Below are 53,084 nucleotides of genomic sequence, written 5' to 3'. Positions count from 1 at the left end.
TTTGCTAATGCAACTCAACTCCTACCAATTAGGTTACCAATTCTTGTTTCAGTCTCAGCTCTTTTGGGGGCATAGTCTCCCAGTTGTAATATTTTTTATAATGTAGGCAATTTTCTTTCTCATGCATCTAATTTGAAATGTTCACCCAGACAAGATGACAATGAGAGTTCACTTCAATGGAAGTTTGACCCAAGCACTTTAGGAATAGACCTCATATCTAAAGAGGCTCCATGGAGAAAGGAAACACATAAAGATATAATATAATGAAAAGTGGCATGTTCTTTGGGGTATGTTTACAAGTGCAGTCACTGCAGCTTGCATAGAAATACTTGAGATAACTTTACACTTCCTGGACTGTGTACTCCTAATACTGCAGACCTCATAACATGGAGCTTAGCACAAGCTAGACAACTGAATATTTGCCCAGTTTCTTTGGCAGTTGGTTCTCTAGTCCATGGTAAGCTCTGTGCCATTGCAGACATACTTTGAGTAGTTCCCAATATAGCTTGTTTAAAGCAAACTTGGATGATATGTAGTTGCTGAACCCCACTACCATCTCCAGGATGTCAGGCACACAGAGCATGGTGTGCCCCAGCACATCCTGGAGGGTGCCACACACCTCCAGGATGGTCTCTCTGGTGGTCACCTTGCCCATGATGAAGAGGTGGCTGACATAGCATAGGTTGGTGGATGTGGCCAACTTGAGGAGGGTGATGGCCAGCCGGGTGTCTGCAGGGAGGGGCTGCCACATGGTGGTGGCCTGCTGTTCCAGGTGTAGGCAGAACTGCTTGAGGAGGTCTTGGAAAGCGGACCAGGTCATGCAAAAAGACTCCAGCAACTGCTTATCATCCCAGGTGTGCTGGCTGGCCAGGCAGGCCCACAAACAATGGGGCTGGAGCCCCAGGAGTGTGGGGCTAGCACCGGTGGTGGTGTCTAGGTGCACATTGTTAGTGTCCCTGCTGGGGTCTGGGCAGCAGCATGGTGGCAAGTGACCTGAAATGCTGTGGTGAGCCTGGCCATGTGGCTATACCACACAGGGGGGCAGGCAGGGCTGAGATTGACCTGGGCCAGGTGGCAGTTGCCACAGTGGCACAGCATGACAACCAGTGTGTTCAGCAGGAGCCCAAGATACTGGACATTGCTCCAGAGGTGGAGCAACCATTGTATGGTGGGCACAGACTCCAGCAAAAGTCACAGAGCTGTATGCCAGCACACTGCAGGCAGGCTGTAGGCCAGGATTGCAGGTGGCCAGGGAGCAGCGCATGGGGATGGCTTTTAAAGATGGCCCCTGGCTGCAGGCAGCTGTGGCTGGAGCCTGCAGTTCCCCCAGGCTGTTTCAGGGGACTGGTGCAGAGCCAGAGGGGCTGGAAGCAGACTACTTCCAAGAGCAGCAAATCTGTTCCCAAACACTTGCCTGGGGTGGGATTACTCTGCAGTAAATTACTGTGGAGTAAACCCATCTAGCAGCATTTGCATGTGTAGATGAGCCCAGTATGCTGGGGGGAAAAAAAGCTTGAAGGTATCCCAACATTATTAGAAACTCTGTCTTACTCTCTGTGGTTTAGGTTCCCTTCTGTGAAAATGGGGATAGGAGCATTCCTTCATCTCATAGATGTGTTGCAGAGAAGAATTAACATCTTTGTAGCTATCTAAAAGCTAAAATACTACTGTGATGAGCACAACAGAAAACCTGATGAGGAAATTAATTATTCTGTCTTCAGAGCAGTGCAGTAAATAAAGCCTGTGGCTATACAAGGAATATTGACATACTGCTCATTAGCTGAGCACCATCCATTCTAGACATTGAAAGAAGCAGGGGTCCTATAGGAAAAGAAAAACTAGCATGTAACCAAGCGATTAACGATTGTGCATATCATAATGCATACATACAAAATTAAATGACTTTTCTCTAGACAACCTTAATTCTGGTATATCTTAGCATATGAGTGCTCTACTCTGTAACCTCAGTGTTTTTAAATGTAGACTTTTGTGTGTTATATTGCTAATTGAAACTGCAATGTCTTGCTCGCCTTAAATTTCTAAGAACTTTAGTAAAATGCATACACTGTGCTTTCTCACTGATGTGCCAGTATTGTTCTTTCTTGCTGATATACTTCCAAATAAGAAATTAATCATTTTTGACTGAAAACATATGTCTCAGGGGCAGAACAAAAAATTCTCATCTCTAAGAGAGAAAAGGAAAAACTCCTACATCTAGAACACAACAGATAATGTCAGACAGGATTACAGGTTTTGAAATATTAGATGATGGGATCATTTTATCTACTACTGAAAAAGTAAAACTTGGTTTACTGCATGTAGTTTTAATTGTGTTCTTGAGCATATTACATATAATTCTCCAGGTAAAAACCTAATAGCCTGCTTTTGGAAGGGGTGAATGCCCCCTGTCAGAAGCTCTGAAGCCAGGGAAAAATCCCCTTCCCACATCCATAGACAGGTGAAAAATTTAGGGTTATTTGAAAATTTTCAGGGAGTGAGAAGTGTTCCCTTTTACATTTTGAAATTCTTTAAAATACAATGGAATGGAAAAATAAAAAGCTAGAGGTAGTTTGCCAAATCAGTCTGAAGTCAGTCAGAAGGCAAGGTAGATAAGTATTTTTACATACTAACTAAGACTTATGTAGAGAATACAAGCTTTTGTGAACTCAAGTTCACTTCAACAGATGACAATTAAAAGTTTCATTGCCCCCTTTTTTTCTTTGTCTAGTAACAAAATGGAAAATCTTGGAAAAGGAGGCAGGGAGAGAGAAAGGGAAGAGAAAAAAGGGGGAAAAAAGACACTACAAATCATAACTCAGAAATTCAAATTTTTAAAAATGTTTTGAGGAAAGATGGGGTATATAATTATGGCACTGGACTCTGTTACCTTCCTGTGGTGATGAATTTCAAACTTTTCACAAGATACGAAAAATGAATTCAGAGTCACTGTATCTACTTTCTTACACTCCTGCATGATTCAGGGAAAGACACTGAAGTCCATGAAGTTCAACAGTGTAGGGCTAATATGGATCATAACTAGCTCCACTATAAGAAAAAATGAATGGACTTTTAATTATTTGTGTTTTCTGAGGTTACCTGGCCTTCAAAAAATGCTACAAAATTTTCTTTGCCACAACTATAAATCATGACCTGTTTACAGCTCCTATATCAAGAGACTTGATGTGAAGTGTATAACAGCACTGATAGCAGTTGATAGGTGACATAATTGCTGCTGGTTACCAGAGATCACTCTGGATACACTCATCTATTTCAAGTCACATAATCACAACTGAAGAGGTTAATGGTGCATTAGGGGTGCTGATGCCGACTTTGCTGTCACCTCCACAGAAGCAGTGTTAAGACTGTTAACTTTGCATGTTCTTCAGAGACTAACTCTTTAGCTGTCTACCCTATTGCATGCTCTTTTTGTAGTCATACCTTTCTCTTTTACTTCACTCTTCTCCTAGCTTTAGGCCTTTTTCATCTTAAAAGTTCTTGTCACCTTAAGACTATAACCTACCACTTAAAAGTAAGTGTAGATGAGCCTCTAAAGCATGAATAAATTGTCTCTCTATATATTTATATATTCCAGTAGATGTATACCCACAGGCTTCCCCCTGCATGTATGGGAGACACAGTTTATAGTAGCAAAAGGAGTTCTTTTGCCCAAAAGAATTCTCTGAACAAAATAAGCTCAACTGGTAAATGACTTTGGATCAATGTAACCCAGGTGGTACACAGTTGGTACCCCCTCTTCAATTAAAAGGATGTTTGCAGTGTGTGTGTGTGTGTGCGTGCCATGAAAGCATAGCTGCTTGGCTTAGGCCAGTCTGTCATCCTCCCCTGCAGAGCAGAGCAGAGCAGAGCAGAGACTGTGGTCACTCAGTAAAATTTAACTATTTACAGAACTTTATTGACAGGACCTATAGAACTTATTAAACATATACACACATATATCCCAGAACTATATACAAATTTATACCATCTAAGGCAGGTAAGTCTTGTTACTCACACACATGGGCAGGAATAAGTGGATATAACAGAGGGGCTGTATTGATGTAAGCCTTGGCTCCCAGAGGTCTCCTTATTGGGGTATAGCCCCTCAATCCCAGGCCTTGCAGGGCACAGGTGAAGGAACAAATAACCAGTGGCACCAGAACTCAACAATAAATAAATAATGGTTAGAACGTGCATGAATAATGTTACAGCAATACAAACCCACACCTCAGCATAGTAACCCCTTGAATCCAAAATGATAATCACAAGACTGCACAGCATTTAGTAGCTCAACAATTAACAGATAGAAGGCAATATATAAACATCATACAATACAATATCAAATTAAATAACTTCACAGTAAAAGATGCAGCTTAGGCCTACCCCACATATATACATAGGGACCTGAGCAATCTTAACTATTTACATAAACCTTAACAGTTACAATCCACAATGGGATAATAATCACCCCGCATGGAGAAGTAATACCAAAGGGAAAACAGGCGACCCATAAGGGACTATGCTGATCACCCCTCATCCCCTGGACTGGCTGGACTCCGGGGACACAAAACCTTCCCTGTGGAGACCTTTGCCTCTTTCCCCATGGCAACTCTGATCCCCTACCCAAGCACTCACAGCTCTTTGGTCCTCCAGTGGAATATGGCTTGTCTCTCTCTGGGTGGGCTGGTCAAAACTCCCACCTCGCCAGGGATCTGTGGCTTTGCCCAGCTGTTGCTCACAGTGGAAAGGCCCCAGCTGCCTCATGGAGCTACTAGGGTCTACTGGTCTTTGCCTTCTGCAGGATACAGGCCCCTGCTGCCTCATGCATCCATGGAGTCCTTTCAGCTCTGCCTTGGCTCTGTACACCAATCCATGCACCATGGTATCCCTGCCACTTGCAGGGTCAGAAACCCAGGTTGCCTCGTGCAATTCCAGAGTCCTGCCAGCTCTTCAGCCCTGTGCACAGGTCTGTGCACCGAGGGCTTTGTAGCTGCAGTCGTCCCATCAGCCTAGCTCTCCCGGACCCTTTCCAGACCTGTGCACCAACCCATGCACTGAGGGCTCCTGCCTCACGCAGGGGTGGGGCCCTGTGCTTCCTCATGCAGCTGCTGTGGTCCCATCTGCTCTCTGGACCTTCACCAGCCCTGTGCACCAACCCACGCACTGAAGACTCCACCTTGAGCAAGGTTGGGTACCCATGCTACCTCGTGCAGCTGCCGCATCCCCTTCAGCTCCACCAGGCCTGTGCACCAACCTGCACACTGAGGGCTCCTGCCTCATGCAGGGTTAAGGACCCATGGTGTCTCATGCAGTCGCAGTGCCCCTTCAGCTCACCAAACCCTGTGCACCACTCTGTGCACCAAAGGGGCTAGCCTCCTGCCTCATGCAGGGTTGGGGACCTGCACAGCCTCATGCAGCTGCTGAGGTCCCGTCCATCCTTCGGATCCTCCATGCACAGTCCCATGCCTCATTGATGCTTCTTCTTCCTCCCCAGAGGCATCTTCAGGGCACTTTTGGGGCAACGACTCTGCCCCGCTGGTCAGCTCTACCAGCTCTTCTACTTCCCTCATGTTTGTCATCCCTTGTTGAAGCCATCCATGTGCTCAGCACGTGGACTTTTATTCCCTCTGGAGGCTTCACCCCAGGTTGGGAATGGATCAATGAGGAAGCTCAAGGGGTTAGTTCCCTCTCAGGTCCTCTCTTTTACCTCAACCCTGGGTCAGGGCAGGGCTACCTTCGTTCTGCCTTTCCCTCATCGGTAGAGAAGGAAAAACTTCCTCCACCAATGGAGCCCAAGCCTTTCAGGCTCAAGCTAACACTCCAGGCTGCTGGTGAGCCCAACAGCCATCCTGCCACACCAATATAAATTCATCCACCCATCCTGCACTTCTCTAGGTATAGTTGCATGAATTTGAGGGTGGTGGTATTTCACAGCCCTAAACCCTGGCTTTGCAGGCAAAATTTTAATGTAAATTAAGTACTACTATTACAACCACCACAGTCTGGAGTGTATTGTTTATATGGGCAGTGAAATATTAGACAGGCAGCAACTCAAAGATACATGGTATTCAGTTCATGCTTAAAGATAGGAAGAAGTAGACTAGATTATTCCATCTCAAAAACTGGATTATATGACCAGCGAAGAAGCATTTAGGCTAAAGACAAAAGTTATACATAAATTGGTGAGACAGGGGGCCATCCAAGGACCAAGATCTCACATTGGTCTGCCCACCTGTCTATATGGGACAGTCTGCCCAGTCTTGCCTGCCACAACTTTGCTGGTATAATAAATTGGTGGTAAATGCAAGATGCTGTCCATTACATGCCCTGATGCCAGAGGGCACTATCCACAGCTCCTTCCCTTCCCTACACCGTTGCCCATGTCTCGCAGATGGCATCTGAACAAGTTCTTATACTATTACCCTAACTCAGCCTCTCAGCATCTGAGGGCTTACTGGTATCTCCCTCTGACCCAATCACATGGCCTTGACATGCTTGAGGGCTTACTGGGGTTGTGACTCACCTTAGCTCCTTGACTGAGCCACAAACTCGGCCTCCAGTCCAACTATGGTCTGTGGTGTCCATGGACTTACCTTGGCCTATCCACCCCTTACCTGGGGCTTCGACTCATGCCCTACACCTGGGCGTTCCAACTATTAACTCTCACTAGGGCGTTCATTGTACCACTGATGTTATTACTTGGGGGTTGGCCCATGTGCTGCCCTTCAGGCCATCCCTTCAGCCCTACTCAACACCTGGATGATGCACAGTCCTTCAGGTTGTAAAGACATCCCCTACTCTCTGTGGGCTGCCTCTGCTCTCATTTCTGGAATCAAGAGTGAATGTCTATTCACTTGTTTATTGGTTCAATCTATGCAGCTTAGACTAACCTGTGAAAACTGAACAGATTCAGTGTCAGGTTTTTTGGCTGTCTGTGCTTGGACTTAGTGATATGGTTCTCAGCTCTTCTAGACTTGAGATGCCCATCCTTAGACTTGAGGCACCCCTTGGAAAATACCAACTCTTAACTTTGGTAGACAAAGTTCTTTGAGTAAATCTGATATCTTTTATTAGACCAAGTCAAATAGTTGTAAAATTATTCTTTGCAAGCTTTTGGGTACAAATACCCTTTCTCAAGAAGAGGAAGCATCTGCAGTTGGTCTGTGGTCTTCCTGGATGGAGTAGTAAAACAGCCAGAGGCTGTTAGAATTTTTCTAACTATTTGAGTTGGTCTAAAAAAATATATCAGATTTACCCAAAGAACCTTGTCTGCCCATGCCCTTAGACCAACACGGCTATAGCCTACACCCTGAACGCTTGACTTCCACTCATTTTTTGATGAGAGAAAAATACTAGAGCAAATTTTCTGTTTGTACCCAGAAAGATCACAACAGGTCAGAATGGTTTTAATACTATGAATTCCTATTTGAAATCTCCAGGTTTATCTTCGGAATTATGGTTGCATGCCTAATAGTGCAGCGCCCCTGTGCTTTTTGAGTCCAAACAGGGTGTCATAGCACCCTGGTTCAGAATCACTGATTTAGTGCAGCTATAACAAATTTCCCATTGCCTTGCACTTTTCCTCATTATTTATGTTGATACAAAACAGTGTTGCAGGTTCCTAGAACTTTCTAGCGTTACATTTTTTTTTATTCCAACACTGGAATAAAGGTATTGCATGTAAATCACAGCTTCATTAAAAAACAAAAAGGTTCTAACAAGTCTTGTGGAGAAAAGTTCTAAACATGGCCCATAGCTCAGATACCAGAAGACTACAAGGAACTCCCAAATGTATTATTCCTTTAAATCCCAAGATATATATATATAGGCAGAACTTTTGAGTTTTTGGACTGAGTCACAATTTTTGTACACTTGGAATTGGTAATACCAGCAAAATGAATGCAGTTCAGTGAACAGTGCTATTAAGTCAGAAACAGCAGTGCTTTACATTCACTTTAAGTTGTCTTGTACAGTTACTTGCAGCACTCAGGTCTCTGATAGGGTGGATCTCTTCCTTCTTGGGCTTGACAGCTTGCAAACGGCATAGCAGAGAGGTACAAAATAATCACACAGTGTGACATCCAGAACTTTTGTAGGTTTGCATCATGACATGTTGTCATGATGTATTAATATACCATGATGTAGATATAGCAAAATTGTGTCAGGACAGCATGCTACTATTATTATATGATTCCACTCACAGTGATATTTCCTGTCATTCTACCTTTTTTACTTTGAGCAGAAGAGTGGGCTTTGTTTAATACATTGCTCTCTGCTAGCATTTCACCAGCAGTTGCTCATACCAACCAGATTTGCTGAAATCTTATTTGTGGATTTAAGGAACATTAAATTTTTAAGAGTCACAAGAGCCCTACAACCAGAGCTTGAAAAACAATAGATTAGAACTTTTAGTAAGTATATGTGTGGAAATGACAGTTTAACAAGGCCAGGTTAAAATAGTGTGCCCTCCCTTCCTTGGCTACATTTCAGACCATTCTGCTCTTGGTATAAGAGAATAAGGTATACTGACAGTTTAGAACAGTCTAAAGGAAGGAACCCATGATTACCAGATCATACTTCTGGATGATAGTAGTTTCCATTTATCTTTTCTATGAACAACACTTCCAAACAAAGACTCCCTCTTTTGTAGAAGGATTCCTATTCCTTATGTTTTCTATAGGCAGAAGTACATCTTCCCTTTTTAGGTAGTGCAATTCCCATTCTTGGAATTTTAAGAAAAAGTTAAACTGACACTTGGATGAGATAGTTTAGGCAGAGATGATCCTGTCTTGAGCAGAAGGGTTGGACTACTTGACCTCCTGAGGTCCCTTCCTACCATATATTTCTACCAAGCATTCCTGAGGTAGCATGGGGACAGTTTATAAGCTTTTGGTAGAAAAGCATCAGAACTGGGGATTAAAGAAAGAAAATACAGAGAGCTTGGTTCTTCACTAATTTATGCCCTGGTGTGCTCATGATTTACTCCTGGGTCAAGTGCATGTCAAATGAAAGCATTGTAATTTAGTAATGCCTATTTTTTATTGATGTAAATGCAAACATTATATATAAAGTCAGCATATTTTTCAGAGCCACCACTTCCCCCATATTATCTATGAGCTGGAGAATTAGAAGCAAAAGGTTTCCTATTCCACTAACAAACCATGAGTCTTTTAGGATTAAGCTGAAGCATGCAGCACTAGCTCAGTTATGCTATCCAGGATGCATCTAACATGAGACACTGACTGCACAGTAGCAACGAGCTACTGAGAGGTCAGCATTACCAAAAAGCCACTCGGGAATGCTACTGTGCAGTAATGCCAGTTACTGCCTAGTCATTTAGTATTTGTGTATGCAAGTACTAAATGACTGTGCAGTAACAACTGTGCAGTCCAGCATCTCATGTAGATGTGGCCCCAGAGTAGCTTACTATGTACAAATGGTTTAATGCTAGTCAAAAAACCAAACCACACACTTTTCAATGCTGAGCATAGGGTCAATGACTCCAGTATTTAATAAGTGGGGCCAAATGGCATCTATACACCTCAAGGTCAAACACTCCATTTTAGATGCAGTTACTTTATCAACATTTTCTGATGTCTCCTAGCGTTTTCCTCAATGATACAGAGTTCTAGCCATCCCAGTGATGCATTACTGCCATCATTCATCAAGTTCTTGCTCATTCATCCACACAACTGATTATGGAATTCTTCTGCAGAAAAAAAGATTTGCTCTGCGTGACAAAACTGAATTCAGAGAAAAGCATCACAGCAAAGAAAAAGGCTGCTCTACAGAAAAGAAACCTAATCTTTTTTAATGAGATTATGCATTTGGTTGGTGTAACATGTCTTTAGTAATTGTCAATGGGGAATCACCACTAGATGGGAGTATTTCTTGTAGGTTAGGGACAGACATTCAAAAAGCCTGAGCCTGAATTGATTCAAGCTTTGCAGGTTAGTCTAACCTGGCTAGGCTGAATCAGCTTGTAACTGTACAGGCATCCCAGAAATGCAGGCACATGCCTGCAGTGGCTCAGGCTAGAGGCCGGGGGGACACTAGAGCAGCCCTCCCTTCCCTTCCACACTGCTGAGCTGAGGGGTGTATGGCCAGGCCCTGGCAGGATGGTCTGATTAAGGAGGGGTTCCCCCTGCTTCTGACCAGCCAGGCAGGGAATTAATAACACAGTGTTTATCACCCCTAACACAGTGTTTATCACCCCATTAAGAAAAGAGCAGAGGGACATTACCAGCTATCTGTTATCCCATCTGCCACAGTACAGACCAAAGCCAACAAGTGGTCTGCTAGCTAATGCTAAGAGGTGTCTGTGTCAGGCAGAGGAGATGGGGAATCCCTGCTTAGCAGGGAGTGGGATGGGGAGGTGGGAAGGTGGAGGGGAGGAGCAGGGGGAAGCCAAGCAGATGCCTTCAGTCTCTGCCAAGCTCCAGCCAGGGAGCAGAGGGGAGGAGCCAGCTCTGCTGTGGAGCAGAGAGCCCCACCCAGCCCAGAGAGTATGCTGGGATGCTGGGGGAGTTTGGTTTAACTTAAACCAGCAAGGGGTCTGGGAGAGACATTGCATAAACTGGTTTGACCCAAATCAGTTAAGTCTGAGACTACATTCAACCAGGTTGACCTCAAAGCAGTTTCAGCCATTTCCAAACGGGTTTATGTGCACTGAACATCTGTTCTGTTACAGGTTTAAACCAGTTTTTGATCATTTAAATCAGTTTATGTGTAAAGTCTGTCCCTAGCTGTAGTGTTCCAGATGGAACAACATTAGGCCAGATATTGTTCAACATTTTCATCAATAATGTGGAAACAAATAAAAACAAAAATTAGGAGGAGAGAGCAGTTGTGCAGAGTTACGTGGTTACTTGGTTAGGTAGGCCCAAATAAAGTATGTTTTAGTACAGCCAAATGCATTTTACATCTAGGAACAAGGAATACAGGTCATACACAGAGTGAGACACCAAAAAGCATTTAGGACTAATAGTAGACAGCAACTAAACAAGAGCTCCTACTGTAACACTGACAGAAAGAGTTAATGCAAGATTTGGATGCATAAACAAGAAAATAGCAAGTAGGAGTAAGGAGGTAATTATATCTAGAGTCACTAATCCTGTGTGAATTATATGAGACTGCAACAGTCCTGGTTTCTATGGGTTAAAAAAATTGGTGAGGATGCAGACAACTAAGGAAAAATCAAATTTCATTTTATACACCTAAATGGCATGTATGCAACTGCTTAACTGCAGTTTTTGGTACTCAGTCATAGCTTTGGAATTTATTTTGTCTTGTAGTGAAATGCAACTGCTCTACACATATACCTGCTGGAAGTCAGGAAGAGGAGGAGGGCCCAGAGGGAGCCTGAACCACCATCTCCTGCTTCCCAAAAAAGTATTTTAACCACCAGACCAAAGATTAGAGATTATCTACTCATCTCCAGTTGATCCAGTGCATTTAGCATTTGATATTCCTTTGATAAAAATTATAAATAACAGTGGGAAAGTTTCTACCCTTTTGTAATCAAGACCCTAGGTTCACACATAGGGGCCCCTCCTACCCAGGATAAAATCCATCTCACTAAGCCACGCAAACTCTGGTTTGGTTTTATTCCTCCCGGCCTCATATTTCCCTTTCTGTTGCTCAGGGGGACAACTTCAAGAAGAGGAATGGAGAAAATCCTGGATAATGTCTAATCTCTGGCCTGGTGGTTACAATCCTTCTCTGGAAAGCAGGTTCAATCCTCTTCTGGCTGATGGGGGCCCTAAAACAGATGTCTTCCACTCTCTAGGCAGGTGCCCTAGCTACTAAGCAATTGGTCTTAAAGTGAAGGACCTCCACTTCCTCATGCCTGCTAGTCATGTTGTTTCTTCAGCTAAAACTTCAGGACTCACCCACCATTATATGTGTACCTAAGTGACACTAGTTTGCCACATATGTGACCAGCCAGAACAAAGCTCCACTCACCATTCCCAGTTAGGTACATGTATACTTATGCACCTTAAGTCATGAACTGTGTAGTAAGGGCCAAAAATTGAAGTTGTCCACTTGGACGTATACCATTTAGGTACATATGATGCAGGGTTCTACCCCTGGTGAGAGACTGTTCTACTACCACAGGGAATACAGGTAGCCCCTGCTTAATGCTCTTAACTGGTTCCAGAAAAAATGAGCATTAAATGGAACCATGCTAAGTGAAGCCCATTTCTCCATAGGAATGAATGTAAATAGAGATAACTGGTAACCACTGCTTCTTGCTGCAGCTTCTTGCTGCTGCTGCTGCCTCTCCCCGCCCTCTCTCCTGCCCACCAGCTGCTATAGCCCCACGTGCCAGCCTGTGCCCTGCACTCCTGCCACCCTGCCCTGGGCCCCCACCAGGCCTGGCTCCAGTGGGGGGGACTCCCCACTCACGCCTGCCCCCCCCCACTCACTGCTTCTCCCCACCCCGCTGCACACTGGCTGCTCCATTACCATGTGCCATCCCGGGCCCTGCACTCCTGCTGCCCCACCCTGGGCCTCTGCTGGCCCTGGCCCCATAGCACCAGCACAGGCCCTGAGCTCATGCCCACCTGCCCACTCGCTGCCACTCACCACTTCTCACCACTGGTGCTGCTCCCACTTCGTTGAGCACTATAACAAAACAGGCTCAGCGCTAAGTGGAATCAGGTATGAATTTTAAATGAGTGCTATGGCAAAATAGCACCAGTAAAACCACGTTAAGTGTGGGTTGCCTGTAGGTCACAAAGTAACAAGCTTAAATTGCAACAAGGGAGATTTAGGTCAGACAACCAAGAACTTTCAAACCAAAAGGGTAGCTATATCTGCCCAATGTTAGTACCTTCACAGCAATAAAATACCTGTTAATGGTGGAATCTGTACTCTTGCAGAGAAAGACCTAACCATGCTCTGTGGTTAGAAACTGAAGCCAGCCATATTCCAAGGAATAACTAGCTAATTAACATGCTCCAGCAGACTCAGTTAATCGAATTTGCTCTAACCCACTGTAATTACGGTGTGTTGGAGCAGTGTCCCTGCATGTCTACAGGCACCTTAGGGTGCCACCCTGCCTTGTCTTCTACCTAAGTATCAATCAGGTTCTGGACCTGCAGTCCTCATCATATCTTGTTCTGCCCAAAATATGTTATTACCTGGTTTCATTTAAGGGAGCATATTAGCTACTTTTATTAGGATCAGGCAGCTATTTGCATGAGAAGCCACAGGAAAAATCAAATGGAAGCAGTGCTAGTGATTAAGAAAGAAACTGTGAGACACGTCTTGCTAAATTCAGATCACAGTGAATTGCACAGGCATAGTATGCTGCTGGAAGTATTCAATTTCAGTGGAAATACAACTGTAGTCATGGGGGGGGAATCTCTCATAATTCATCAGGAGGACACAGATTTTCAGCTAACTTTAGCATCTTCTCCAAATCCCAGTTTGGGTATAATTTGTCCACCTGAAAGTGCCTGTTTCAATTGGATGTCACATTCTGTACCCCCTGTTCTAAAATTAGACTGTAGTGTAGTTGTCAGCTGTATGTGTAAAACAGTTGATGTTTCACAAGAAAAACTGAGTTTCACTAATGTCCCTTTACAACCAATAAATAATATCAAATTTAGACAGAGACATACAGAGGGGTACAGTAAGATGCAACAAAGGGCATAGTTAGTACTTTAAGTTATGGTTTCAATATAATTTATAAAGTGCTATGGGATCCATCCAGACAGAAGTCCATATAAAGGCTTGAGATAATCACAACTGAAAGAGAGAAAGAGAGAAAAGGCAACTGCATCCAAAAATGCAATAAACATGCGGACTATAGAAATTAAGTGAAAATTTTAAACCCAAGTCCTTTCTGTTACAGTCAACCCAAAAAAGTTGTAAGGTGCTCTTTGGAGAGAATGGCAATTCCAAAAAAATGGAGGCTATATCTCAGCACAGTGTTTTGACAGCAGCACACTTGCATGTGTTGTAAAATATTAATAGGGAAAACCAAAAGCATACTTCCATTATAAAAGCCAAAACAAGTGCCTTTGTGAACCAGTTAGTTTCTAGGTTGTCACCCTGACCTATGGTCTGTCTGACTTGAGGCTTAACATAGCTAAAGCACCTCTCTCTTTTCCTCTTGAATTTATGGGTGGGAACTATGAATGTCACCACATTCCTTAATACAGTTTCTTAAAACATAGAATAATGGCTCTCAACCTTTTTCAGACTCAAGACACCCCTCATTAGACTCACAGCAGCCCTCAAGGGACCTCTTAAAATATTAGATCTTAGTTTTAACTCAGTTTTTGACTACAAAAAAATAATAGAGCAATTGTTCTGTTGCAGAGAACTCAGAAAGACTACAATGGGTTGGAATGTTCTTAACATTATGGACTCCTATTTGAAATCTCTGGGTTTTCTTGTGAATCATATTTGCACAGTGCCAACATTATGTAGCACCCTGCTGCACTCTTGAAAGGATCTCAAGGCAACCTGGTTAAGACACTCTGGGTGCATCTACACAAGACTCTGACTGTGAAGTAGCCAAATAATACCATGCAGTAGTGCGTGACAGCACTGGTAGTGCTAAGAAGCTACCGCACAGTATTATTAGGTTACTGTGCAGTAGTGTCACTTAAAAGATGTTTGTCAGTGCTACTGTGCAGTAACTCCAGTTACTACTCATTCATATAGTACTTGATTATACAAGTACTAAATAAATGTGTGGTAACCACTGTGCAGTAGTGTCTCATGTAGACGTGTCCACTGATACAGACCAGCCAATAACAAGCATCTCTTATGGGATCAAAGCTATACCACTCGATTTTCAGTGCAATATATTCTAGAGAGGGGATGACTGACTTACTTTAAATCACCATTCCCATGGGGTAAAATATATCTCTTTTGGTATCATTATGTTAAAGAATTTCAATCGGACCACAACATACAGACATTCAAATGGGAAATATATTGCAACGTGTAATGAATTTATTTAAAGAAATCCCTACATTTGTCAAAAACTGTGAATAAGCAAGGCTTTAGAGAAGTTCAGTTTCACTTACAGCATACAGCAGGAAAGAACAAACATTGGGAAAAAAATCTATAACTGTTGAATATATTCAACAAGTATTACCTACTTGTAAGAATAAATAGGACATAGGAAACAGCTAGTCATATTAATATGGATTTCCAGTTCTGTGTCTGGATGTACGAGTTAGATGTATGCTGACCACTCTGGCCATCATTCAGAAAAACAACAGTAAAGCACTCTGCCTAATGTACCAGACCTTCAGCATCATAAATACTGTAATTCTCAGGGAAAGCCATAAGGAATAAAGCCACTGAGAAATCTTGACAGGGGATCTAAAGAATTTATTTTTTCATGTAAGACTAGACAGCTAGATGCATATATATACAGGCAGTCTACACTTTCTCTCTCCCTGTCTCTCTTTCTGGAGCCCCACATCCTTAGTATAAGAATCCAAATGTGTTTGTATTGTTCCCTGTCAGAATATAGTGTAAACTAGGTGGCTATTTGTCCTGTTTCATACCAGACCATCCTGTTTTTAAACACTTTGTCTCTTGCCTATTCCTGAATGAGGACTGGACTGAAAAAAGTCTGATTTTTTCAGTTCATTTGTAGAAATGCATGTCAATCATTTGTCCTCACAATTTTATTGGCTGTGCCTAGAGGTAGGGCGGTGCACAGCCAAGAGCAGAGTTCCAAGCCAGAAAGGGGGGAGGCAGGGGAGAAGGTGGAGGATCCCAGAGGCAGAGGGTCTTTCTGCACCTGTGCAAGGAGCCATGGCTGTAGTGAGCTGAAGAACCGCTGCACATCTGACCTCCCTCACCTTGGGCTGGGCATGTGTGGGTGGGCCCAGGCCTTGGGGGCTGCTGAGTTGCCAGGGCCAAGCAGTCGGTCTGCACATCACCCCCCCAACACTGCCTTGGCACAAGGCAATTGCTTTGAGAGCAGGCGGTGGGGGGAGGGGCACTGCATTTGTATCTGCTGGAACACCAGTGGGACTGGGAGGAGGCTCTTATCACCATCTTCGTACCCACAGAGCACCCCAGTGAGACCCTGGGGTGTTCTGCTGCACAGGGAGGGGAAGCTATGGGCAGAGGGGCCTCCAGGTTCCTGGGTGGCTGGGCCAGCTCATTAAGCCATTATTTCTCCTTCAGGACAGGAAAACCTAGCTGTGTCCTAGGGAAGGAATGGTCCCACTGGGCAGCTGGCTTCACTGTCACAGGCATCCAACACCCACCAACCCCACTCAGGCCAGTTCTGACCAGAACGTGGCCAGGACAGATTCCTGGGTGCCCAGTGCTGAATGCTGATAGTGGGAGAGACAAGGTCCTGATGCAGTGTGTGCCCCTGGCTCTCAGTCCCAAGCACAGAGCTGGGCTGGAGTGAGACCAGATCACCGTCGGAGGAGGGGGTGAGAGGGAGCACGAGGTTCAAGGGGGAGGAGCGGGGCTCAAGCTTCACACCTGCTATGCCACATTCTCTCAAGGTAGGACTGTCTGGAGAGAATGGCAAAGGTGTGAGATATGTGAAACCATGATGCAGGGGGAACGAGGCAAGGCTCCTTGCTGACTGAACTGTAGAGATTCACAAACTTGTTGCTGATCCTAGCACACGGTCTCCCTCATTTCACAGGGTGCCATACATTCATGGACCAAACAGCGGTCTTTCTTTTTGTCGTGGCCCCACCCCCTCCTGCTGATTGGCCAAGGGGCCCAGTGGTTGATTGGCTGAAGGGGCCAGTGGTTCCGCCCTTCACCAAAGGGATGTTCTGTATTCTGTGGGTGCGTCAGTGGCCACCCTAGTGTAAACACTGCCCTACGAAAATGCAACCAAGTACTTATCTAGCATAGGATCCTGTGTCCGATTAAGCCTGATTTCAGATGCTTCAGAGGAAAATGTCCAGTTGTACCATTTAGCGTAATATGCCTAAGAAAAATGCTTTGATGCTCAGCAGGGTAACTAAGGGTAGGTGGCTAAGGCAGCTACTCCAAGCACTGATTTCCAGAGGGGTGGAAAAGTAACTGCTTCTGGCCAGCTATGCCACCACTATTGCTGGTATTGCTGCATTATTTAACAGTTTCAGCAAAACAGCAACTACAGGTGTTGTTCCTAGAAAATTTAGGTCCAATGCAGAAAGAATAGTCATTCTGGGTGCCTGATTCGAAACATCTTAAAGGCACCTGATTTCAAGCCAGTGGATGTTGTACACATTTCTTAAAATGTATTAGATTACAGGATTCATATTCATACCAATATTACATAGGTCTACTTTCACAGGTTTAATTCAGTTATGGAAAAATAAGCTTTCTAGAAAGCTGCAGTTGAAAGGCTAGTTTCTCAGCAGGACTGTACATGGGGATTCCCACAATGTAGGTGAAGTGCTTATCCAGTGAGAACTGCCATAGTGTTTGCCACATCCCTAATGCGGAGTACTTATCTGACATACAGAACTTAGGACAGCCTTCTGCACAGGAAAGGTTTGTCCCAGAGTGTCTAAGCCTGCTACATGATGGTTTGTCAGTACAGCTTTTGTCTATGTAATGCTGAAAATGGGCATATAAGCAAAAAAATAATAAAAAATCTAAAATATAGATTCCCTCCTTCCCCCTAGGAGCACTGAAGTGCAGTAGTAAATGGACCATAAATGGCTCTTTGAATACTTTTTTTACTGATATTAGTTCAGGAACTTAGCTGTAAAATATGAAGTACCACTTACTGTGATGCTAGAGACATTTCCAATGCCAAACAGCTCTTAAGATACTCTCTTAGGCTTGTCTGCACTCTACAGATAAAAAACCCCCTATGACCTTGTACTGAACTCTGTGCATATATGGGTCTGCATGAAGTGAGCTATGAGATACAAGGTTGTTCCATCAGTGTACTGTACAGTGTACAGCCCTTCTTCAAGGTTTTGGTGTAAAGTTACAGAATAGTATCAACTCAAATGCCCAACAAGAAGCCTAGGAAAAGCTAGCATCTCCCTGTACACAAATGACAATCAATACTTCCCCACTCATGAACAATAAGTCTGTGCATAAGACAAAAAAAAAGAAAAAATTCAGGGAAGAAGGAAAACAGAATTACGTTTGGAAAATAGGCAGCAAAGAACCAGCTGTATGCAAGTCGTAAGAAAGATATTAGTCACAACACTATTTGACAGAAGTCCTCTGACTCAGTTTCCTCACCTAGCAGTGGGGCCATTCAGTGGAACTTCATTTTTTCCCCTCCCCTTCTTATCTCATGCATTTCACTCAGTGGTGTCGTCAATAGTTAATGAAACACCAAAACCCAGAGATGCACTTTTATATCCCTAGACCCTTGGGGGGAATGCTTCTATGAATGCTGCTTTTGCATCAAAGCTGCCTCTGTTCTGCCTTTTCCAGGTATTATATTACTTCCATTCAATTATCTCCTGGCATACTGGCATTACAAGCCTCAATGCTATCTCGTCACTAGTCCTGTTTAGACCAAAGGCAGCTCCATCTAATTTCATCTCAGTGTGAACTGATAAAGAAAGACCTCACTGAAGCTGGTTTAGTGCTTCAAAGGAAGCTTCTCAGCAAAAAGTCCAATCCAGACCTTAGTGTTGCGATCATAAAATAGGTTGCTTGCTCAGAACTTCCCAAAATTAATCGGGTTTGTTATGACGTCTCTTAAGTAACACCAGTGAGCCTATGCATCTGGATGTTACTTGTGTTAAATGCCCATTGAACCATTTTACTTTGCTCAATTCAAAAAAAGAAAAAGAAAAAGAAAAAAAAACAATTCCTCTCCTCCAGGCTGTTTTTCATACTGATGATCCTAGGCACCCCCAACTGATATTTGAACACTAGTGCTAAAAAAACTAAACAGTATTTAAAAATAAAGTGTCACAGCACCAGAACATGGGCAGTCTAACTCTGCAGAAAAAGCTGAGCTGGAGCATTGGAACTGGAATCACAGAGCCAGAAGAGAAACTGGGCCCTGGAGCCTGATACAGAACATACAGGAACAAAGCAGCTAGCACTCTGAGGCAAGACTGTTGAACAGCCTTCAAACAATTCTCCCAGGTCTCTTCAAAGAATCAGCAGCTCTTGCCACCTCTCTGAGCTAATCAAAAGGCATATAGGCCTGTCCAGCCTAAGGCAGCCCAGCTGCCCAATTGGCATAGGTGGGCTGTCTGGTTTTTCGCTTTGTTTTTTTAATAGTGTATTAGCATTTTGGGCCCAGTGAATGGGACCCACAAATACCATGTGCTCTTCTCAGAAACAGCTGTCATATTCCATTGCATTCACACACTGATGTTTGTTACTCCAATATTGCATTCAACACTTTTATATTCCATTAACAGTGTCAAAGCAAGGTGAAAACTAATACCAGCTACCTTTTCCAACACCTCATGCCATTCTAGTATAGTTCTGTGGATCACAGTCTGGTGATTTAATAACTGTTTTGATACAAATGAAGATAAACTGGATGAACAGTGTGGTTTAAAATGGAGTTTTAGTATTTGGCTGTGCGCCAAAGAAAGCCTAGTGAAAGCTAAGTATGTTTTGAAAACAAGTGCTGATCTATATGAAATGTTCTCAAAAAGTTATTTTTTCTGCCTTAAATAAATAGGAATAGCTGCCTGGCCTAAACTGTGCACTGTATTTCAGAGAAACATCTGGACATTGTGAAAAAAAGATAGAGAAAGTTCAGTTTCTGTTTATGTCAAGATGACTGCAAACCTGGGCAAAGAAATTATAATTATATTATAAATGCAGTGCTCCAATGAATCCAGACATTATAAAACTCCACTGACAGTGAGAGAGTCCTAAATTGTTCCAATGCACTGAAATACATAATCCCCATAATAAGTTTTTCTCAAACAGGGGTAAATGTCAAACTATCCATCCAACTCATTGAGCTGGAACGGCACGATGGTTGTTATAGCATAGGGCAGGGGTTTTCAACATTTTTTAACAGGTGTACCCCTTCAGTCTCAAAGTTTCAGTTCATGTACCCCTTCATATGTTTTTTTCTGTTTTTAAGGGGGCGGGGTGCAGATTGAGGCCTCCATGGTGAGGGAGGGAGTGGGGCTAGGGCAGGCACTGCATAGGCAGAGGGAGAAAAAATTACTGTGGGGGGGGGGACACTGAGCACACGCATGCAGACCCCCCAAGCAGGTAAGTCTGTGGGAGAAGGGGACGGGGGAGGGGAAGGGGCCATAGGAAGGCAGATGAAGGCCCCTGTAGTGAGGGAGTGAGAGGGGCAGGAGCAGGGCTGGGGTGAGAGGGGCCCCAGTCAGGCCAGGTGGTGGGGTACAGCAGGCCTCAACTTGTCCCACAACTTGGCCTCGCTGGGGCCCCACTCACCCCAGTCCCTGCTCCTACCCCCTCCCTCCCTCACCTTGATCTGCCCCCCCTGGTGGTGAGGGAGGGAGAGAGGCTAGGGATTGAGCTCCCCACTGTGCAGGAGGGAATGGGGCAGGGGCGAATCATTCACCCCTGCCCACTCCCTCCTGCACTGTGGGGATTGTCCCATGACCTGCCCGGCTGAGGCCCCATTCACTGTGAATGGGGCCCTGGCTGGGCCAGGTCATGGAATAATCTTCACGGTGCAGGAGGGAGCAGGCCAGGAGCAGGGGTGAATGATTCACCCCTGCCCCTGCCTCACTTCCTCCTCCACTTTGTGGCACTCTTCCCAGTGGGGAGAGAGAGGGGCTGTGCTATGGGGGGGGCTGCAGCCACCCCAAAGTTTGCTGTAGCTCCCCCAACCCCTTCCCACTGCCATCCGGCCCAACACCCCCACCAGAAAAAACCCGGCACTACCCTGGCCCTAGCCTGAAGCAGCACACAGCCTGGCCTGCCCCACATGCTAACCTGGGGGCATACACCCCCTGTACCCTCCTGGGGGTGCATGTAGCAATGGCGCTGGGAGTGGGGAAGCTGAATGGAGGTGGGGCTTGCACGCAATGGCTGCTGCCCTGCTTGGCCATGCGCTGTGCTGCTTTCCTATAGCCGGTCATGGCTCCTTGGGCTGCTAACAGGTCTTGTGCCCAGCCAATTGCATGCCACTGGGGGTGGGCACAACCCCTCCCCCCACAGCCATTCAGACAGGTTGGGGTGGGGAGGTGCTGTGGTGTGCTGCGTGGGGCTGGAAGTACCCAGCATGTCCCTACCCTGGGCACATTCCATCCCTGCCAACCCATGCGTACCCCCTATGACCTAAGTAACCCCTGGGGTACAGCTTTGAGTAGATGTGATATCTTTTATTAGACCAACTGAGTAAATAGAAGCTTGCAGCCTATCTTAAGTCAAGGATTGAAAAGGAGGCACCACTAGCAGTGGGAGGTAAAACAAGGGAAAGAACCAAAAGTATTAAAAATAAAAAAGTAAGGAGGGGAAAAATAGCTGTTGGAAAGGAGGAAAAAAAAAAAGACCAGAGTAAGAAAAAAGAACAGGAGGGGCACGTCTACATGAGATGCTTAATGCACAGTAGACCACTTATACTGCACATTAGTGCATCATGGCAAAAGCTATGCTAATGCTCAGTTGAATTTAGTCTACAGAACATTAAGCATCACACAATGACTATGCATCAGTGCTGCTGCACAGTAGTGCTGACTACTATGCTTATTAGAGGTACTAAACTTACAGTAGCAATAGTGATTGTGCCCAAAAGCTTGCTAAGAACTTTTTTCCAATTATTCAGCTGGTCTAATAAAAGATATCACATCTACTCAAAAAACCTTGCCTGCCTATGTCCTTAGACCAACATAGCTACAAACATTAATGCACATGTAGACATGCCCAAGACCTAGAATAGTGAAAATAAGGTGCAGCGTAATTCTGTAGATCCATCTCTGAAGTTATTACACATTTGAAGCTATGATGTAGGGCAGTGCAAATCATAGAATCTTACAGTAAACTTCTGGCCCAATTGAATAAACATATACATAATCCTAATAATTGTGGACCGCTCTTTGTAGAAAGTAAATGTGTATATAGCTAGTGATTTAGATCAGAGGAACAGTGACAGAAATTTGCTACTTCAATTTCTTTTTTATCTGGATTTGCTCTCTATATAGTTATTGCAAACATTGAACGTTAAGTGAATTTGATTAGGAAGTGGAGAAATTGATCACACTTTACAAGAGCTTTCAATATCACTTAAATAGTAAGATATTAAGGATAACTAAGATAATGACAAAAAGTGGAAATCATTACAGGGATTTTTTTCTGTAGTGGGCAATACACTATACATAACTAGGCTTTTTCTATCACATGTAACTTTTGTTTCTCATTGTAATTAAGAGTCATTGGGTCCCAAGAGGAGTTCAGGTCTAGTAATCAGCAAGGTCAAGAAATGCCTCCTTTCTTCAAGGCAAAGGGTTTTTGCTCATAGAATCATAGGGCTAGAAGGGACCCTGAGGTCCAACCCCCTGCATGAGCAGGAAAGACATCTGGGGTCAGATGACCCCGGCCAAGTGACCATCCAGTCTTCTCTTGAAGACCTCTAGGGTAGATAATTGCACCACCTCTGGGGGGAGCTTGTTCCATAGTCTGGACACCCTAGTTGTAAAGAAGTTTTTCCTAATGTTCAGCCTGAAGTTATCTTCCAGGACTTTGTGGCCATTGTTTCTAGTGTTTCCCCAGGGTGCCCTAGTGAACAGTTATTCACCAAGCCCCTGATGTATGTCTCTGATATAGCGGTAATCCGCAACCAGGTCCCCTCTCAGCCTTCTTTTCTTTAGGCTGAAAAGTCCAAGAAACCTCAGCCTCTCCTGATATGGCTTGCCATGCAAGTCCCTGATCATATGGGGGGCCCTTCTCTGGACCCTCTCAAGCTTTAGCATGTCTTTGTTGAAGTGCAGTGCCCAGAACTGGACACAATACTTCAGCTGCAGCAAGACCAATGTTAAGTAAATTGGGAGAAACACTTCTTTGGATTTACTGAATGGATGCATTGATTGAGTTTTATTGGCCCTAGCAGCTATTTTGTCGCATTGCCAGCTCATATTTATGCTGGAATCTATTGATACCCCCAGATCCCTTTCATTTGTAGTGCTGGTCAGGTTAGCGATGCCCAGCCTGTAGGTGTGCTAGGCGGGTTTCCTTCCCAGATGCAGCACTTGGCATTTCTGTACATTGACCCTCATCTGGTTCTGTTCTGCCCAACATGCCAGCCTGTCTAGGTCTGCTTATATCTGCAGCCTATCTGCAGGTGTGTCCACACAACTCCATATCTTGGTGTCATCTGCCAACTTGGCCAATGGGCTTTTCACCCCATCATCCAGGTCATTGATGAAGATATTGAACAGCACTGGGCCAAGTACCACCCCCTGGGGTATGCCACCGCCCGCATCTCACCAGAACAACACCAATCCATTCATCTGAACTCTCTATGTCCTACCCTGCAACCAGTTTCGCCCCCACTTGACGGTCCCGCCGTTGAGCCTATATCTTCCAGTTTTCTGATCAGTACCTCGTGGGATACCAGGTTAAAGGATTTCTGGAAGTCCAGGTATATGATGTCAACCACTTTTGTCCAGGTGACGAGTCACCTGATCGTAGAAAGAAATTAGGTGGGTCAGACAAGACCTGCCCTGATGAAGCCATGCTGGCTGTCATTCAGTATCATGCCTTCTGCAAGTTTATCACATATAGCTGCTTTGATGAATGTTTCTAGGATTTTCTCTGGAATAGAAGTTAAGCTAATTGGCCTGTAGTGTTCTGGGTCTTCATGCTTCCCCTTCTTGAAGATGGGCACAACATTGGCCCTCTTCTAGTCCTCTGGGATTTCTCCAGAGGCCCATGATTTTTGAAAGACCTTTGCCAGGAGCTCTGCAATTACTTTGGCCAACTCTTGCAGCACTCTTGGGTAGAATTCATTCAGTCCTGCTGATTTATATACATCTAATTTCTTTAATTGATCATATACCAGTTCTATGGCAATGGTGTCAATCCCGCTCTGCTCATTCTGTGCCCTACCTGGCATGTTGTTCCCCTTGGTCTTGTGAAAGACCGAGGCAAAGTAGTCATTTAGGAGTTCTGTTTTTTCCTGAGTGGTAGTGACCAGGTATCCTGAGGCATTGAGCAGTGGCCCCACACTGCCATTAGTTTTCCTTTTACTCCCTTTGTAGCTAAAGAAGGACTTCTTGTTGTCCTTGATTCTTGTAGCTAGTTTTAGTTCTGTTTTTGCCTTAGCTTGCGTAATCTGTTTTCTACAAGTGCAGGCCATTGTCAAGTAGTCTTCCTTAGAGTTTGTCCGAAGCTTCCATTGTTTGTATGCCTCTTTCTTTTTCTCTTGGAGGGCTGCAACTTCCCTGCTTAACCAAGAGGGTTTTTTGACCCTTCTGCTACTTTTTCTCCATATGGGAATGGATTTTCTTTGAGCCTTAAAGATTGTACCCTTAAGGAACGACCATTCTTCTCATGTTCCTTTTATCTGTGGTCCTTGGTTGTCTCTCAGGGCATTCTCTACTAGTGACCTAAGCTTATTAAAATTTGTATTTTCGAAGTCTAAGGCTTCGAGCTTGGTATCTGTTTTGTCAGCCTTGTGACAAACTGTGAACATAATGATTTCATGGTCACTATTATCTAGGCTGCCCTCTATGTTTAAGTTGGTCACCAGGTCATCCCCTTTGGCCAGGACCAGGTCAAGAGCTGCATTGCCTCTAGTTGGCCTGTGCACCTCCTGAGTCAAAAAAAGGTCTTTGGTGCTGGTCAGTAAGGATTGTGATTGATCTGAGCTGGCCAAGCACTCCTCCCAGGAGATGGCTAGGTAGTTGAAGTCATCCGTGACAACTATGTCCCATGCACGCACGACCTCCATTAGTTCATGGGCGAATGCTAAATCAAGTTCCTCCCCTTGCTTAGGCAACCTCTATTATACACCTACAGTCAGGTCTCTCTCACCACGACTCCCATGGAGCTTTACCCAGAGGGTTTTAAGTTGTTCTTCTTTGGGGCCAACATTAGCCTGTAGGGAAGTGTACTGTTCTTTCACATAGAGGGCAACATCCCCACTTCTGTTCCCTACCCGATCCCTTCTGTGAAGCTCTTCATATACAAAACTACAAGTTCAGTAAGAATCTTCCCAGTGATGTTTTGAAGCATCTTGAGAAGCACTCCATTAAGACTCAAATCATTATGCTCTGTTTCGAAAAATCAAACAGTGCTGACAGATCATGGATTTACTCACAGCATGACCACCAAATAAATGAAAGGTTTCTACTAACAGACACTCTACACTAGCTCATTATATTAGGTTCTGTGAAACAAAAAATTAATTACAACTCATTATCAAAAATATATCTAGAATATTGAAATAAATAATACTGATGCAGCTAATCAGGAGCTATTTGTAAGTTATCTACATTGTGGGAGAGTGCTGAAATTAAGTGCTGCTTGGTTAAGTAGCATACTGTACATATTATCAAAATGATTAGTAGGTAGTGCAGAAACGTTTTCAAGGATGTTTTCAAGTTAGCATAAGCAGATGGGTTGCATCCTACAGTACTCAAGGAATTGGTTGAGGTAACTTCAGAGCCACTGGCTATTTTCTTTGAGAACTTGTGGAGGTCAGGTAGATGACTGGAAGAGGGCAAATATAGTGGCCACCTTTAAGAAAAGGAAGATATTGGCAAGATTTTTTTAACTATGAGAGTGTTTAAGTATTGAACATTGGAGGAGGCTACATAGACAGGTTGTAGAATCTCCATCCCTGGAAGTTTTGAAGAGCAAGTTAGACAAATACTTGTTTAGGAAGGTTTAGACAGAGATAATCCTGCCTTGAGCAGCAGGTGGGACTAAATGAAACCCCTTCCAGCTCTGTTTTCTATGATCCTATGAAACTCTGGAGAGAAGGATTTCTGTTACAAATCTGCAAGACCTTTTTTTTTTCTTCTGAAAGAATTAAGCTTAACTTTAATGGTGTTTCTTTTAACCATACATGTGGTCAGTGTTGCCAAATGGAATCATTAAAAAATCATGAAATTAGGATATAAATAATTAGTTTAAAAACAATTTGGTGGAGATAATTTCCCTTTTGGCACTTTTAAAATACTAAGTTCATATGTTCAAGTATTTGTTTGTCAAGCAGAAAGATAAGAAACTTTTTTTTAATGAAAGAAGGGTTTCTTTGGTATTTGCTTCAAGGCAAGAGCTGGAGTTTTAAGAAAAACAACAAAGGTTGTAAGATGTGATAAGACTTTGAATACTGGCAACACTGACATAGCGTTTTTTTCACTAAATACAGTCATTCCTAATTTCATAAGCTAAAAACAAAAGTAAAGAACAACCCTCCTCTCCGGTTTTTTTTCTTCAGCAAGTTTTGCAAACAAGTGTTACACATATAACACACTTCACATATAATATTCTAAAGTTCTTGCAATGATGCAGAAGCATTTCCAGCCTCATCTGCTTAGGCCAAGAAATGTAGTGCCACCAAAAATGCATCTTACATGTGACCAATCACCACCACTTCATGCTAGCATACACAGGAATTGCTGGCACTGCAGCTGTAAGTTGCTAAGTGATCTTTTCAGCAGAGCTGCACAATGCCCCTTCGACCCTTACTGTGGTTATTCTGTACAATATACATTGTCACCTGTATTCCTGACTACATTCTCGGTTTGAGCAGCTAAGATATGTAGGGCCTACATTTCTGAGCTGCAGACCAGCTTCCACCAGCAATAAAGAACAGAGACCCACTTGAACAGTAGAACGGGGACTCGGTCACCACTGCCTGCAAATGGAAACCAGGGAAATGCTTGCAGGCCAGAGGCAGGTGAGGTCTTACTATGATTAGACAGATCTATGAAGCTCCCTAATATTAAGGGTGAACAAACATCTGAGAAAAAAAAGGAAATAAGATCACTAGCTAGAGGGGAGGAAAAAGGCAAGCCTGTGAGGCAGAAAAGGACAAAGAGGCACTGGTGGTGGTGAGTGGACTGGTGATGAACCTGCAAGAAAATCTGAAACAGTCACATAGGGCTGAGGCCATGGGCTTTGACAACTAGGGTCAGGTACAGACATTATACATTTACTGGTATAAGTGATCAGAAACAGGTCTATAACCATAAGAAAACAGAAGTTTGGTGCACACAACCTGGGACATGTCTATACATGTATTAACATGCTTTAATGAATATGCATTAAATCTAATACCTCCACTGTGAGGCACTAGAAAAATGTGCATTAGCCTGTCTTAATGCACATTAACTAAACAGTTTTAAGAGATACTTAATGAGCTTTAACTTATTTTAATTCTCATTAAATAAATAGCATGAGATGTCTGTACACATGCTCTGGGGTGAAGAGGGGGTGAGGGGGAGGGATGCTTTCATAGACATCAGGGCTGGAAGGGACCTTGGAAGATCATCGAGTCCAGCCTGCATTTTTTTTCTTTTTTTTTTTTAATTTTTAAAATTTCTGGGTGCCACAGTCTGACCAATAGCCATCTGTCCTTTGCCACAGTACCACTGCCAGTGTAAGGCAACTGTGTGATTTTATTAAGTGTTTAAATGGCACAGGCTTGGATAAAACAAGTGATTCACAACATTCACACATGGCAAGGTTATCCTACAAATGTGTATACATGCCACAGTCACAGTAGAAATCCTGTGTCACACAGCCACCTTGAGTATTGACTGCAATTGCTACTGCACCATTCTTCTTTGTCATGTGGTGCCTAAGTAACTTCCAGTCTTCCTTGAACTTTGGATTGAAGAAAACATACAGGACTGGATTCAGACAAGCAGGTAATGGGAAAAATATTAGAGTAACAGACTTCATTATTTCAGGACTAATAGATTGCAGTGATCAATGGTGCAAATGAGAAAAATGCAACAGGGCAGAAAAAGATGCAGTTGGTGAAGATTAGCCAAGCAACATGCTTAATCATGCTAGATTGTGAATTTTCTGTGAGGTCCTCTTTTTCTAAGTTGCAATACAGTTTAATGTAGATAATAGCCATTAGCAAAAATGCTAATGAGTTTAGAAGCACTAAAGTTACTGTAAACCCTAATGACGGTGTTTCTCCAGTTGGGAAGGGTAAGCAGAGGGGTGATGCTGAATATTCCCCTTTATGAAAAAAAGGCAAGCAACTTACTACTGTTGCACACAGGAAAACAAAAACTGCAGCAACCTGAAATTGTTTTAAGTAAAGCGGTTCTCAGAGGCACTCTAATTAAAGTGCCTTCAATGTCACATGTATTCAATGTCCTTCACTTCAAAATGGCAGAAAGGGCACTTTAACTAAAACTCATTTAAAAAGCTTTAGTTAAAGCACTCCTGCCACCATTTTGAAATGCGAGGACACTGGTACACATGACATGGAGGCTACTGAAGTGTGCTAATTAGCACACTCCAGCAGACTCTCAGCAGACTGAGTTAATCAAGGCTGCTCCAGAATGTGCTAATTAGCATGCAATGGAGCAGAAGTCCATCACGTATATAGGTGCCCATAGTTTTTTTACTGATTCTTTAATGTGCATTAAAATAGGCTAATGCACATTAAAGCACATGTGTAGATGTGCCCACAGAGTGGTTTAAAAAGGGCAGAACCTGGTCTAAGATTCCCAGCCCCTCCACACCCCCAAAAGATGAATGTGTGTTCTGTTCACTGCTGATCTAAACTATGCCACTTACAGAAAAACTTGTAGCTTAGATCTATTCCACCTCAGTCTCTACCTAGCCTCTGATTGAGCAGAGGAAGGAAGGGGAGGAAGGAGTAGAACTTGATACAATATTTTTTTTACAGGGGAACAGGGAGGAACAGGGAAAGGAAACTCTGATGCTGAAACTTCTCCTTTTTCTTCTTCCTCTTCCCAGAACACCTAAGTTACAGACTATGGGACTGAGCAGTAGCTATTCCATGCAGCCAGGCAAGCAATTCATGAAAGCTGTTCATAAATGAAAAGCACAGCATACAGCTCCCCCATAACATTTTACAGAGTAATAGTAAAAAAAACTTATGGTATATCAGGTTACCTAAGAATTCCCCTAAACTGGGTTGGATAGCAAGGAACATGGTCAACTTAGAAAAAAACAGCAAGCTTCTGTTCAAAATTATTGTTAGAATAACTTCCCAAGACTAGATAAAACACATTTCTTTCTCTACCTGTGCAGGTTATGAACTGGATGTATTTGACAACCTTTTGTGAATCACCACCTTCACTGTTTCTTCTGTACTGTCTCATGCACCCAAACCAAAAAGGCAACCCTACTAACTTGCCTCAACCTCAGGCTTTTCCACCACACATTCTGGGCTTTTTGATCCTTGTCTTACACTAGGCTCAGTAGTGCTGGCTCTATACTTATTTAAGCATATTGCAGGATGCTGAGCACATTGTTTGCACTCCAGAAATAAAATATTAACATATTGCTGCATTCAGCACTCCACATTCTGTCCAAGAGCTGCACTCACAGCTGACTTCTCTAGAGAGACCCATAGCATTTAAGTTATAAAATGATCTATCTCCTCCCCTTTCCTCATTCACAGTGTTTAAGGGTAAAGAGAAAGAGTTGTTTTTCTACACAACTGGTGCATATTAAATTAAATCCATTTTAAAGCAGTCTTTTAGTTAAACAGGTGCAACCTATACATAGACAAGGATTTAAGGCCCCACTGCAACCATGTGGGGAAACAAGGGAAAAAACAAAATTAAAAAGTCCCTTCCTTCACAACTTCAGTGGAGTAACGGTCACCTCTTAATTCACTCCCTCCAGTAGCTGTGTAGTCCTTTGAACTGTGCTTAATTGCTACTTATGATGAGACTTTAATTGCCAGGTTTTGTTCTGAACCATATTTTTACAGACATAAAATGGTAATCTTAAGAGAACCTAAAAAGACATTACAAATAAAATATTCACAGATGCAGTATTTTGGCATTACTATGGCAGATGATAGACCAATGCACACACATGAGCAGAATTTCTTTAACTGCTTTTGTGTAATATGCAGTTTAATACATCGAGAACTGCTATATTGACACACAGACCCTATTGGCACAATGTGTATTAAAGTATAAAGCTGCATCCTGTATATATCTGTTGTTCTGGATGCAACTGCTAACACAATGTCTTCAAATAGTAACTCAATGTTTAATATTTGGAGTAATATCTTCAAAAGTGGCATAATAATTTAGGGAAGGTTACTGAGATATAAGCTGCTAAATCACTGAAGAGCTTTTGAAAATGTTACCCTAAAAAAACATTAAGAGAAGGACAAGAAATGGATTAATTACTGTAATGAACTGCTGGTGTATTTTTGTCCCGTTGTACTTTACCCGATGGATCAGAACTGCTCGCTGTTTGTCCTGGGCTACATATTACCAACATTTTATGGGAATTTTTCAATAATGAGGGGTGGTAAGAGACTGTGCTTTTGAAGCAGGAAGATCTATATTTTATTCCTGCTATTGCCTTGAACTACCAAGTGGGCAAGATGCACAGCACAATGATAATTACATAGTCCAAGGTGGTTTTAAATTTGTTACCATACATTTTTTGTATATGAAGAATTATTACACTTTGTGGAAAAAAGAAAAGTTAAGGAAAGTGAGTATAGATGAGCTGTTAGTTATCATGTATCATGCACTGCATTCAATAAAATCCTGAAATTGTTGCTAGGACTTGGTGAGAAAGTTCAACTGTCTAACTATATAATGCAGGAAGCTTTCATTGCAATGACTCCTGTGATGTATTTTTAGCATATCCTGTGTCTGTTTTATACTCACTCCAGCCACACCCAGCTTTGCCACTATGCTCTTGCCACTTTTGTGGAAACGTGTGTTTGGAGTATCAAAATCAGCCAAACACCCTGAAGGAAACTCCTGTGGAAACATAAATTGGTTCCATAACTGATTTAATTCCATACTGAATTGAGTCCCTTCTCATTTTTTCCAGTGTCTAGGATAAAACCACAAGGGCTAAATGGTGCAGAACATGTCAATATTAAAATGTCTAAATGAGACATTAGCAAATTAATATGTTATCACTTCAGCTATTTTCACATGAATAATACAGACAGTACACTTGGAAAACACCTGGTATCTGTAATTCATCTTAGATTCACAGAATTATAGTACTGAAAAATATCTAAAGGGTCATCTGGTCCAGTGTCCTGAAGGATCTGTTGTCCTTAAAAACCAAAGCCAGATGCTTCTTCAGACTCTTCTTGAAAATCTCATGTGAAAGAGATTCCAGGACTTCCCTAATGCAATTGTTCCACTGTCTTACTATCCTCACCATTAGTTTTTCCCTTGAAATTTAATTTAAATCTACTTTTGTGTACTTTAAAACCCTTGCCTCATGTGCTGCCCTCTGTGGCATAGGAGAAACATTTTTCTCCATCCATTTATGACAGCTTTTTAAATATCAGAAAACTGCTATCATGTTCTACTTTAATATCTTTGTCTGAAAATTAAACTATATCTAATTTTTATGTTCCTTTCCTTAAATGGCTCTCATTCCAACTGCTTTATCATCTTTGCCACTTGTCTTAGCTCATCATCACCTGTGGTCAGTTTCTTTCTGTCCGTTTAAAATATAATGCCACAAATCAGACACAGCAATTCAGCTGAGGCCTATCCGTCACTGAGTGGAGTAATACTATTACCCACTATTTCTTTCATACAATGCTTCTACTAATGCAAACAAACTTGCATTTTTCTGTTTTGTGTATCACTATAAATCACACTGCTCCTTTTCTGTCTACTGCCAAGTGCGTTATCCTGTCTCCACCATTCTGGATTTATGCATGTGTTTTTTTTCTCTAGGTGTAGCACCTTACCTTTGTCTCTGCTGAATTTCATTTTTATGTCTATAGTCCAGTCCAGATAGACCCAGGGAACTGTCTATCTCCATCTCCTTTAGTATTTCCTTTCAGGTAATTGAAGACTCTTATCAAATGCCCCCTTAGTCTTCTCTTTTCCAACTAAACCATCCTAGTTGTTTCATCTTTTTCTCATAGGTAAAGTTTTCCATGCCTCTTACCATTTTTGTTGCTCTCCACTGAATTCTTTCTAATATAGCAACATCTTTCTTGAAGTGTGGTGTCCAAAAATCGGCACAGAACTCCAGACGAGTTCTGTCCATTGCTATGTAAAATGGTTGAATCACTTCCCATGATTTTTAAGTGACACTCTTGTTAATCCAGTACAGTATGCTGTTGGCCTTTTTATACAACAATTGCACACTGTTGGCTCATATTCAGCTTACAGTCCATTCTAACCACCAAATTCTTTGGCAGCCTCACCAGTCATTCTCTAGCCTGTACTTATGCATGCATTTATTCTATACCAGCTTTCCATTTGTCCTTATTGAATTTCATCTGATTGATTTCAGACCATTTCTCCAGTTTCTCTAAGTCAAGGCTTGGCAACCTACAGGCTACAAGCTAGATCTCACCCATGAGCTATTTGATCCAACTTATGGACATGGAGTTTTGTGGCATACAGTGGCAGGGGACTCCAGCAGCAATCTCTCTCCCCTGCCACTCTAGGTAGAAACACTGGCTGTGGGAGGTTACTCTGTGTCGCTTTGTGGAAAAGTGGTGGTATCAACAAGGTTCTAGTGCCCACCTCTCCACCTACCTCTAACCAAACTGGGTCACTCCAGCCCATAGTCTAAACAGCTGCCAACCTCTGATTTATGTCATTCTAGACCTTAGCCCTACCTTCCAGAATGTCTGCAACTCCACCCAACTTGGTGTCAACTGCAAATTTGCTAAGTGTACATTTAGTACCATGCTCCACATCATTAATGAGTAGGCACTGACCATAACATCACATCTGTTCTTTTCTAGCATTATCTTCACCCAGATACTCTTAAGATACCAGCTTTCTCCTCTTAGTCCTTAAAACTAGGACATACCTTTGAGACATAAAGAACTGAATCCAATTTGATTTTGTGCACCTAAATGGCACATATGTAGCTGCATAACTTCAGTTTGGGGCAGTGCAAGTGCTGTAGGGCTGTGGTACCCATTTGCCTGACACTTTATTGGGGTGAACCATGGGGAAGAACTGGATAGTCCTGTCACTATGCAGCCTCTGATGGTCTTCTCTCACCTGCCATGTCTTGATGTCTCTATTTAATTATTGGGAGTTTCATACAAGACAGTGACAATCTTACTCGCTCACCTGGGTGGTTTTCTTTATGGGGCTCCTCCTCCCCTTGCATTGCACTCTTACCATACCCCAACAGACAATACTTGCCTGCACCTTGATCTTGCATAGACTGGTTGGTTGCCAGCAGTACCTCACTGGTTCATTCAAATGGAAGAGTGCCTCAGTTCAAATTAATCCCTCCAGGCTCCTTAGAGCCATGACATAAATCAGTTGCTTGTGGGTTTATGGAACAAGCCCTTTAGATCAGTTCATGCAAGAGTCTATATTATAGTTAGCTTAATTTAATTTATCTCCAGAGTATTTGTTAGTCAATTTGTATGAGGTCCTTCTTCTCTAGTGCACAGGCCATTCAGTGGGGCTGGGGGCGAAGCTCCAGAGGAGTGAGGACCTAAGCCAAGGGAGCTAGATGCAAGGCTCCTCAGGTAAGGAGATAAGGGGATTTGTGAGGCCCAGTGTAGGGGAGGGGATGAGGCCCAGTGTAGGGAAGAGGATGAGGGCCACAGTATGGGAGTATGGGGGAACCAGAAGGGTCCCGAGCCAGATTGGAGCCCTGAGTTGGTAGGGGCTGGGAGCCCTGATGGATTGAAGGAGAACCCAGTGTGAGGGCCCAGCAGCTGTGAGCTCCAGTGGGGAGTGAGAGTCCCATGTGAGGCTCTGGAGGATGGGTCCCAGTGTGAGGACACAGGCCTATAGGCTGGGTTTTAGGCCATAGATGCCATCTGCGAGGCATGGGACATGGTATAGGTAAGGCCGGAGCCATCTATATAAGCCCGTAGCATCAGGGCAAGTAAATGGGCAACCTCTCACCTTATTGACATCATCTATTTGTTACCAACTAAGGCATGGTAGGAAAGGTAGGAGGGTGGTTTGTCCTGAAACAAGTGGGCAGGCCAATGATTGAATTGGCCCTGGGGCGCCCACTTCTTACAATGCCCTGAGAGTGTAAGTGTCCATGTATCTACTCCATATACTCAGTAGAGCTGCATTCTGGCAGAGTGGATATGTGGTAAGATTGGGTAAGTGCAAGGAACTAGGCTGTAGGTGGTCTTACCTAATAATTAGGTCATGGAGGGAAGGTAGGGGCCAGGGGCTAGGTCAGTGTTTGGGAGACAGATTACCAGGTCTGAAGGAAAGTTGAAGGAGAGAGTTCAAAATACAGGCCATGTTCAAGGTCCAGGAATCAGATGTTAAGTTATCAGGTCCAAAAGAAATCCATAAGCCAAAGGATAGGTGGTACTCCAGCAGCCAATCATCAGCTTCTATTTAAGTGCTTCAGTTGAATCTAAGATGACCCAGAATTTAAGATGAACCCCTCCCCACCCCGGTTATTAGATTGCAGACATGGAAAATTATAAATTTGTTTTAATTTTTCATGTCTAGAATCTAGTAATTGGAGGGTCCTCTTAAATTCATCCCAGAGAAATCAGTGGCAGGGAAAGCAATGGCTGAGGGCCAAGCATCCTGCCCCATGCCCTTGTCCCTCCCCTTGCCACTTGCCCCATGTACCTGCTTTCCTGCCTTCCATCCCCACAGTGCCTTCCTCCTCCTACCACTTGTCCCTCTTTTGTGTCTGCCCACATCCCTTCCCTCTTACCTTTGCAGCTGCTCTTACTTTGTCTCTTCTGAGGCCATGGAGCATCCAACCCGGACAAGTAGTAGTAGCAGCTCTGGCTTCAATCTCCAGCCCCATTCAGGGTTGGGGTCAGGGTCTGGACTGGAGCTACAGCAGCTCCCCCACCACTCCATGAACCCCTTCCTCATGCTCCCTTTGCTCTGTGTGTCCCTTTCCCTCTGCTCCCCTGTTCTGTTCATCCCTTTCCCCATGCTCCCTTTGATCTGTAAGTCCCTTTCCCCATGTTCCCCCTGTACCATATGCCCCTGCCTTTCACTCCTCTCACTCTGTACTTTGCTTCTGCTGCTCCATGAATCCCTTTTCCCATGCAACTTCCCCTGTGCCTTTTCCTCACACTCCCTTTGCTCTGCATATCCCTTCACATGGGCACCCTCTGTCACCTCTTCCCCATGTTCCCCCGAAGTCACGTGCCCCTTCTCCATGTTTTCCCCTGCACCGTGCTCCTCCTCCCCACACCCTTTCCTCACATTTCCCTTGCTCCATGTGTCCCTTCCCTGCAATCTCCCCGCTGCCCTTTCCCCCATACTCCCTTCTGCACTGCATGTGTTTACCCAATATTCCACCTATACCATACACCCTTTCCACCACATTCTCCACTGCACTGTGCTTCCCTCATTCCATGTGTCCCTTCCCCTGAACCCTTTTTCCATGTTCCCCTTGCTCCATGTATCCCTTTCCTTGCAACATCCCGCCACCCTTTCCCCATGCTCCCCTCACACCATGTAGCCCTTCCTCACACTCTCCCATGAACGCCCTACTTGCCATATGAGCCACCCAGGCCCCATCAGGAGCCACCGCAGCTGCTTCCCTGGTCTGTACTCAAATCAAAAAAGAGATTGTTTTCCCTCCTGCTAAATGGAGGAAAAAACTAGGGCTGTGCGAAATGGCACTGTTCCATTTCAACTTCAGTTTTGAGGTTTCGATGGAACAGTGTTTTGTTTAGAATTTCATTTTGAGTCGAAACAGCTGTTCCATTTCACTTTGTTGATACAGTGAGGCTGTTTCAACACTGTTTTGACATTTCGCCTGATGACTGGGCCTGATGATTGAGTTTCACCTGACGTTTTGCCTGACGATTGAGTTCCCAACCCCAGCTCCATGATTGGGCTGGGGAAATGAATTTAACCCAGCTGGGCTGACTTCCCAACTCCAACCCAATCTAGTGTGGAGAATGGGAACTCAGACCAGATGGGCTGACTTCCTTTCCCCAGCCTGATCCTAGGGCGAGGGGAACTGAGCAATAGGGCTCAGTTCCTTTCCCCAGCCCAATCACAGCACTTGGGAGGGGAACTGAGCCTGGGCTGAGTTCCCTTCCCCTGCATTGTGATTGGCTTCCCACCACCCAGTGGCAGGAGACAGGGAAAGCCAGGGCTGTGCTCCCGGATGCTGCTGGGAGCGCAGCGCTAGTTGTCCCCTGTCTCCCACCACCTTGTTGCTGGCTGCTTTGAAACTCAAAACATTTGGAAACTTTCAAAACATTTCAACTAGCCTCATTTTGTTTTGAGGCTGTTTTGAAGCCCTTTGTTTCAATTTGATTTCACTGTTTTGAGCTTAAAATGAGTCAAAACAGTGTCAAATCAAAACAGCCAGTGAAATTTTGCACAGCCCTAAAAAACCCTCATCTTATATTCAAATAAGTACAGTAGTTCAGGCAGAGGGTGTCAGCCAGAGACTCAAGGCAGGTTTAGCTGCCCAGGCAATTACCTCAAACTTGGATGTTTGCTAGGGTCTCTGAAAGTGAGTCCTTTAATGGTAGCCCTGCAAAAACCTATGAATAGTGGATGTTAGATAAAAGAGGGAAAGAGGAGGGTGCTCCCATCTTTTAATCCAATAGTCTAGAGCAGGGGTGGACAAAGTCCAGCCTGCAGGCTAGATCTCGCCTGTGGCAGACTCCATTTCTCAGGAGCCCCTGCCCACATCCAAGTTTCCATGGAGACCACAGAGGCAGTGTATCTGTGACTGCAGGAGGCCAGGGTTTCCATGGAGACCAGCCCTAGCAGCACTGGCCGGGCACACAGCTGGGCAGGGAGCTGCTTTTACCACTGCAAGATCCCAGCCCTGGCCCTGGAGCAGCTCCCCTCTCAGCCATGCTTCCTGCCACTGCTCCTGGGGCTGGTCTCTATGAAAACCCTGGTCCTGCACTGTCATGGCACCACTGCTCCTGGGATCTCCATGGAAACCAGCTGCAGCAACATGGGCAGGGGCTGCTGGGAAATGGAGTCCAGCTGCCAGCAAAATTTGCCATCTTGCCCACCCTGGTCTACAGGTTAGGTCATTTGGCTATTGGATTTTGCTGCAAGTTGGCTACCTATTTCACTATTTATCCTTGTTACTTTGATTCAGCAGCAGCCATAGGGTACAGCAGGGCTTTGATTATAAAACAATAACTTTCTCCCATGCTTTGGTGTTGCAGAGTTGGACTGATGGTTGAAACAGATAAGGTTACATCAGCGTCTGGGTTGCCAACCTTCCAGGATTGCCCTGGGGTCTCTAGGACTTAGGTATAAATCTCCAGGAGACTGCTGAAAATCATCTGGGAGATAAATGATAGGTCATTCATTAAAATAAATATTAAATGTTGAATCCAATTTATACAGTAGTCACTATGCAACTGAACTACAGTATGTCGTGTGCTGACTATTATGAATTTGTCAAAAGTCCCCCAAGTTTCTGAGAGCGGCAAGAAGCCAGCTGAAGATTTAAGAAGAAAAAACTGTGAGCAAAAGTACTCCACTATAGGAAATGTAGCTTCTATAAGGGAAGTACAATAACAGTTGATTTTAAGTTTAATTAATGATTTTTTGTTGTATCCACCATTTTATAATGGTATTAGAATGTTATTTAATTTTCTGTATTTTTCAGTTAACACACACATGCACACAGACCCACAAACATTAAAACGTGTATTGACAAGCAAAGTATCCCTAACCAAATCTCACTTTTAAAAAATAAGGTTCACATTACAACTTGAGATTTTGCAGTATTTTTTATTTATTACAACATGCTTAAAATGTGAAAATATGATCCATATGATGCTTCTTATTTGCACTGGAGGCAAAAGGGTGGCTCTGCAGTGAATAAATGTTAGAGTACAATAGATCAGTCATTAATGTCATTACATTATGTGATAAAAATCTTCCGGAATAGATTCAGAGTTGGCAACCCTAGTCTGGAACCTTTTTGGACTTGAGGTACTCCTCCCTGAATCTGAGGCACCCCTTCAAGACTCTTGTTAATTTAGATATGGCAAAGCTTACCTCCTTGGAGAGGGCCTGGGCAATAGGGATGGGGAATCTGCAAGGTATAGACAAGACTGAGCCTACTTATCTACTGATACATCACAGCACCTTCAAAGAATCTGTGTGGCATCCTGGTTGAGAATCTCTGGCCTAGAATAAGATGCAGGCAAGGGGCAATGGAGGAACAGAGGAGATGCAAAATGGCTGCAATAATTGCCATCTTTTGTTGAATAAATCAGCCAGGTCTCCAGAAGAACATCACTAACAGAGGCCCCTGGGAGATAACTATGCCTCCTGCTAAAATGGGATTATGGGTATATCGACAGCAAATTTAGAAAAATGAAATGAATCCAGGCTCTGGCCTCAGTCCAGCCCCATTTCAGATTTGCTCCCTGAGGTTAAAGGCAGCTGCCAATAAAACCCAAGAAATGAGGATTGACCATGTTTGCAAAGATCTTTAAATATGTTTAGTGCTTTTTTGTGCTATTAGCATTTGTCCATTCCCAAATGCAATGACAACAAGAATTTCTAAACCAGCAATTCCATTTCTACACAATTCCTTCTGAACAATTTCTCCCTTGGAAATTTCTTTCCATAAATGACTAATCAACACTAGTGGAAAGCCAGTAATTCCAGAATAATAATTTCTGAAATGACAGCATTCTAAGGTGAAAACAATGAAAAAGAAGAGGAACTGAACAGAGTGCTATCAGAGGGGGTCACCATGAGCAACAGAATGCAATTTTGCAGTAGTAATTTTTAATAGAATAGCCTATAAATGCCCTAAACCTGAGACACATTAGCATGTGAAATAGTCTGCAAAGGAAAGTCATGGAATCTTTTTCCATATGAGACATTTAAAATCTATATTGGACAAAGCATTGGAAAAGGTATTGAGAGCAGGGAGTCCTGCTCTGGCAAGCTGGAAAGGGGACCTTAGCATGTTAGGCCCCTTTTATATCTAATTCCTATGATATAACACAGCAGGTGTTACTGCGTCAGTAAGCCAGGATGTTTATGAAAAGGGATGGTTAGGGAATTTGCATGTTGTGTTCCTGCTATTATTAGCAGCAGGTCCCCTGTAACAGGTTATTTTGCAAATATTTTTAATACTGCCCTTCCTTACAATACACATTGGAAACAATTGCACTATTTTCAGAAGGAATCCAGCAGTTTGGCATATGTATTTTTCGCCCTTCATACCCTAGCAAATATAGGTAATATACTCTGCCAACCTGCAGTTGAAAAGAATACCAGTGACAAAAAGAGAACCTATAGTTACATGACTATAACAGGCATTTCAGGTACATGGAAGTTACATAGTTTTCAAGGCATATTTTCTGTATGGCAAACTGAAGTTAAATACTGCAGCAAGAAGCCCAGTCTTCTGTAGAACTCGGGGAATTCCTTGGCAACCTACTTTTATTAAGCCCCATATGAAAATGATACGCCTTCCTTCCCTTTTTCCACTTGAATCTGAAGTGACTTAAAATGTTGGTGGTAGGAACCCTTGGCTTTCTAATGTCTTTCCACTGTGAACCTGCCTAGCAGCCAGTTTACCCAGTGCCTCTCAACAATAACTGATGAATATTTGGGCTTCAGTGGCCATCTGTGAATGAGTCAACAATGTTAACATTTACATGAGCTTTATTAGGTATTGGAGTTAAATCACACTAGGTGTGTGTACACATGCATTTGATGTGGGACCAGTTTACTTGTAAATAAACTACTTACAATTAAACACTCTGAGGCAGACATCTACACATGCAAAGACGTGGCAACAGATTTGCTGCTCTCAGCAGCAAACTGGTCCTATTTCCTGGGGCCCTGCAATGGGCCTCTGCCACCACCAGAGGGAGCTGGATGCTCCACCCACAGCTGCCTGCAGAGGAGACTCTTTAAAACTGTTGTTCTGGCCAGGAGCAGCATGCACACTGTGGTAGCTCTTGCACCACAGTCTCTGCCTCCCTATGCCATGGCTGCTTCAGTCCCTGCCCCAGTAGTGATGCCTAGTGTCCTGGGCTCCTGCTGGCCACCACACCAGCTGATCCACAGCCGTCTAGGACCTGCTGGCTCTCCCATGCCTGGCTTCACCATGCCATCCGAGGACTGCCGCCACCATGCAGCTGCCACTTAGACCCCATCCTGCTGGCCAGACCCCAACAGGGAGGCTGACACACTCCAGGATGCCACTGCAAGGGCCACCCTTACCCTTCTGGCCCTCCCACTCCACCACTTCCAGGCACACCAGGCCAGGCAGAACTAGTGGCTACATATTGTCTATAGCACACCTAGGACAACAAGCAGTGGCTGGAAGCATTCAGGATAACCCGGGCCAGCTTCCAGGACCTCTGAAAGCATCTCTGTGCACACCTGAAGCAGCAGGACACCAACATCAGGCTGCCCTCTCTACAGAAACCCTGCTGGCCATTGCCCTACTGAAGCTGGCCATGCCTGCCAGCCTCTGCTACATGGGCCACCTCTTTGGGAAGCCATCTTGGAGGTGTGCTGTGCCCTCCAGGATATGCTGGGCCACACTGCTCCATGTGCATGACTTCCTGGTGGTGGTGGTGGGGGTTCTGTGCCCAGAGGTTCCACCAGCGCATCAGGGCTCTGGATGGGACCTACATTCCCATCATCTGCCCATCCCACTGTGACCTACCCTACTTTACATGGTGCCTGGGCTGGACCCACATCCTGCTGCAGCATGTCTTTGGCCATCGCAAGGGATGCTGGTGCACCCTCATTGCGCACCTAGAATTCTCCGAGGACAGCGTGTCCTGGGTCATCATTACAGCCTGCATTTTGCATACCATCTGCAAGGCACAGCAGGTGGATGATGCCTGACAGCAGGAGCACCAGCTGTGGTGGCAGCAACAGTGCTGGAACACCCTCACTGAGGCCCCAGGTACACCACACACCTGCCACCGGGGGCCAGGGCACTGGGTTTGAGAGGTGCCAGCTGACCACCTCCTCCTGCACTCTCTGCTGTAGCCTGCCTGGACAGTCGCCCAAGGACCCCCACCCCTCTGCCCATCCCCAGCATTCTCCCCACTTCCTTGCCCCTCCCCAGCACCAGAGCCCATCTCCCCTCCCTCCCCAACAGCAGAGCCCCTCCACTATGCACCCCATCCAACAACAATAAAACACCCTCTTCCCCATGCAAACTATTTACAATGTGTCATGTTTGTGTGCCTTCCTGGGGTGGGTGGCCATGGGGTGGAGTCCAGGGACAGGCAGCTGGCACCTCAATCTCTGGCCATTCCCCCACAGGTGCATGTACTGCAGTAAGTCCAGTGGCTAGGGGACTCACCCAGGGGGGATGGCAGCCATTTCTCCCCTGGTGTGGGTGACTCCCACTCTGGCAGATGGTGTCCAGAGCCAGCAGGGCTGGTGTGTGGTCCTGAGCCCACTACAGACAGCTCCTGCTCTGCACCTACATGGAGCCAGGGCACACAGTGGGGCTGGGTCCATGCAGAGGGAGCTCAGTGGCAGGGGGCATGGGCTCCTGGCTGGTGGAGGTGGCACTGGACCCCTTCCCAGGCCCATGAGGGGGCCTGCTGCTGGGAAGCAGGCAGCTGCCAGGGGACAGGTGGGGCTAGGGTCTGGAGCAGAGCAGCAACCAGTGCAAAAGTGACTGCCAGGGTCAGGATGGTGTCCAGCACCTCCTCCATGGGCTGCACTGCCTTGATTGACCATTTCTTACTCCCTGAGGGTGTCCACATGTTCCAGGACCTGCACCCTGAACTCCTGATCTGGTCCCGTCCAGTCTTATCTGGTCCCACATGTTCTCACAGGCAACATCCTCCACCCACCACCTTTCCTGCCAGGCAACATCCTCTACCTGCCATATCCATGCATCCACCTGCCAGTCCTCTGTGGCCATCACCATCTGGCCCAAGAGGTTCTCCTCCTGTAGAGCTGAGGCATCCCCAGGACCCCAGCTATGGAAGGCAGTGACCCTAAAGCCACCACCTAGCTTCCAACAGTAGCCTTTCCCCTGCTTGCAGCTTCAGAGCCTACAGAGTCATGAGAAAGAAGCTGTTTGTGAGAGTTTGCAACATTTCTGAGATAAGATGCTCTGTACCAGGGGCTGTGTGGTGTCCAGCCTCAGATCAGGGGTCAGGCATGCACGGGTGCCCAGGGACTATGGGAACTTGGCCAGGCAGCCACCAGCCAAGCCCCCCATTTCAAATCACTCCCCTGAGGCCTCAGGTGCTGGCCACAGGCAGCCTGCCTCCCTTACCCTGTTCCCAGACTGGGAAAGGCCTGGCTCTTGGCAGCACCTGCCGCCATAGCTCCAAACCCTGCTCCCCCCCACTTTTCCTCCTGAAGGCCATCCTGTTTCCTGTGCTGCCACCTAGCCCATGGCACTTGGGCTCAGGGGGCATGGGGCTCCCAGATGACTGGAATAAGGAGCTGCCCACACCCTCCCCCTCCCCACAGGGGCCCTCTCTGGGGAGGCACTGGTGCTGCACCCTGAGTGTGACTCTGCTGTGCATATCCTGGGCACTGCTTGAGGATCTATTTGCATGGATTGAGGGGTGCCCAACCCACTATGCCTTGCTGCTACTAATTGCCATGGTGCTCTGGGAACACTTGCACATCTGCTATGGGACCCTGAGCCTCAACTGTATTGGGGACAATCCTGGGCTGCCCTGTAATCTCTGATGCCACCTGGAGGGCTATCTGTGGCTGCACTACACATCCCTGTCCCATGCAGCCAAGGAGGACATTGCCGCTGGCATTGACACGTTTCTTGGCATGTGAGAGACGTGTACCCAGTTACCTGTGGGGACACAAGCTGCTCAATAAAGTTTTGTGTCTCCCACCTCCCTGTGTGCTGTGGAGGGGGAGCCCAGGAGCCAGGGGAACATGGCTGGAAGGGGGGGCAGTGAGGGGCAGCAGGGGTCAGGGCTGAGGCTGGGGGCAGGGATGCCCCCCCCCGCAGTGCGGGGCTTACCATGTGGGCAGGGCTGGCATGTCCAGTGGCTTCAGTCTGTCCTGACTGATGAGAACAGCATGTGGCTCCCAGCAGTTTCCTTGGGTGGTGGGGCATGGCATGCAGGCATCCAGCCAGGGGCCCCCCAGGGAGGTGCTGGCACTGCTGGTGGCCAGTGGTAACATGGCTGGCTGCACCTCATGACTGGGGATGAAGCTGCAGAGCTGTGGGGCAGGCACTGGTTCAGACTCCCCAACCTGGTGGTGCAGGCTGGGGCAGGGAGCTCAGTAGGACCCCAAGGGACCCTCCCCCAGTGACACATCACCACTAGGCTGGAGTGGAAGCTTGGGCAGGCCTCCTATGCTGCTGTACACAGCATGGCTATGGCCTGGATGCCAGGTTACAAGGATCTCAGTTAGCAGCTGCATAAAGGGCATGGACTTGCAGTTACTCTGCAACTGACAATTGTGGTCAGTGACGGTGACCCATTGTGCCCACAAGGCCTTGACCTTTATGCGGCACTGCCATGCTGACCGGTTGTACCTCCATTTCCACATCCAGCCTGACAGTCCTCATGGATGTGGGTGTTCAAGTGCCTGCCCTGCACAAACTGCTGCTGCACCTCTCCCTCACCCCACAGTGCCATGAGTTTGCCAGTCTCTTCCTGCAACCAGTTAGGGCCTCAGGTGGTGGCAAATGGCATCAGTGATGAGCCCATTAGAGCCCGAACACTAGCTCTCAGGGCCTTTGCACAGCTGTTCCTGTGCTGCCAGCCTTGGGCAGCTGCCTGCACCCAGTGCAGGGATATGGTGCAGGACTAGGAGCCATGCAGTGAGGCAATGCCCCGCAGCACCTGCAGGCTCCAGGAAGGCTGCTGGGGGCTGGCCCTGGCACCCAGGAGCTAGCTGCAACTGGATCTGGGGGCTGGCAGTGGCAGTAGCCTACAGCAGCCTGCAGGGCTGGATGGTATGGGCCTGGCAGCCAAGAAGCACTATGCTGCCAGGCAGCGGTGTCAGGGTGCAGACAGGCTGGCACAGGTAGCCCAAGGCCTGTGCAGGAGCAGCAGAGGCCAAAAGTCCCATTCCTTCCCCCCACCCCCACCCGCACTTGGGCTCTCTGCTGTTGTGCCTAAGGGTACAAAATGCCTCCAGACTTTAAAGGGCCTTTGGCTGGGGCTGCCACAGAGGCAGCCCAGCCCTGAACCAGGAGAGGCTCCCAGCCCTTTGGGTTCTGGGGCTGAGTTCAGGCTGGCCCCCTAGTAGCAGGGCTGACCATGAGAAAATCTGCTCCTGGTTGGCATCTACATGAGCGTTACTGTGCTGCAAGTACTCATGGATAAATTTGCTACTTGCATTGGCTGCCTTCATGAGTAGTGAAGTTTACAGTGGAGTAGGTGGGTGCACATATAGCCGTTCATGCTCACTGTGCAGTAAACTACACTACTTTGCAGTAAAACATCTCGTGTAGACACACCCAATGAAATGATTTAATGAAATCTCTCTACATTGAAATGAATAGGGGTAATTCACTTCTATGAGACATGATTTCAGGCTGGCCACAGACTCAGGCAGATATCACTGTATAGTTTAACATTTAGAAAGTTATTGTCATGGCCTTACAGGCTTCAATTTTCTATTTTTTAAAAAAGAAAAGCCTAGAATCCATGTCAGGACAAGGGGCCAGCTTAGAACTTGCAGCAAAGTTCATAATCACACAATAATGGAAACGCTGAGCTCTGATTATTTCTAGTAATTATGAGGCAAAAAATGTACACCTCAGAACAGGAACAAAATAGGTAAAATCTTTTGGCCACAAGGGTAGAAGATGCTGAATTTACTGCCACTGTTTCTTCTAGATAAACTAAAACCAAAGAGCATTTGTACACGTGCTCCGAAAGTGGAGGTAGGGCACTTTAATTAGAGCAGCTCCAAGAGCCACTGTAATTAAAGTGCGCTGAACATCTCATGTATCAGTGTCCCTGCGCTTCTAAAAGGCAGTGGAGGTGCTTTATTTAAAGTTTGCGCTAATAACCGCACTACAGCATACACAACTAATCAAGTCTCCTCCAACATGCTATAATTACAGCGCATCAGAGCAGCATCCTGGCTTGTATACAGGCACCTAAAGATTTTAGCATGGTAATCAGGCTTGCCTCACTAGCTAAGTCTGTTGTGCCCAAATACGACTGTCTTGGCTTATTCATATTCTGATAAAAATGATAGAGGGAAAAAGGTCATGAGAAGCATGCACCGCTCCTTAATATACTCAAGGTTTTTAATGGACTTAATACTAATATTTTACCTACACTAACATTCTTTAAATAAATTTTCACCCTGTGAAAACTTAAGATGTTAATAGAACCTGAATGTGTTCTTCAAAAAGATTAGATATGTTTAAATAACAGTACTCTCCCAATCCTGGCAAAAGGCACAATTCTATTAGAATGATAAAGAAAGGCAGAAAGTCCACAGCGCATATATGAATGACGCAAAAACAAGCATTGGGCATGTTTGCTTCTTGCTGTCTTTCTCCTGAAGGTTAGAGATAGCAGCACACCCTGAAGCATCATAGTGCAGTTGGAAAACAGGATGACAAAACATGCTTAAACCAAGTTTTAAATATATAGGGTGTTACCACCAGACTTAAGGGAGAGTTTTCAACAGTACCTGAGGAAGGTAGGCATCCAACTCCCAGTGAAAGTCAATTAGAAAATCCCACCAATAGTTATTGTTGGCCCTGCTGGCTACAGCATCACCCTGCCGGTTCATGTTCATACTGTGGCCAATTATTACCCCCAGGTGTTGGTGGCAAGTGATGGGTGATCTTCAATCCTGCTGCCTGATGAGAGGCAGCCGTTGCACAAGCACCCATGTCACGAGTTTTGCCTGTCAGCAGCTAGGGGTGCAAGGCCCCAGAACCCCCCTGCACCAATCTCCTTAACAGCTGGCAGGCTTCGTGACTGCAGCAGGGATTAGCAGCCAGGCCTGCAGTAGTTCCTTCCCCCCCGTGCCCCAAGACAGACACAGTTGTACAAGCAACCATGTCATGAGTTTTGCCTGTCAGCAGCTAGAGGTGCAGGGGCCCAGAACCCAGAACCCCTGCATCTATCTCTTTGACAGCTGGCAGGCTTTGTGACCGCAGCAGGGGCTACCAGCCCTGCAGCTTTTACCCTGCTGCACCTTAACACACACAGTGTCACCCATGTCATGAGTTTTGCTTGTCTGCAGTTTGAGGTGCAGTTTCCCCCAAACCCCTGCACTGTTCTTCTTGAAACTTGGCAGGCCTAAGCATGTTAGCCCCTGCTTTGTGGCCTAAGCAGGGGCTAACATGCCTGCTGTTTTCACCCCACTGTGGCTTAACACATACACATGACACAAATTTTACTCTCTAGATTTTGGTGTGCAAGGTCCTCGAACCCCCTGCACCTATCTTCCTGAAACTTGTCATGCTTCATGCCCTCAGAAGTGCTACCATTTCTGCAAGTTTCATCCACATCTGGCCAGAAGTGACAAAGCTATAGGTGGTTTCAACCTTCCCCATTATAGCCTATGGGCAAACGTCGAAACAACGTCAAAATGGTGAAACGTTTTGACTTGCTTCATTTTGTTTCGAGGCTGTTTTGACCATAGCTGTTCTGTTTTGATTTTGCTTTTTTGACCTTGAAATGCATCAAAACAGCATCAAAACAAAACGGGTGGCAAAATTTTGCACAGCCCTAGTTGAAAGCAAGTGTCTCTTATTTTGATTCTTACTAATTCAGTGTGATGACTTCTGCCCTGCTCCAGCAATGTCCTATCATCTCCATTCAGAAGAGAGAAAACCTGTATGCCAGGGACTTCACAAAACTGACCAACCTCCTGTGCACTGCCCTTCACCTTTGCATGTTGCTTTGGAATAACCTGTTACAAACAGAATGCACTCCACCAGGTTTTCCCAAAGATAAGTAATTTACTGAAGGTTTAACAGTGATGGAAAGGCTGCTTTTTCTGACACCAGCCAAAAGAGAATACATACATTTTCAGAATACATACTGACATGGCATAGTTCACAAATTAGATAATTTATGACAGAAACATCACTGTTAATCTACTTCACTGCTTTTTTAACCATGACGACCACAAGCAATAGTGCAGCTCACTCCACACAATACATTTTTGGGTTTTTTTGCTTGGATTTGTACAGCATAACTCAAGTAAAATTTTTAGCTCAGGACTTGTAATTACTTAATCCAGTAAAAATAGATATTTTATTTACTGGTTAGTTGCCAGTTACTGAAAATCTTTTAATCTATTCTAATGACATCTGTAAAAGCTTTAGGTAGTTTTCCAGAAAATGAGAAATAAAATCTTCAGTTTCAACTTTAACTCTCAATAAAGCTGATGAGACTTTAGTTGCAGTTTCTTTCATCTTCTTATCACAAACTAATTTATTCTGAATGAAAAATATTTCAAGCAGAAGAGCACTAGAAACAAAAGATCAGTGACCATTAGAACATAAACTAACAGTTTTTAATCTTCTAAAACTTGTTGAACACAGTCACTTGTTCTGCCCTGAGCAGTCTGCATGCATTGAATTATACTAGAGGAATCCTGCAGGTTCACATACAGCTGCAGTAAATATACACTGGCTTTTGAAAAGCACACTCAGCCAGTACACCACCAATGTAATTCTGGTGAATAAGGGGTTTATATCAGGGTACATTTGACCTGTTGTATTTACCCAGTGTATTAAACTAAATTTTCAAAACCAACAGACATTTCAAAGCTTGTTAGAAGTTTCCTGTACAAAAGACAGTTTTCAAAAGAGGAAAATGAAACAAAACACCCTCCCAAATAAGCAGTTGCTTCCTTAGTCAGTGCTTTAAATTCCTCTCAGATCTATCAGAGAAAAAGTACATTGCCAAAAATATTCTTTTTACAGAGGTCATATAACTCAGAACAAAAAAAGAAAACAGAGGTAGTACCTCTTCCAAATGTACATTTCTTCTGCCTACATGTATGGGAATGAAGTACTGAACTGCAGTATCACAGTCAAATGAAACCTTCACTATCAAAAGCCCACTGAAATGATAACTGTGTCTGCTACAGATCTGCCAACAGAGTCAAAAGAGTAACAGAGAACAATGCACTCTTACCATTTGTAACGTAGGTGCTGAATGCAGCTAGGAAGAGAAGGGCAACTTCAAGGAGCTTCATGCTTGTGCTTAGTTTCATTGGCATCCCTTTTCAGAGCCAGGCACTGAATAGTCTCTTACTGTGAAGCAGGCCCTAATTAGTAAGTGGAAAAGGTGTGCAGAGGCTGTGCAGACACTGCCCATTCCTACTTATTTAGGGGACTTTGATAAAGAACAAGAGGAAACACAACACACTCCCTCTGGGAGTTCAGTATAGAGGAGATTAATTGTTTCAGTCCTTACAGGAACTCCGTTTTCTTTGGCAGTCAACCGTGTTTTTGTTAATACTTTATTTTGTTCTTCTTTGACCCAGAAGTCAAGAAAGGTCTTGAGCTGAGGCCTTTCTTTAGAATACAGCGTACATCACTAATTCTTTTAATATATTACGGATATTTTTAAATAGGGTGTTTATTAATAGTGACAAAGTCTGGATAATGGGAATCTTACAACAGGGTATGAAAAGGAAAAAGTAAATAAGACACATCAGGATTATTAGCTATATTATGGAAGCACTTAAAGGTTCCAGTTGACAGCAGGACCATAGTATTCTAGGGGTTGCACAAGCACATTATCAGAAAAAACCCTACCTAAAAGAGCAGGAAGTCTGGATAGGATGGACAAAGAGCTGCACAGCAAATGAGCACAGAGAGGGAAATGACTTGCCTCAGGTCACATAACAGATAAATGACAACTAGTAACAGGACCAGTGTCAAAAGCCTACCCCCCCCCCCACCCTGACAAGTAGATCACATGGCCTCTAAACCTTTGATTTCTTAAAACATCATAAGGGGGTACAATCCCATGTGATTTTAAAAAGATCAGGAATCAAGGTATATTTTTAATTCAACACAATCCACAACTCACTGAATAAGAGCAACATGTTAAGGCAAGAACCTTGAAGTATCGTGACCCGAATGCCATGGTGAAAAATGAATCAGGATCGACAGTGAGCAGTAGGGGTGTGCAAAATGGGCCATATTTGATTTAGATTTGGCCCGAATTGGGAACAGTGATTTGAATAGCTGATTTGGATCACTGTCCCCAATTTGATTTGGCCAAATCCAAATCTGAAGATTCTATGCTGATTCGGAGAATCAGCAATTTGGCCATTGGCACAGCTTTAAATGTTTTTTTCTACATACCTCAAGGTACCAGACATGGATCATGAATACTGCAATGATGGGGCAGATGAAGTGTCCCACAGGAGCACAGGAGGCTGCCCCATGTGCTTGGCAGCAAACCCAGAAGTGGACTGGAAGTACTTCCGGTCCACTTCTGGGTCTGCCATGCTCCCACCGGAAGTCACATCCGCCCCAGCATCTCAGCATTCATGAGCTGCCGGGAATCCTCGAGGTATGTAGAAAAAACATTTAAAGCTGTGTCTGTGTCTAAATCATTGAATCTTAGGTTTTGATTCAATTAGGAGAGATTAAAGGGTCTCCTGATTCAATTCGGATTTGGAGATTTGGCTGCCGAATCAGGCCGAATCTCCACCAAATCGAATCTGCAACTGAAGCTTTGCACAGCCCTAGTGAGCAGCAGGTGGCACAGTACTAGTTTGCTGTCAGCACAGGACCCAGAGAGGAATGGCTGCATCATGGTCATAGAACACCCTTTTCCCAACCTTATGTCTACGCTTCAGTGTAAGAAGCTCTGTGAAGTGATGCCTGAATAAATTATAATCTGCATTTGATTTTGAACAGGACCACTAAAACAGTCAAGCAACTAGATGGAGAGGGATTTAGATGGCTTGTGAGGACTTTTCACCTGGTGAGAATTGCTAGCTCCCATTCTCTAGAGGCAGGCAATCAACTCCTGGTCAGTTATTACTTTTTGTTTGTGCAGCTTAAGAAATGATTTTTTTTCCCAAAAGTTCTCTTAAAAGGTCTCTCTTTCATCTAAAACTTAACCAACTCTAACTGTTGAATTCAGAAGCTAGGCCATATATTCTTCTTCAGCTGAATATGTATTTATAATTCTGACTCAATGTAACTTTTATGAGCACATATCCCTCAAAGTGTTGCTCTCAGCCAGGCCTTCTAATCAGCCAGAATAAAAGTCACTGGGCCAGATTAAATTGAGAAATATTAGTGTCCCTCTCACATAAACATTTCTCTTGGGTAACACTGGTAGTGCTCTCAAATGAAATGCTGTTAAAATGGGTTCTTGTAATGTTCCTGTGCATTAGTCCTGTATTACTTCATTCAGCTGACAATAATTAAATACAGCCCTTTAAATACAGTGGGAGAAAGATACAGTACTTTTCACTCCTCTCTTTTTTTCTCTGATGAAACTATGAGGAATAACTGACCTAACACATTGCCTGTTCCATTAAACAATCAGCGCTGCATACTATAATAGCTGGGTAACTTTATCATGCATATTCCTCTCTCTAAAGGGAAGTAGCTCTTCAAAATAGGTTTATGGTCAGGAACTCCCAGGAGTTAATCACAATTCTTGCAGCAAGATTGCTGATCTATGATTATTATGTGAAAACAGTGACAGATCTAGGAGACGATTCTTTCTTTCCCTCCCACCCATCCATTCTATCAGAATGTACAGAAGCGAAACATTTTTACTTAACAATAATTCTAGTCTAATTGTGACCAAAACCTTCTGAATGTGGACCAGTGACACTTTGTCTGAATCTACAGAGAGAGTGCTCAGTACTCAAATGATGCTGGATTGGTAGAGCTCTGTGTAAGACTATGAAGACTATGTTGCTTCATCTGTCTCTGATAGCACAAAACAGTAAATGTAAGAAAGGTGTCAATTCCCCAGTTCATCTTAATGGGTTGCTAACCCTGAAGAATGACCCAAGAGGGCAACTTAAAGTTTATTTTATATTGTAGGGCGTTGGGTGAGGTTCAGAAGTTTCTTCAGAAACCAAGAGACTGAGAGCAGGAACACAGCTTTAGGAACTGTAGCAGTTCAGAGAAACTATTTATTATCCTCATTTAAAAATATGCCATCTTCCAGCTCTGTTAACTCATCTGATTAGTAGTATCTGAGGAGTCAAGAAGAACCACAAGAGGAAAAGACCCGATGACTGCATGCTGTTGGACAAGCATAGTGATTAAGCAGACAGTGATTAAGTGGAAGAAAACAGATCAAACAGGTCACCACCACCAAAATGGTGACCAAATCCACATTACAATCATTCACAGCATCTCCTCAAGGAGCAGAAGAAAAAGAACTTCAAATTAAAGATAACAAGCTTCCCCAAACGCTGCAGGCAAAGTTTATTTTTGTATGTCACTGCATTTTTCTGCTTCTTGTTTTAACCCTGCTAGCAAATAAGTTCTCCTTTATTAAATTAACTATTTTCCATTTATCTAAAAACAAGAAATTTAGCTTTGGTGCCAGTATGTGCCTCGTTTGGAACGGAACATTTTGTTATCTGTAATGCTGCCAATTCTAATGATTTTATTGTTAGTCCTGTGATCTCCAGTGTTTCATGTAAAGCCCTGACTCTTGGAGACAAATGCTTACATGACAATGTATGTTTTTATTTAAAAACAAGTTTCTAGCCCTCACTGTTGCATGGGGTAATTTGAAAATGTGACTCAAGAGCAACTGAGAAGCAAAATATTACAAGGCAAAGATCAAGAGCCTCATATTTTTTAATCTCATGATTTTTGCTCTGAACTGATGATTTTTTGAGAGTAAGAGTTTAAATTTGTGTATATTTCTGGTTGACACACTTTTATTAAAAACAGAGCCATTTATCACCACAAGAGATTTTCACTTACCAAGTTCCAACCAATATTTATCTTATATTGAATTGATATATTTTACTTATCGTTTTATTCTTAGATTCACATTACTTGAAGCAAAACAAGGACAAGTAAGAAATTCAAATGATTCCCTTCAGCTATTAAAGAGCACAACAGCTTAACCCCTGATTTAATGCTCTTCAAGTTGCATGCACTGCCATGTCCAACAACTAATTTGCTTGCAGCAATAGCCAACAAGCTTCATGAAGTGGCACTTCTATTACTGGCATCAAAGTAGGGCAGAATTTGTCAAAATCATTGCAAAAGCAAAATAAAAAGGTATGTCTTCAGTGACCCATATTTTTAAGTGAAAACCAGTGACAAAATGTACCATCAGCCCCTGTACAGGAATAGTGTAGATGTTTGCTATCTCTTCCACTTATGTACATTTTACTCACTCTATTATATGACAGATTTGGAACCTGCAATAAATAGAGTCCAGGAATGTTTTATTGTTTTGTTGCCTGTGTATTTCAGCTAATGTAACTATACTCTACCTGGACGGTAAGTCATCTAGTAGAGCTGCCAGAATTTTTTTTTTGATGAAACCATTTTCTGTTAAAAAGGCAGTGAAAACATTATATGGAAATTTGTTGATTTTGACAAAGATTTTCAATCAGAAAGATTTAAAAATGTTTTGTTACAATAGCATTGAAGTGCTTGTTTTCAATAATATTGTTTTAGCACTTCCTTTGGAATGGAAATTCCACTCCCCAACCAGCTTTGCTTCTCATAGAAACCTGCTAAGTATTAGGGACCATATTTTTCAATGTATATAGATGTCTAAATATTAGGCCTGTGTGAAGCAGCTAGTATTTGCTTCAGATTTGGATTCACCTAATTCGGGGGACAGTGATTCGATTTGATGATTTGAATCACTGTCCTGATTCGATTTGGCCAGATCTGATTCGGAGATTCGGCAGCAGCACAATCTCTGAATCAGCCAGGCCAAGCCCATCTCCCAGCTCAGCAATGGCTGCCCCGCCTGCCCCAGCTCCCGGCTCTTGGGGGAAAAAAAGCCCTGGCTCAGCGGATGCTGCCGGGCGGGGGGGAATCCCCTCTGCCCCCCACTGCCCCATGCTGTGTGGGAGCTCTACAACAGCCCCTGAACCCTCCCTCCCCACTCCCCCAGCTCCCTCACATGTGCCCCACATGGGCCAGCTCCCACTTTTTAAGAAAAAAAACCCAGAAGACACCCCCGGACTCACCGC

General features: G+C 44.3%; 1 long non-coding RNA gene across 1 annotated transcript; it reads right to left on the bottom strand.

The window, feature by feature from the left end:
• Nucleotides 1–26,115: 26,115 nt before the first annotated feature.
• Nucleotides 26,116–48,289, bottom strand: LOC109303909. Its single transcript, XR_002099261.1, has 3 exons — nt 48,053–48,289; nt 28,635–28,640; nt 26,116–26,126 (listed from the first exon to the last, which is right to left on the bottom strand). It is a non-coding gene; the product is annotated as an uncharacterized LOC109303909 (long non-coding RNA).
• Nucleotides 48,290–53,084: the final 4,795 nt, after the last annotated feature.

This window comes from Gavialis gangeticus, unplaced genomic scaffold (genome assembly GCF_001723915.1).
Source record: "Gavialis gangeticus isolate Ggan-Ray unplaced genomic scaffold, GavGan_comp1, whole genome shotgun sequence".
Classification (NCBI taxonomy): Eukaryota; Metazoa; Chordata; order Crocodylia; family Gavialidae; genus Gavialis; species Gavialis gangeticus.
The sequence above is the reverse complement of the archived record's forward strand: the minus strand, read 5'-3'. Positions and strand labels throughout refer to the sequence as shown.